Raw genomic sequence first — 70,716 nt, forward strand, 5'->3', positions numbered from 1 at the left:
GCACAGCATCTCCTCACTCCACAGGCAGGAGGACCCAGAGCCCACTCAGTCTGTGAAGGGGTCTTCTGGAGGGTCTCCAAGGCCTTACAGGCTGTGCACAGCACAACACTGGGGGGTGACATCTACATTGAAGAGCAGTGAAAAACCTCTACAGATGCCCCTCCCTTCCTCCTTCTGTGTCAATATGCTTTGGATTAGTTCCTTGAGCCTCGCCAGCAGAGGATTCTAGGATTAGAGGATTGAAAGCAATACGCAGGCAATATGAGTATATTCCTACATAGCAGCATCCCAGAAGCCTCCGTGCACACGTGCATTACTCTCTTCCCCTCCCTCCCTCCCTAGCCTCCCTGACTTTATGCCTGTAGTGGTCTCAGGGGCTTGTCTCCAGATGGGTTTTAAGTTCCTGTGGGCAAGGACTCTGCCTCATGCCTTTTGTCTTTCTAATATTCAGGATAAGAACTGGAGCTCAGTAATCATTCTTTGGTGGGTGGGTGGGTGGATGGATGGATGGGTGCATAGAGAGGAGAATGGGTAGAGGGATGTACCAGGTCAGGGGTACCTCTGACTTGTCCCTTCAGCACTTATCACGGCTCCCATCACCTTTGGCTTTGAGTGACTCTCTCCCCAACAAGACCACGTGCTTGACGGGGGTAGGGCTCAGTCTGCTCTTCCACAATTTCATCGGTAGCACTGAGCCCAAGACCTGGTGCACAGCGTGTGCTCAGGAAATATTCGTCCCAGAAGAGACAGGGACAGGTGAGGGGAAAAGAGAGGACACCAAACTTTCCATTACAGAAGTACCTCAGTTTTCAAATGTCTCCGTTGACAAACGTTTCGGTTTACGAACGCCGTGAATTTTATGGATCAATGGTATCATTAGATAGTAAAATTCATGCTAAATTTGCAGTTTTAGGGGTTGATTTTAAAGGTCTGGAACAGATTAATCCATTTTGCATTACTTTCTATGGGGAAATCGTGCCTCGGTTTTCGAACTTTTCAGAACTCGAACAGTTTTCCGGAACGAATTACGTTAGAAAACCGAGGTACCACTGTATTACGGAGAACACAGATGAATAAACACCACCTATTTCTTGCAATTACATGAGAATGGTAGGTGAAGTTTTAAAGATGGAGTTTTAAAATGCACATCAACTACTTTATTTCAAGTCCAAAGAGCCACACAGCCACGGGGCTCCAAACCTGGGTTATTGCATGTTCAGTGTCTCTTCTTCAAGAAAAGTAAGTCATATATCCTGAGCAGATGTCAGAACAAATGGATGCAGGTCAAGAAGAGGCAGGGACATGCTCCTGGAGCCCTCAGTGCCCAGCACAGCTCCTGGCCCTTGGAGGATGCTGGGTAAGCATCTGAACCAAACAGAGCAGTCGGCACCATAATGTTTCAACGTCATATACAGTTTATTCTACTTGTTCAAAATTGGTTATCTGCAGTGTTACATATTTTAATTCCTTACTGACTCTGAAAATAGCCAATGAATCAAAAAACTCACTTTTCCCCAAATGTTTGTATTAATGGCAGTTAATTATATTCAACAAAATTAATCTCATGAATTAAAAATTAAAGATTGTGTTATAATTCTAAGTTTATCAAGGAAAAACACTATACTTTCTGTATAGTTAACTATCAAATACAATTCGATTTATTTTAAGTAAAAAGCATTATCTGTTAACATGACATAATGGAGAAAATTCTAAACTAAACTATTTAGGTTCTAGATTCATTTCCTCATTAATTCATTTTGTGACCTTAAGTAAATAATTCACCCATTTCTTCTGTGGTTATCCATTGTGTAATGGGTAAATGGTACCTCCCCCTGTGGCAGATTACATTTAAAAATGGCTGTGAACATGGCTGGGAAAATATAAAATAGTGAATAAATTACGTTATTTTTACTTATTATAAAGAGTTTCATATTAAGAGAGTGGCTTTTGAGTCACTGCTGTGTAAATAAAAACAATATCCTGGTGATGCAAGAGAAAAGTTAGAGCATAGTCTACTAAACATAACACCAGCAATATATTTATTATTGACCGATTGTTAAAAGAACTTCAAGTGCACTGTCAAATATCTTTGAAAATGAAGACTATTATGTATTTGACAAGGAGTGTGGAATGGCTGACTGGATGGATGGATAGATAGATGGATAGGTGGGTGGGTGGGTGGGTGGATGGATGGATGGATGGATGGATGTCAGTGGTGAGCAGAACCAAGAAGGGCCACTTTGACCAATTTGGATGGTAAGGGGAGCGCTGGGGCTGTGGAGGAGATTTGGATGGTGGTAGAGCTGCATTCACGCTCAGTTTGATGATCCCTGTGTCTGGAGCTCCGGGCGTCTCCAACACGTTGCCCACTTCTCCAACCGTTTCTCTCACTTGCCTGCTTGTCTGGGACCTACGTAGTTGACAGGCGTCCTGGGAGCAGGTGAAGTTAGTGTTTTTCATCATCTTGGGGGCTCCTCCAAACTTGGGATGTGGGACAGAGGTTTCCATCAATGCTGATGAATTAAGAACCGAGCTTGAGTCACAGCTACCTGCACGAGGAAGGAACTCACCTGGTCAGTTTGCAGAAAGGAGAGGCTCGCACAGGCAAACCCCCAGAGTATGGCAGTAGAGGATTGTCACCCACCCGAGGACACAACTTCTGTGCTGGCTGGATAGTGAGAGACGGGCAGTGACCCCCAGGAGGCACAGCGGAACCAGACACGTGGTGCCTGCAACCTGGCTCCAGTGAGTGAAGCTGCTGCACGGCAGCGGGCAGGTGTGCCTGGCGCACACCTGAGCTGGGCCACATCCTCAGGGCCTTTGTGCTATCTGTGCAGAACCCCCCCGAAGTGGGGCTCCCGTGCCGAGTGCCAACCTGGTGTGTGGAGGGTGGGTGGTTGATGTTTTTCAAAGAACAGATTTTTGCAGGAACGTGAGATCTAGTTATAGCTGTTTTTCCAAAGCCCCAGGAGAATAAGAAGAGAGGCCGACATTCCCTCTGGTGTTTTGATTTCAAGGAGGGGACGTCCAGCCCAGCCCAGCTTCAACACCAAGACACCGGGCTTCCTTGGACATTTAGCAGGACAAGTGTTGGCCCCATGATTGTGGTTCACATTTAAATATTAAATAAAATTCACTGAAATTCCCGTGTAACTCTCTCCAGGGAGGTGACTAGCTTCGGGTGCTGGCCCTGGCCTACCCTTTCCATCGGGGCTGTAAGGGTTCCGAGAGCCTGGGTAATGGGTGCACAGCTGTCAGGCGTGCCTGGAGCAAAGGGGGCAGGAGAGCAGGTGACGCTTTCTCTGATGAAAACAAAGTCACCCCACAAGGGACGTCCCCTAATGGAGAAGTGTGCTGTGATCTGCCTCTGCTGTGTGACCTGGGCGGAGAGAGGCATCACTTGAGCTCTCGGGGACAAATGTCCTGATTTCAAGGAGGCATCAGGCATCACCACACTTTGCTGAGTTGTTTCGAAGAGCTGTTACCTCAAGAGAATAAGGAGCCAAACACAGGGAAGGCGGCCGTGACTGGGGAAGCTGCTGGCCCCAGTGAGGAAATGGGGAGCAGGGGCCTGTCACTGGTGGGTATGTCCCCCACGAAAGCACCCCTGACAGGAGACATGGATGGAGCAGTGTCAGGAAGTAGAGGGTCTTCATGACCCAAACCTCTTGGGCCCCAAACCAGAGACTAGGGCATGACACTGAGGCAGGCCGTTTTTTTACGATGAGAGGGTCACGGTGAAGTGAAATGCACTGCTCCTCACTCCACTCGACTAGCAGGAGGCACCGTGACCCCAGACGGCTCTCTCCTCCTGATCCGCACAGCTGACTGCCCACTGCTGGTTGCCTGGTACCTCACCTGGAGAACCGCGCATACCTTACATGCCTGCTCCCGGAACCCCGTCCTTTTGGGGTTTTATGGAGGCTTCCTTACATAGGCTTGTTTGATTAAATCATTGACCACTGGTGCTTGATTCAACTTCCAGCCCCTCTCTCCTCCCCGAAGATCAGGGGGGTGGGACTGAAAGTTCCAACCGTCTAATCACACAGGCAACTAGCCCCATCCTTGGGTGCTTTCCAAGAGTCGTCTCATTAACATAACAAAGTCACCTTTACTGCTCCCATCACTTAGGAAACCAAGGGTAGGTCTGTGCCAGGAATAGTGGGCAAAGGCCAAATATATATTTCTTATTACAAATCACAGGCACGAAAAACTGACGCCCACAAATCTACCTTTGCCAAAGCCACTGGGACACACTATGCTGTCTCCATCGGTGGCTCAGGCAGGACACGTGCACCAGACGTACGTGTCTCGTGTCTCGCTCCGCACCCACCTTCAGGGCAGACAGGACCGCCTAGTCATGGAACACCTGGTAGCTGAAGTCGTCCGACGGGGTTTTGAAGTTGTACTTCCCGGTCATCCTCTGGTGGCGCATGATGAGAAGGGCAGCTGCTCCCGTCACCACGGCAAAGATGGCCACCACGATGAGGACAATGTGGCTGGGTGCCAGCCCTGGCTTTGCTCCTGGAGACTCGCCTGGAGGGGAGGAGACAGGCAAAAGGTGGGAGGTCTGCCCAGACCAGGAGGACCGCATCTCCGTGGGCTGGTACGACCCGGGGCCCCAGCCCCGAGACAGTGTGGTGAGGGCTCAGGATGGAGTCTGGGTACAGCAGTTCTCCACGCGTGTCCGCTCCTTTGTAACATTATCATCCGGATGTGAGTCACCTGATGCACCCTGGCAGTGAGGTGTGTGCCCACGTGCCTGTGGGTTCCCAAAGGTCACGAGGAAGGTGTCCCAAGTCCAGGAGAGCGCAGCACCCAGAACATTCACCCTTCCCAACGTTCTGGGTCGGCACTGGCCAAGAGGAGGCCATGTGGGAGCAACAGGCCCTCCGGGAGCAGGTGGAGGTGGAGAGCTCCGGGGCTGCTCACAGGCTCCACAGCACAGAGGCGCACAGGCTGCCCCACAGGCAATAAGAACAGGAGCGTGTGGACCCAAAAGACTGACCAGGGACTCAAATAAATCCTTGCACACCCGTTCATAGCAGCACTCTGGATAAAAATGAGGTATAATGTAGCACACTCATGTTGCAGAGAAAGAGCAGTGCCTGACATACAGTAGGAATAATAAATGGGTGGGTGGGTGGATGGATGGATGGGTGGGTGGATGGATGGATGGATGGATAGATGGGTGGATGGATGGATGGATGGATGGATGGATGGATGGATGGATGGATGGATGGATGGATGGGTGGATGGATGGATGGATGGATGGATGGATGGATGGATGGATGGATGGATGGATGGATGGATGGATGGATGGATGGATGGATGGATGGATGGATGGGATGGATGGGATGGATGGATGGGTTGGATGGATGGATGGATGGATGGATGGATGGATGGATGGATGGATGGATGGATGGGTGGATGGATGGATGGATGGGTGGATGGATGGATGGATGGATGGATGGATGGATGGATGGATGGATGGATGGGTGGATGGATGGATGGATGGGTGGATGGATGGATGGATGGATGGGTGGATGGATGGATGGATGGATGGATGGGTGGATGGATGGATGGATGGGTGGATGGATGGATGGATGGATGGATGGATGGATGGATGGATGGATGGTGGATGGATGGATGGATGGATGGATGGATGGATGGGTGGATGGATGGATGGGTGGATGGATGGATGGATGGATGGATGGATGGATGGATGGATGGATGGATGGATGGATGGATGGATGGATGGATGGATGGGATGGATGATGGTGGATGGATGGATGGATGGATGGATGGATGGATGGATGGATGGATGGATGGATGGATGGATGGGATGGATGGATGGATGGATGGATGGATGGGTGGATGGATGGATGGATGGATGGGTGGATGGATGGATGGATGGATGGATGGATGGATGGATGGATGGATGGATAGATAGGTGGGTGTATGGATGGGTGGATAGGTGGGTGGATGGATGGATGGATGGGTGGATGAATAGGATTCAGAAGATTCAATAATTTTCCCAAGACCACACAGCTCCTAAGTATGAGAGCCTATATTCAAATGCAGCTCTTCTAACTCCAAGCCCGTTGCTTTTTCCACTCCAGTTTTCACATAGTCTGTAATATCTGAGTAAATGTAAGGTGGGTCGTCTAGAAATGGCAATGCAATTCACATACGTTCTATTTCATGGTAGGGCCCCAGTTCTCAGCAATTTAAGAAAATGAAGATGTAATGTCGCCCTAGGACCCAGGCTTGCAGGTGTCTGAGGGACCGTGTGAACACCCGGCACTAGCCCAGTGCACAGACTGAGTCAGCAGGACGGGCCATGCCTGGGGCCTGGGAGTTCTGTCATTTCCCAAATGCTGCAATGGAGCCAGCAACCGAGAAGCCCCCCTTTCCACGTCCTGATCAGCACCCCCACCCCAGCTAAGAACACAGACGTTCTCATACAGCAAAATACAGAGAGCAAGGAGGGCCATCAAAGTGCGGCTGCGAAAAACAGAAAAAACCCAAAGTAGGAGTGACGAGGGACATGGAAGTTTATTTCTTTCTCGCATAAAAATTGCAGGTCAGAGCCCAGGCCTGGCCCAGCAGCTTCACTCCACGGTGTCCTCGGGACTCGGCCCTTCCAGCTCCTGTCCCCGCACTCTTCATGGTCCAGGATGGCGGCTGGCTGCAGCCGTGTCACCTGCATGTCACACAGCAGGATGGGGCAAAGAGTGGGCACCACACGTTTCCAGGAGAGCAGCCCTTAGAAAGTTGTCACTGGACATTCCCATTTGCATCTCATTGGCCAGAACTTACTCACATGGCCGGCCACACTTGGCTGCCAGGTTGGTTATATATAAAAAATTATAGTTTTTATTCCAGGCAGCCACATGCCAGCTAAAAACTGTGGTTTCTATGACTATGGAAAGAGAGGGGAACAGATATTGGGGGACAAGCTAACAATTTCTGTCTTAAGACACACAATTTCCCCAAACCATTTTTTTTTTCAAAACAATAGGATAGATCACAAAGGGAAAAAAAGTTTTCCTGGAAAACTGATGGTGAGTTTCGAAAATACAGAGAATGGAGTTGGTTGATGGAAGTTTTATACTGAGGGAGAACGGAAGTGCCATTTTTTTTCATCTTCTGATTTAACCAAACCTAAAATAAAACAGTCCCTGTGTGTGGCACCTTCCCGTGCGTGCACACACATATACACACACAGGCAAGCACACCATGAATGCACACACCACACATGTGTAGTCACATGCACACACATATGTACACACACGCACACACACACACACAGAATTTGACCTGACGACCTGGGCACATTGATCCAGGGTCAGGAGGCTTTGCAGCCTTTACAGGCAGCTCAATTGTTGCATTAGTTAAACTTGTGCCGACTTCCTGAAGCCTCGATCTTTTTATCTGCAACATGGGGTAATAATAGACCCTACTTCCCAGGGCTGCCAAGAGGAGCAGATTACATTCTGCCCGTGAAGAGCAAATCGCAGCCTGGAAAGTTGGGGGCCGTCCATGAACGTTAGCTGGCATCATTTCTATTATGGGTCTTTTGGGAGAATCTCCAGAGCTCCATGTTCCACGTAACTGCTTGTTGGCTCACATGCTGGCAATGGAAGTGGCTGCATCTTTTCTTTACTTGCCTAAACCAAGTCACCCACTCACCGTCAGACCGAATGAGGGGTCCCCAGGATGTCTGGTGTGTTGCAGATGGCTCACCGCTTCTCAGTGACCGAAAGGCATTGCAATTCTGTTTTTTAAAAGGAGAGAAATTTCAAAATTAGTTGAACAACGTTTGTGAGAAGTTTACCCCCTATCAGGGGTGATTCTGATTCATAGGTTTCTTCCTGCTGGAGACATGAAGTCAGGCTGGATGAGCGCAGACAGGGAGAAGAGGGCTGCCAGGCCTGGACCATGTAGACCGCAGCTCCGCCCAGCATGATGGGAGGGAGCGTTGGGGCCCGTGGGGTCCACCCGAGCAGTGAGACGCAGCCGCTCCTGGAGCTGTCTGCAGTTACTGGCACTGTCCCCTTTGCCCCTCGGGGGTCACATCTCAACACAGCTCTCAGAGTCACCTTTGCCTTGTCCACAGCTGGCTGTAGCTACTTGTCCCTTTTAATGGCTTTGCCTTATGGGAAAGCTCAGTGACATGATGGCATCGCCTTACTATATAGTTGCTGTGGGTTGCATATGTCCCCCCAAAGATGTTGAGGTCCTACCCCCAGGACCTGTGGATGTAACTTGTTTTGGAGAGGGGTCTGTGCAGACGACCAAGTTAAGATGAGGCCATGGGGGTGTATCCTTATACAGAGGGGACATTTGGACATAGATATGCAAAGAGGGAAGATACAGGAAGAAGACAGCCATCTACAAGCCGGGGAGGGAGGCCGGGAACAGATTCTCCCTCACGGCCTCAGAAGGACCCAATAGGTCAACACCCTGACCTTGGACTTCCAGCCTCCAGGCTGTGAGAAAACAAATTTCCAGTGTGTAAGCCACTCAGTCTGTGGCACTTTGTTACAGCAGCCGCAGGAAACTAAGACAGTACCCATCCTAAAGGAACTTGGACAGAAATGCTTGGAGCTCATATTGTAAAGAATTCGAGAACTGGCAGCCCTGCCGAGGGAAAGTGCTACTGTGCTGTTGATACTCTCAGCATTTCTGAGGGGCTCGTGGACACGGGAGCAGGCTTATGTGCCCTTTGCCGGCAGTCATCAGGGATCTGTGTCCCTTTCCTCCTGCTGTTCCGGAAGATGTGCTGTTTGAGAAAAGGTGACATCAACAAAGTCAGCCACCATTGGGTTTCTTCTAGCCATGTCTACTGGTGCACGAAGGCGGGTCCCCCAGGAAAACTGCAGGAGTTCTGTGAGGATCAGAGAGATGCTAACCCCCACAGGAGACGGAAACGTGCAGTGGCCTAAGCAACAGCAAGCAGAGCCCTCTCCACTGTCCTCAGCCACAGACAACGTGACAGTCACTTCACACCTGTCTGTGGTCTGAAGAAGAGCCTTCAAACCTCAGGGCTGCAAAGCATATTTCAAAGTCAAAAGTCAAAGGAAATGAGGATATAAGGTTATTCATAATCTCAGAATGAATGCTGCACACAGGGAAAGACAAGAGCCTGATTAAATACCACAGTGGCAACGATTCAGTACTGCTCCCCCAGGGTTGCTACAAAATAATATAAAATTAAAATAGCATCTTCACACCTACATACGCATTAAGTCACCTGGAGGAGAAGCACGCCAGCATCATGACCAGGAAGGTCTGAGGTAACGGCCAGTAGTCGGTACGGCCTCAGGAAGGACTTACGTTGCCATCCAACTACATCTGTCCTCCACGCAAGGGCTGCCTGCTGCCCAGACCTCATTTCCTACCTTTCTGGGGCCGTGTCCACAGGGCCCAGCGCCTCCTCCCAGAAGTTGGAACCCGAGCCGCCCAAGGCCCAGGCTTCCGATGACAGAGCAATGCTCCTTGTAGCAACGAGGACCAAGAACCCAGGCAGAAGCTTAGGACACCCAGCACCTACGATTTTGCACGTGGTTCCGGGAGACTCCATGCAGATGCGAAGTTTGCAGTGCAGGTAGACAATGGAGTTGTTGATGAAGGAAAAGATTTTCAGCTTAAACTGGGCCTTGTTGGAGTCCCCATTCTCGATCACGTTGGTGTGTGTGTTGGGGATGGGGCAGCTGGGGGGAGAGGAAAGGTGACTCATCAGTTACAAACTGGCCCTCCTGTCCTTGTTCCCAGATGAGTTTCCTTGCAATACATCTGATTGCACAGAATGCCCTGACCAGCCTCCATGGAAGGCAAGGACGGCTAGCTCTCCAGTCCCCAAGAGGAGAGTCTCCTGTGGGCTTTACCTAAGACCCAGGTCCATACCTGTGCTAGTTTGAAAATTCAGAGAACCCAAAGCAGGCCACCAGCAAGGGAGTGGCAGTGCCCAGCGCCTACCAAGCCCCTACCTGTTGTTAATGAAGCCGAACATGACCGGGTCCCTGGCATTGCTGGACGGGGTGGCCCAGCACTCAGTCAGGACCACCTTGAGGTTGCTTTTCTGTTTGTAGAGCCCCACTTGGATCCTGACGTCATCGCTGGCAGACACGCTGTAATTTCGAGGTATAGGAGAGTCTCCAATAAATAAGTGCATTTCCGTAACGAAACTTCCAGCGCCATGGAGGTCCTCAATGATGGTATAAACCCTGCAAGATGAAGCAGTTGGCAGGAGGTTTCATCCTAGGGCCCCACGTGGTCCCATGCCTCCCCAAAAAGCAACTCCAAACAAGTGTGGAAGTAAAGGGAGACCACCCAAACGAGTGAGCAGAGGCTGGTTACCCCGGCTGGCGGTAGCAGGGGGCTCAGTCCCATCACCTGTGTGGACAGGGACGCAAAGGCAAGCAGAGAGGGGCAGCTGTAAAGCAGAAAAGGGAGCGTCACCATGGGGAAGCTGTGGGGTGCTCGCCAGCAGCAGGGTGGCCTGTGCGATTGGTTAGGGGAGTGTATCTGGCTTTCTCTGGTTGGTCGTGAGTTGGAAGTGGGGACAAAAATTATTCAAGTCCTGGCCACTGTCCATTTGTATCTTCAGTCTCTCAGAAGGGTCCTCGGGTGATGAGAAGCCTACAGAAACCCCAAAGGAAGTCGCTAGAGGTGGGGCGGGCCGTCTCCACTCACCCCCACTCTGGGGTGTATCCCGATGACGTCAGGAGGTCGTTCTGGAAGGCGCAGTGGATGGGACTCAGGATCTTCATGTGGTGGATGATACCCTCCGGGGACAGATCGTTCCTCAGCGTCGTCCTCACCACGGTGTTTGTCATGTTCTGAACACAAACAGGGCGTGAGCCAGCTCCCGTGCCGAGCAGGACCCCAGCACGGCTGTGGGCCCAGCTCTGGGGGCAGGGGTGGTCTTTTAAAAAGCTTTCCCCCCAAATATAAAAACCCAAATGATTTTTTTCCTAACATAAACTGTCAAAGAGAGCATGAAGTCATGACACCGGTTGTCACCCATTTCCTGTGCCATGTTCTTCACTGGAAGGGAACCAGAGACAAACTAGATGAGGGGACACCCCAAAAATAATAGGTCAGACGCCTCCCCAAATTACCCCCAAGTATATTTCTGAAAATGAGATTGCGAGGCCCTCACCCAGGGAATCAGGAGTTAAAATAAATTGATTAAAGTCTGTAACTAAGCAATTTTTACTCCTTCGAAATTCTCTGGTCTGGGGAAATGACAACGAAACAAGAATCCAGAAGACAACTGAAGAGCAGAACATGGTCCTGACGAGGATTGGGGTATGTGACAGCGACAAGGCCCATGGGCGTGAGGCTCCAGGGAAATCAGCCTTTGATGTTCATGAACTTAGGCCGATAAACAAAGGTGCAGAGCAAGTTGGTTTGGACCCAGAAGAGAAATATCCCAAGGTCAGCTGGGAGTAAGGACGCATTTCCGGGATGTGGACGGTCGGCAGAAACAAGAGAAGACTCCAGATGACAGGACCACTACGAGAAGATGGGCTTTCCGAAGAGACCATGGACATTTCTCCAGACGCAAAAACAGAGACGAACAAAGACCGTGAGATGGGCCGTTTCACAATTTGCTCCAGTGGAGACGGTGGAAGGGGAAGGGGAACATTTCTGTGAAAATCGCTGTCATTTCACTGAAGCTCAATGAAGTCCTTGTTTTGGCAAAAGGCCTGAAGTTCTAACCAGGGGTTGGGAGCACTTTGCTGGCTGATGGCTTGGAGTCTGACTGTCATGGCAGTGGGCTGTCCAGGGAGAACGCCCCTTTGCTGACACCTCCCCCATTGTCACCGGAGGGGGTTACCTGTGGTGGTGAGGCCCAGTGGCCTGACAGTTAGCAGTGGGCACTGCACTGCCATTCGCTTGCCGGCCTCCGGTTTCCAACTAGACTGGGGAAATCTTGTGTGAGGTCTTGGGAAGCCAGAGCCATCGAACAAGGAGGGAGCGAGGGGCGGGGTTGAAAGTGATGACGATGAAGGATGAAGAAACGTCGATGGGAGTTGGTGGAAACACACAGCCAAGCGCAGTGGAAGCTGCCGGACTCTTCGGAGGGCGAGAGATCAAGGCAGATTGTGGACTGTAAGATGAAGCATCTCAGCCCACTAGGGTTGCCAGGCCAGTGTTTGCTGAGACTAGAAATCCCGAGACTAACAATACTAAGGGGACACATGAATTGGACAGACAAGGAATCCGGTGGGCTTGAGAAGGAAACGTGAGTACGTAAGGCGACGCTCAGAGGACTGAGACGGGCCGTGGCTGCTTTCCACGATTCTGAAGTGAGAGGACGTGTGGAGCTGTCTTCTCCTCTGCAGCTCCTGTGTCTACTCCTTACTTGCTGTTTTATAGGAAATGATAGGGTCCATTTTCCTTGTGTGTCTGGTAAATAGACCTGGGCAAACATCGGTAACTCTGATTATTTCAAAAATGCTTTTGCTATGGGATATGACTGGTCCCTCTAGGTTCTCATGTAAACAGTGACACTTGAATTATTGAAAACCATGCTAACGTTTAGAATTCATTTTCCTTTGTAGAGACAAGTGATGCCTTAGGTTCTGGGAGCAAACTTGTGCGGGTTCTTAACTGATTTGTGCTGCATGGAAGCCTTTAAACGCTTTTGAATTGAGACCTAATCTTCTGTGTTTGCGTCTTACAGCAAAGGGCTTGCATTTGTCCTGTTTTGGATTGATTATGTGCAGGACATTTACGGGCCCTGTGCTTTTCAGCTAAGGAGCCAACGCGCGGTCGGCTCGGCACATCGGTTTTATGTCAGGAAGCCTCATCTTCGCTGGGCTGGAGGACAGACACCAAGTCTGGAGCGTGTGTCCCCACAATGGCATTCATTTTTGTGTCTTGGGTCATTCTGAAAAGCGTCTCAGAAAACCTGGAGAATCCCCTTCGAGCTTCACAAGAACTTTCTGTGCATCTATGAAGACGAGCCACAGTCCAGTGAGCCTCTGGGGCGCAGACGAAGTCGCATTTCTTTCCAGGCTTACTCTGCACAGTCTGTAATTGTAACCGATCTTACAGGTGTGACCATAAATTTAACTTAACTGTTTTTTTTTTAAACATGGAGGTCAATAAAATTTAAACTGCTTAACAAACAAATGAAAAAAGGGAGGCATAACCTGCTCATTGTACGTAATTGTGTTTGTACAAATAAGTCTTCAGGAAAATCCTAGTTTTTGACAAATGTCAAAAAGCATCAATGACTCATGTGAATCCAGGGCTGGCATGGCTCATAAGAGACGAATTTCCCTCTGCTCTGAATGGCCCTGAACCCAACTGAGTGTACTTGCTAAACCAGGTGTTTGTCTAGCTCAGAAAAACAAAGGAATCGAGCGGACAGCTGACGACGGCAGCCTGGACTCTGGGCTCTTCGCCCAGCACAGGCGGGAGACATGCTGACTCAACCTTGGGAACAGCCTGCAGGAACCCCCAGGGCAGGAGCAGCATCTTACTTTTGACCAGTCACAGCCTTGCCCTTGCCAACCTCCACCAGCTCACCTCCTCGTGTGCGCGCACACGCACACGTGCACACACACACACACACACACACACACACACACTGCTGCACACATGCACACATGGACCCTGCCCCCTTTCTCTCCTGGTGGCTCTCCACCTGCCCGTGCATCAGAATCACGGGGAGGGTATTTTGAACCCTGACTCTGAGTGAGGCCTACCTCAGGCCCTTTGCACCAGAAGCCCTGCAGGACGGGGTTCTCAGGCCCCTCCTGGTTCCAGGCCGTAGCCCGGTCCCCGGCGTAGCCCAGTCCCCAGTGAGGCCCTATCCTGACTCCTTCACTGGGTCCCTCGCTTAGCGTCAGCAACCTCAGGGTGCAGAATCTGCCCTGGTCCCCTGAGTCAGATGCGGACCTGCCCATATTGAGGTCTGGCCAGCTCAGATGCCCGCTGCACCCAGGACTTACGCTTTGCACGAGGGTTCCACACTCGCTCCATCCGGCCACCAGGAACACGTGTGTGCTGTTGCTGTCACTCACGTTGCAGGACGGGTGTCCCAGGTACAGGGAGGACTCAGGGATGGACTCCTGCTGCAGGAAGCGCCTCTCCACGGCGATGGCTACCTTCTCAATCTCACACAGCACCCTGACCGCACTGGTCAGGTTCAGCTTCGGGAGCAGCCCCTGGGGGGCTGGGCTGGCACCTTGCACGGAGGTGGCCCTAGTTTCTGCTGCAGTGGGGGGCTGCTCTGGGCCGGGGGCCTGGCTTGTGTTGCCAAAAGTGTCGCCTGCAAGGCATGAGGAGACAAAAGCAAAGTATGGGTCCATGTGTAGACACAGTCGTGGGAGCCTGGCCAGGCACAGAGGGGCACGGGGTGACTAGAGGACGGGGAGCCAGTCTGCGCCCCACAGCAGCACACACCTGGGGCCTGCACCTGCCAGCCACAGCCACACACACCATGAGGGGAAGGGGCTGCTGTCTATGGTTCTGAAGTGAAAAGCACCGAGGGGGACGTGTGGAGCTGTCTTTCTCCTCCCGCAGCTCCTGTCTGTTCCTTACTTGCTGTTTTGTACGAAATTATACGGTGCATTTCCTTGACCTCATTTGGAAAAGCAGCACTTTGCAAATAAATGTCCTTAACAGAACAGATTGTCTACAGTAAAGGGACAATGAGGATCTTCTGTTACCGTCACAGGGTCTTCCAGAATATTCTACAGGGAAGTCAGAGGTTCCTCCAACACAGCTGCAAGTGAAAGACCCCAGGGTGTTGTGACAGGTCGTCCCTGGCTCACAGTCATCCTCCTGCCTCTCACACTCGTCGTAATCTGCGACATTTAGAAAACAAACAGTCACAGTGAGGTTCAAGGTTGTGGTGAGCAGGGGTCTGCGATGGCTGTTTCCAGACAGCCTTGTGGGGAAAGTGCATCTCAGGAAACAAAGTTGAAAATTATCAAATGACAATGAAGATGGCCAGTTCTGGAGAGTTCAGGCGACAGGGCGGCACCCCGATTTTCTGCCAGGGGTGGGGGTGTGAGCAGGTGTCAGGAGGCTGCAGGGACTATTTGGGAGGAGGGTTCCTGACCCGGAGCTGGGAGGGGCGCTGGGCAGAGCAGCTTCTGCTGGGTTCCCCGGAGCAGGTCCGACCCCTAGCCCCTGGTCTCAGCAGTGGGACCCTGACAGCAAGACCGTCCTGGGTGGAAGGCCCCCAGCCCACCTGCCTTTCACCTCTATGTACAGTTACTTTGCTTTTACCAGTAATGCAGGTTTGCTGAAGAAAGTGGGTAGAAACCGGAGCAACTCAGCAAAGAACACAAAACCCACCCTGAGATCACCTCCCAAATGTAACAGTGTTGTCATGGAGATATGTCTCGTCCTGGTCCTTTAAAATACAGACTAGGACGCAGCTACGACCTCGTTCTGTACACAAGATCAGTCCTCCATTCTTCCCTTCCCTCATGTCAGGATATGTGGTTTCACAAAACTCGTTTTCAATACTTGCAGAACAGTCTGTGGGGCAGATACACCACAATTTCCTAGATACCGTCCCTATTTGGGGAATCTGGGTTATTTCCAATCTTTTCCTTTTAAAGAAACACTGTGTATAAACTATGGTCCCAACTGCGACCGTTTCCTTAGGAAGGAGTCCTAGAAGTGACATCCCAAAATCAAAGCGGAGGGACATTTTTAAAGCTCTTGCTGAGTATCGTCAAATTGATGTCCAGGTAGTGAGAGCAAACTCTATTCCCACCAGCTCGGTGGGCGATCGCCCGCGTCACTACACACTTCCATCTGTGTTGTCATTTAGAAAATGGCTCTTGGCACTGGGCCAAAAGAGTCACTCATTTTAGTGGGAATGCCTTTGATTATTATACCTTTGTTAGTTGTTTGTGTTTCTGCTTTCGTGTATTGTCTGTTCGGGTCTTTACAGCATGTATCTACCGGTTCTTAGTATTTTCTTATCAGTGCAAATGCTCTCCCTATATGTAGGGTGTAATTCTTCATCAAATTATTGAAATTCATTTGTTGCTTGCTTTATAATGGTGCCTGTATTTTGTTTGATATAAAAGATTGACATTTTTATGGAGTCAAATATTTCATCCTTTTCTTCTGTGGGCTTGTTTTCCTTCCGCTTTTAAACTTGGAAAACCCTTCTCATTTCAAAAATCAGAAAAATATTCATCTACGTTGCCTTTGATTTTTTTGATTTTTTTTTATATATGTAACTGTAAGTCTTTTATCATTTTTTTTCAAGTAGGATATGTGCTCTGGGCTGAATTGTGAGCCCTCAAAATTAACCTTTTGAAGCCCTGACCCCCACTGTGACAGTGTTTGGAGATGGGGGATGTAGGAGGTAATTAAGCTTAGCTGAGGTCAAGGTGGGCCCTGTTCCAATGGGACTGATGTCCTTATGAGAACAGACAGCAGGGAGCTCCCCTGTCTGCAGACACAGCGAGAAGGTGGCCGCCTACATGTCAGGAAGCAAGCCCTCACCAAAAACCAAACCGGCCAGCACCTTGATCTTGGGCTTCCAATCTGCAGAACTATGAGAAATAAATGTGTGTTGTTTAAGCCACCCAGCCTGTGTATTTAGTTCTGACAGCTCGAGCTAAGATGACATGAGAAAATAATCGAAGTTCCGTTTCTTCGTACTTCCTTTTCAATTATTTCCACTAGGGTCTCCTTGGGAGCTCCTTGGGAGGAAGTCTGGCTGCAGAGAGGGACGTATCTGCCCTCTGCCCTTTGAAACAGGTAGCAGAGGGGGTGGGGGCAGGACCTGCGACCAGGGAGCGGCATGCTCGGGATCTTGGCAGGTCACCCTTGAACCGCTAAGGATTATGGTTTACTAAACAGCCTAGTGGCCACAAGAGAGATGAGGGTCCTCTCTGTTTCTGTTTCACATTTTCATCTAACCCAGGGGCAGGAAGGGGAGGCTCCTGCAGTGACCTCTTTCAGAAGCAGAGGCTGGGCTCTCACTGCCTCTCATTCCAGACCCGGGGGTTCTCCCCCGGAGCCCAGCCCCCACGTACCCCATATGAAGGTGTCTCCCCCAACCACCTCCAGCAGAGAGGCGTTCTGAAAGGCGGCGAAGAATGCGGCAGACACGTCCTGGACATCCAAGTCTGAGACGATCAGCAAATCGAACTCGACCACGACGCTGCCGCTGGTGACGCGGGTCACTTCCAGCTGCACCCCGCCCGCGTCCAGGTGCTGACGCATGGTGGCTGGCAAGGACTCCCGCACCTTTTGGGAAGCAGAGCAGAGGAGAAGAACTGCCTGCTCAGAGGAACAGGTACATGTCCTAAGGGGGCAGTTCCTGAAACTCCAGCCAACAGCAGGGCTGGCCTTGGCAAAAAGGTCAATGCCAAGGTCAGTTCTGGGCCCGTTCCTGCCTGCTGGGTCCCCAGTGCCTGTGGGGTCTGATAGGGAGAAGAGCCCTATTCCCCCTAACCAGCCGGTCAGTGCGGGGTTAGAGGGAAAGCCCTATCCAGGGGCTTAGCCCTTGATTGGAGGCTGACAATGGCATTTAGGATCTGCCACCCTCCTTTGAGAGCCCTGGTGGGGGGAGGAGGGTGGCAGGAAGGAGTGGTCATGGGGAGGGACACCGTTCCCCCACTTTGGCTTTTCTAGAACAATCCTTTTGCACCTGATACTACAGAGCACTTCACTTTCCATTCTTGCTCCTCACCTTTCTGAAAACTGCCTCCCCAGGGACACCCCTAAGGGGACACACTGTCCCTGCCTCTAAAAGCCTTGCTTTTTTATTCTATCACTGTGCAGGAACCCTACATCACACACTGTATCATTCCCATGACAGCCACATGCCCAGGAAAACACGGGATCTTGTAATGAGCTTTAAGTAGTCCAAACAGTGCAAATCTTCTGTGGAAAAGTGCCCCTCCCGGCTTTGCCCTCACTGAGGAAACCTCCTCACTGTAGGGGGTCCTCAGGGAACAGACAGGTGGATTCACTTCCCAGCCTTCGGACAGTCAACCTGAGTTAGTCAGTTGTCACCCATCGGAGGCTGCAGCAGCCCCGAGAGACCAGCAGCTGCCTGCAGCCACACGGCTGACAGCACCACCATTTGAATAGTCAGCTTTTATCTGTCTGTCTGTCTGTCCATCCGTCCATCCATCCATTATCTGTCTTCTGTCTGTCTCCGCCTCCCTCTCTCTGTGTCTCTGTTGCTTTTCTGGGACTTCCTAAGAGGAATCTGCACAGTCTGGGATTAATGTCATCTTTAGGTGCTTTTCAAACCAATCTCAAAGCAAACTTCCAGGTCCCTTGTTAGGAAGTTACAAAGAGCAAGGCTCCAAATTAACCCACAAGCTCCCAAAACTCATCTTAAAGCCCTACATATGTGATAAGTTGTGCAATCATTTGCTCTCCTGAAATTCTAGACAAACAAACAAGCAACAACAAAAAACTGTCCCCAAAAATAAACAAAAGGAAAATGGTTTAAAGAGGAAAGACTAATCAAGAAATGTGGGGTGGAAACAGAGCTCCCTCATGTGATCTCTAGAGCTATGTGGGCTGATTTCAGTGTGTGCTTAATGCTGTGTTGTAACCATCACTTCACCCAGACAAGATGGATACACAAATGAATCAAACCATCAGCATCTCTGGAAGCTACACACTGGGCCAGGAGCTAGGGGTCCCAGGATAAATAATGCAGAACCCCAGATCCCGAGGACCCTCAGTGGGACAGTTCCTGCAGGGTGCACGACTTGCTCTATCACTAAGTGATGCTGATAGGGTTGGATGGAGTCTACAGCGGGGCCACCTGCGTTGCTAAGGCGCCAGCGTGTCACCACATTTCACCACTAGGTGGCGCTGCCAAACGCTCCCTGTTCTGGGTCTGAAACCCCCAGAACAAGGAAAAGCTAAAATAAATTCATGAAATTTCCACTGTGCAAACAAGATCACAGAGATCATGACAAGTGCATTCTCTGTTCGTTCAAAGGGTCATCTAACCTCCACCGAAAAGAATATTGAGATTGTTACTGTGACTAAGTCGTAACAACATGCAGTCCCAAGAATGCTAATAAGATGGCGGAGGAAGCGCAAGGAAGGACAGGAAAAGGAAATGTTTAAGGTGGGAGATTATAGCAGCACCATTCCACAAAAAGTGGAAAGAACCCAAACGTCCATCACCTGATGAGTGCAGGAACAAAATGTGGGCCATCCAAACGATGGAATATGCAGCCATGAAAAAGGAATGACGTCCTGACACCTGCTACAGCAGGGTTGGACCCTGAAGACACTGGCTCAGTGCAATAAGCCAGATGCTAAAGCTCACATATTGTATGATTCCATCTCTAGGACTGTCCATCGGGAAAGAAGACACGTTAGTGGTTTCCAGGGGCTGGGGGTGGGGGGCTGGAGGGTGACGGCTAATGGGTAGGGGATTTTTTTAGGGGTGATGAAATGTTCTGGAATGAGATGGTTGTGACAGGTGCACAATTTTGTGAATACAATCTAAACCACTGAATTGTGCCCTTTAAAATGATAAGTTTTGTGGTATATAAACTAGATCTCAAAAATTTTTTTTAAGTTTTCTTTTTAAGGCAGGGGAGGGGCTTTCTGCTTCAAGGGTCCCACTTCGGCAAAGGAGTTTCACTGAACAGGAAACAGTGTGAGGCAAGGCTGCAGCAGAGGAAAAGGTGTGTGCGCCACCCACTCATGTGTGTGTTTAATGGCACATCCAGAGACACACAGGCAGCAGCCTGAGCTGGAAGTCCCAGGAGGACGAGGATGCACCCCTCTGGCTGTAAGTCCTGTTTGGCTACAGCCAGGAATCTACTCTCCCCGCCCCCCACCCCACACACACGTCCCAGAAGGAAAGGACTGATTTCACCGACTCACCATCCTAAAGAACAGCTGTAGGAAACTCTGGGACTCCTTGCTGCTGACGTTGCAGAAGGATTCTGAATACCTGACGTTTGCTATTCTGACTTTTCCACTGAGCTTCTGTGCCACTGCAGGAGGAAGAACACACATGTTTGGAATAGTAATATATTTGGTAACAGACAATCACGTCTGTCTTTTTTTTTCTTACCCCATGAACTTACTATAATTTATTTCAGTGTTTGTCACACTAAGACATAAAAGAAAAGACTTTCACACATGTAAGTACTATCTAAAAGATATCTATACTCTTAGATCTGGTTTCTTCCTAAGCAATTTCAGTTTTCATGAACAAATTCCAGTGTTAAATAGAATTTTCTTTTCTCAGAATTTTGTTCTGTTTTGTTTTTCCATATGCTATCACCTTCTCGAGAAATCTTGGGTTTCTGCTCTCTATATTGTAAATGTCTTTTTAAGGTTTTTTTGGTGTGTTTTTGTAATAATTTAGATACCTGCAAAGCATTCTGTTGACTGATACTCTGATGTTTATGGAGGGCATACGGAAGGAGAGGAGTTTCTCCTGTAATACATTTTAACCTAATTTAAATATTTGACTTCTTATAAGTAGAAATGATTAACTAACAAAATTAAATCCATGTTGATTCAGAAGGTAATCAGCCAACTAGGAATTATAAAAACTACTAATAGTTGAACTAGGGCTAGAAGAAATACATATAAGACAATTAGTCACTCCTCATTTATATAGTATGTATATTACACAAGTGACAATTCTGCCATGTGAATGTACAATTATCAATCCTTTGGTCATAATTATCAATACTGCCCTTTTAATTTTTTTCTTCTTCTTCTCCCTCCCCACTCTCCGCTTTGGCCACCATCAGCTTGTTCTCTGTATCTGTGGGTCTGTTTTGTTTTGTTTATTCATTTATTTTGCTTTTTCAGGTTCTGCGTATATGTGAAATCACACGGTATTTGTCTTTGTCTGAATTAATTCACTTAGCATGTCACTATCTTAATAACAGTATTTTCATGTTTGCCCAGAAGCACATCCAACGGAGGTTGACTTGCACTGTACAAGGAAGGGATGGCACCCGACACTCACAGACACAGCCCACCAGACTTGAGGCTCTGGGACAAAGCCTGGGCACTGAGGGAGAACCTTCCGGAGGCCAAGGAGCCAGCTGCAGCTCAGCCCCTGCAGCTCTCTGCTCCCTACCTGTGCCATTACCTGTGCATAGGGTGTCCACGTCATTTACCAGCAAGCGGGGAAAACTTTGAGAGTGAAAGGGGGCATTATTAGTTCATGTGCCAGGGCCACAGGCAAACCGGGATATAGGGTGGCCTTGTCACGCCTCTGCTCAGTGCCCACGGCCCACGACCGAGCGCCTAGAGTTCACAGACAGCTCTTCCTCATCCCCATGGCCCCGCTGATCTGCTTTTGTACTGCTCTGCTCCCCCTGAGTCTTTTCCTCTGCACAGGGCTTCAGGAGTGTGGGGGACAAGAGCCGGTCCAGGAATACCGCCCGGCTGCATCCCGGCTCCCGCTGCGGCAGCCATCTCAGTTCTCACTCACCAGGCGTCTGGGAGACCCCTGCTACGGGCCAGGTATTCTGGGCAGTGAATGAGAAGGACAAAGCTCTACCTTCGGGAGCTGAGAGTCCCTCACCCATTGCCCCGTGTAAGACAAACCACAAGCCATCCCACTACGCATTCCCAGATAAGCCCCCAGCCCCCGTCCTCAGGACCACTGCGCCTGAGGACCACCCATGCAAACTCATGACAACTGGAGCGTGTGGCCTGATCTAAAAGCCATGGGGAGCAGGACAGGTGCACAGGGGGCGCAGATGTGGGCCCCTTGCAGGCATGACCAGCTCCTCCCTGCAGTGGGTGAGACCTTCGGAGGCCAGATTGAGGCTGAAAGTCTGGCACCAGCCATCAGACTCCAGGCCGCCCAGCCTGGCTATCCATCTGACCGTGACCTCCCCCTAATCCAGCTCCCATGAACCTGCACGACAGCGCGTCGAGCACCTTTTCTCTTATCTTCCAGCCCACGGCTAAGTAGTACTGTAAAGTACACAAACAAACATGCTGAACTTTTCTGACTGCACCCCTATAGGTCATCTTGGGCATCTCCCAAGGGGTGTGTACCCCACCTCAGAGACCACCGCTATCATCTCCTGGACAGCTGCCCGAGATGTGAGGGCGACCCTGCAACATCAGCTCTGTCCTTGGCTGTTCAGGTAAGTTAACATTGGAGGAAATATCTGGGTGACAAATGCCAGTGAGGAGGGAAGAGGAATTTTCTCTGGATATATGACAACCATCAGCCACCGCAGCACCTCATCAGAGTTTACGTGTGATGTGTTTGATGCTATTCCCTTCTACTCTGCAGCCCAGGCTGGGGGGAGGGAGCGTTCACAGATCAGCGGTCTGTCCCACTGCCTGTTGGCTTCCCTGAAAACTAAATCCAGGCCCAGTGAGCGAGAGGGTGGTCAGAGGGAACAGACAGTGCTGCACAGACCTGCGCCGCACGCAGCGTCCTGCCGCAAACCCACAGGACGTGGCTGAGCAGCAGAGTCCGGCGCTCTTTGCCCACCGTCGCCCAACACCTGTCCCTGAACTGTGCCCCCTCCTGTCTGGCTGCCCCAGGCCAGCTGAGAGTGAAGTGAGCCAGACGTCTCTACGCTGGGGAGAAAATGGAAACCCTGTAGCCCACAATTAACCCAGCTCTTTTCAACCTTAACCCACCAAAACTCTTCCCCCTTCCTTTAAGAACAAATGGCGAGAAACGTTTCGGAAAGCCCTTACCTGTCCTCACTTTCAGGTGTGCCCTGGCACTTTCTCTCCCACATGCTTTGGACACTATCTCAATGTAGTGCAAGACGCCAGGCTCCAGGCCCCACAGCGTCAGACTTGCGTTCCGGGTCTCCAGGTGCACACTGGGGCTCCGTGTGGACATCAGGGTGAGCTGGAACGTGGGGTGCAGGGCGAGATCTGCTACCCATGCCAAGTGAAAGCCAGTGCTGGTCACGTTGGAGACGGTGACCCTTCCAATGGGGGTGGGAACTGGGAAGGAGATATAAATGCTGAGATTAAAATGAACCAAATGTTCCAAGGAGAGAGGAAGGAGAAGCCTCTCCCAGTGTTACACTCATATGCACAAAGGCGCAGACATGAGCGGTCCTCAGGGGGTGCAGCACCCCTGGACAGCACCCCTACCCCTTCAGCTTTGGTTTTGGGTCTGCCTCTGAGATCCCCAGACTTCCCTAAACAAAAGCCGTCCCCACTAAGCCCCGGGCAGAGCTTCCGAGGAGTGTGGTGGCCACTGCTGGCTTCAGAGCCCTTCTTACAGGGGGACCCGGGGCACTCGGCAGTACTGGCTCCCGCGGGCTTCACAGTTTAGTCTTGGAACCTGCACAGCTCAGCAGAGGAAATGCATTTAATAGTTACTTCCATCTGGATGCAGTCCAGGGCCAGCCAGCTCAGTGAGCTCGCAGATGCCAGCGTGGCCTCCCCTGTGGGAGCCGGCACGGCCAGCCCTTCTGCTGCACACAGCTGTCAGCTGTCTCCTGAGCTGTCCCCAGGACCTTGGCAATGGCTAAGCCCTCTACGAGTACTGTGTGATGTGGACCATTGGGGGTCAGCACTGCTGGGGAAGTGCAGAAATGTTGGGCGCCCAATACTGCTGGGGGCTGTGCCCATGCTCAGTGTGACACAGGGGCCCCATGGTCTCCCCCAGATGCCCGACTTCCTGCCCCAGCTGTTGGCAAATAGGAGGCTTAGGAAGGGGAAGGGCTGTAGAGAAAACAGAGACCAAGTTCTTATCCCAAATAGACCAGAAGCCGGCCCCCAGGAACAGGGCTGCTCGGCACCCTGTCTGCCCAGACTTAAAGTGAGAAATCCACCTGAGTGGTTCTAAAAGGTCTTTGACTCGACCACTACAGGGGCCTTTGCCACTGGAACTCACACTGACCACGTGGTCCCTGGGACACACTGTTCCAGGCACTCACCACAGGCCAGGGTCTTCAGAGATGCAGGGATGGGGGCCGAGGGTGCAGGGTCTGCGTTCTGTGGCTGTGTGGGGTCCAGAGCTGCAGGCGGTGTGTCCCGCGTCGGGAGGCTGGCGTGCCACATGGCCTGGCCCGTTGGACCCTCAGCAGGGGTGGGCAAGGCAGGCGGCTCTGTAGTGGAGTTTCTCAGCAACTGTCCAGGGGCATCGAGCGGGCCCTCCGTGGCCCCGGGAAGGGAGCTGCGGGTTGGCCTGGGAGCCCTGGTGGCCATCCACTGGCCCGTCCCCAGGCTGGAGGCCTCGCTGGGCACTTCCTCCTCCACGCCTTGCCCTGTGCTGTTCCTGTCCTGCCCGACCACGCCACTGCCCCCAATCCTGGGCGGGGGCCCTGGGGTCTGGGCCTGGCCTGCTGCAGGGGTGCCCCACGGGCGCCCAGGGCTGGGTGACAAGGTGGGGGTCTCCAGGCCAAGAGCTGTTGCTTCTGTGCTGAGAGCTGGGGCCATCACCCCTGTCGTGAGGGACAGTGCACCTCCCACGGGGCTCACCTCATCACCTGCCAGGACAAGTCACTCTCAGATGGGGTGTCTGGTCCAGAAACATCTGAACAAAGCCTACCAGATGCCACCCATGTGCAAGAGCCCCCCCAGGTGGACCCCCAGGTGGGATACAGACTGTCTTGGTTGGTGATTATGAATGTTTAGTGGGGCCCATGTTTGCAGTCACCCAACTGACTCTTGCGGAGGCCGTGGAGGGGCCACTTCATTTAATAAATGAGGACGCTGAGACCCCGAGAGTGGGGGTCTCCCTGGGGGGTCTGCAGAACTAGGACACGAATGCAGGGCTTGGCTTTTGTTGGCCAACCCATCCAGCCTTTGGGGAAATGGGGTTGTTCTTGGTGCTGGCCACTGTTATCAGTCTGCGGACCTCACCTGACAAGACGACTGAGAGAAGAGAAGCTGTGTGGATGTGAGGAAGGAGAACAACGTGGGAGAGGAGCAGCGTTCTGCTCCCCAGGGGATGAGTCTGTGCTGTTCTGGCTAGAAGCCCTGAGCTGGGACGGCGAAAGGTGGCTGAGTGCCTCCACTGCCCACCCTGTGCCCAGGGCAGACGTGGCTAATCGATCACAGCATTTTGTGTCTGTACGTGGCCTCCCGCTTCTCACCTCAGCCTGCCAGGTAGTCCAACCAATCAATCAAAACTGGCCCTAAAAAACTTAGGGCAGAGATGTGACAGGACTGGGGCCCAGAGGCCCCCATCAGGGCCTTCTCCACACCCGCCTGGGCTCCCACACTCTCTCAGGCTCCAGGCCACCTGAGGAGGGACCCCCTCCTCTGGCTGCATCATGACTTTTGTGAATCACTTCATCCATAAAAAAATTAAAACTTATATTTTAAAACTGCATTGGTATAAAGACTGGATTCATTATTGATATTCACTGTTATATTTCTTTGCTTTTAAAACCATTTTCGTGGGTTCCTAACAGGACGGTGGGCCCTTGGCACTGTGCCCTTCATGCCTGATGGAGAAATTGGCCCTGCCCTTCCCCCAGGTCCCCAGAGGGGGCAGGGCCCAGAGCTGGGGGGACGGAGTGGGGGCAGGGAGACTCACCAGCACAGGCCCGGCCTGCTCGGGAGGGGTTGGCATCCCTGGCCGTCAGGCACTGGCAGGTGTAGGAACCCTCCAGGTTGATGCACTGGGCGGCCGGGGAGCAGTCGTGTTCTAGGCTGTCTGCACACTCGTCCCAATCTGTTGACAGGAGACAGGACAGGAGCCGGTGACAAAAAGGCCAGAGGCTGCTCAGAAAATGAGTGGTAGCCGAGCAGAGCTTTTCCTGACTGTCTTTGCAGCAACTGGCCCAAAGGACAAGGCCGGGAATCGGTGATGTGCCCGTGGCATCCAGCATGCCCGGGAGGAGGCCCTGTGTAGGACCTTCCCCAGGAACCTGAACTTGAACCAAAGTCACAGGCTGAGCGCCTGCCTGCGCGACCCTCACCACTGGCTGGCTGATTTGGGGGCGAAGATTAGGGAATGTTGTGTCCTTCTGGGGGTATTAGCGCACACCGGTGTGAGTATATTTCTCCCTCGTTTGTCCTTCGTTCCCAGACCCAAATCTCTCTGATGTGCCGACACCCTCTAATATTTAGTGTTTCAAGAAAGAAAGAGGAAAATGCCTGAGCCAAGAAGGGTCCCATTAAGTATCACATGACCTTCCTCGACACAGATAGGAATGACCCATGAGCACCTCCTCCGGGAAAGACTCAGAGTCCCAAACCCCCACATCATCAGGAAGCCTTGACCCTTCTGATTTGCACAAGGTAGAGTGTTCAGTAAGCCCTGTCCCTGTAAATCCCCGCCATGGCCCCCAGACTTGCTCACCCACCCTCACCGTACCCAGCCCCGCCTTTTCTAATCACGGGGCAGCCAGGACTCACATGAGGCCAAATTGTGAAACAAAATTCATCTGGAAAACCAGTCCCTTCTCTTTCTCCCACCCTCTCCTTCCCCATCTCCTAGACCCCCTGAGATTTCCACCCCCTACACCTGTACCTGCTTTCAGAAAAATGTGGTTTCATGCATTTTGACATATGACCGATCAATAAAGTGCTGCGTGCAATAAGCACGATAAACCTGAAGGAATAACTATCTCAAATTGTCTTTCAAGCTGGGAGGGGCCTTTGAGTCAGTGCCTGTGCCAACCCCTTGTGCTCCCCAGGGGAGCAGATGGCTCCAAACAGAGTCCCCTCTGCTAGCAGGGCAGACTGGGGCCCGAGAAGGGGCTTGGATCCCCCAGTGCGGGGGGCTGCGAGGCCTTCTGCTCGACGCTCCCTAGAGCTGCTGGCGGGGTGCCCGATCCATGGCCAGTGTGCCAGAGGAGCCGAGTGTGGCTAGGATTCCAGTCGAGACAAGTGACGGGTTCAGTTTTGTGCAGAGAAAGCTGCAGCCAAGTACCCAGAGGCCCATTGTGCTGTTCGCAGTTTTGCTTCCTGATCTTCACCGAAGCAGCTCCCCCAAGACCAGCAGACTCACTCATCAGCTGATGTAAAACACATATACACACGTGCACATACATACACATGCATGCACAAACACACGCACATGCATGCACATGTACACATATACACACATGCGCACACACATGCACACACAACACGCCTGGTCTCCTTCACAGGCAGGGCCCTGCTGGCCTGGCCTCCAGTCCTTTCTGGATCCCTGCCCAACCTCCAGTGGACAGGCAGCTCAAAGGTGCTGGGGGGCTCAGGCTGGGGACAGAGCTCAGGCTGGGGACAGAGCTGCAGCAGGGCCCTGAGGAGAGCAAGGTCCCAGTCGAGACTTGGGCTCACACCGCTAAGAACCTGGTATCTATTTTTAGTGGCAGTGACTCACCTAGCCTGCACTCCCCCAGCACACAGCTCGCCAGCAAGCCTGAGTAAGGCGGGGACAGCTCTATTTGACCTTGTGTTCAAGACTGAGGTCAGGCAGTTCTCCAGTTCAGACAGAGGAAGCAGGTCTGCAAGCAGTTAGAGCTGCCATGGGGCCTCTGCACCTCCTGGACTGGCCGCGGGCCCCATGTAGGAAGCTGCGCGCTGCTCCTTCGGGCCCTGAAGCTGGGACAAGGGTGTAGCCCACTTCCTGGAGGATAGGGACAGCCACCGCAGAGCTTCCACTCCTGCTACAGGGGCCCCCTGCCCCCAGGAATGGGTTGGGGAAACCCCAGAACAGGCTGCCCCGTCTCAGAAGGGGCAGGCTCCTCAGGGGGCCCCATACTGTCTTTGGGGCCCAGGTACCCTTCGGAGGTGACATCTGGGCCAGAGCCCTCCTGTCACCTGGGGGCTGGTGTCAGATTCACACTAGAGGGGAAAGGCGGGCACAGACGGTCTGCACTAAGGGCACCAGGCACAGCAGCTGGACAAAAGGCAGCACCATTGAATGTAAAGAAAGAAAACCCACCTAGCAGGCCAGGGGGATGGAGACAGTCGCAGGGCCAGGCTCCCTCTCTCATGTCCCTTCACCCACTGCCTGCACAGAGGACAGGCGGCTGCGATCCTGCCAGGAGCATGCAGGTGACTGGAAGCTTTGGGGACATGGTTAGGCCCCTCCTGACGCACCCAGGAGAAGGTGGCACTGTGACCACAGAGATGCCAGCAGACCCAGGGGACCCCTCACGCAGAACAATGGTGTCACTAGCACCTCCTCTGGCTGCCATCTGCACAGATCACTGAAGCACAGAGGGCCATGTGGAGGCCTGGTGGAAGCCCCGTTGGTCATTGTCACTTAAGAGCAAATGAATCAAACCGGCAAGCTTGTGGTTGAGAGCCCGCGCTCCAGCCAACTGAGCCATCCAGGAGCTCAGTGGCAGCTCAGCTCAAGGTGCCATGTTCAATCTTAGTTGCAGGGGGCACTGTGCACCATCGCTTGTGGGACTCGAGGAGTTGAACTGGCAAAACTGTTCCCCAATAAAGTCCTGTTCCCTTCCCCCAATTAAAAAAAAAAAAAAAAGAGCAAATGAGCAGGATGGTCCTTCCTGAAAGCAAACCTTAAGGAAGGCGGGAGGCAGGGCCAGAAGAGCCAAGGGTGTGGGAGATGGGAGGGAGCAGGGAGAGGTGCCCCTTGGGAGGGGCGGACCGGTGGGGCCCCAGGAGATGCTGGAGGACCTTCCTGGCCCAAGGACTCACCCCAGATGTGAAAATTGATCCTAGAAGAGTTAACCTGAAATGTGGGCGGGGCCGTCAGCAGCATGCCAAGCCCTGCACTACTTCCCACACCCACATTCTCCCTCCATTTACTCACAGCCTTAAGAAGTGAGATGTGCCATGATGTTCCCATTTCCCAGATGAGCACACTGAGGCCCAGGAGGTGGGGTCACTGGTGCAGGGTCCCACTGATACAAGCCAGACGAGAAGGCTTCTCGCTACAAAAACTCTAAGTTTTCTTTCTTTGGTGTTTTAACTCCCATTAGTTTCTTAATCATAAATAATATTGCTTTTTAACCTGAATCATAGAAATCTCCTACCCCTGCTTTAGATAATGACCCTAAAACTTGTGATTCATACTTCTTGATTGTAGTCATTGAAGCCTAGTGTTCTCTCCTACGCATTCCGGGCCTAACTCCTGGACAATTGACAACACCTGAATGACGGGTTGAATGGATTAATTAAAATCTACTTTTCCTCATTCAGGGGCCTTGGGGATACAGAGGATACCCCCGCAAGACTGCCAGTCGCAACCAAAGAACCCAGCGTGCTCTTCCATGCGGGTCTCAAGACCCCTTCCTCCCAGCTGAGATCAGACAGGCGAGAGTTCCATGAATCCCCCAATAGGCAGGGACAGCTCTACATCCCCGTCCAGCAGGAAGCAGATACAGAAGGAAGGACCTTCTATCCCTCAACTTCCCATAGAGATTTATAGGGAGCACACCTCCCAAGGGGAAAAAAGGCAGGCAGTTAGAGACAGGCACCGGGTCTGCATTCCTACACCACCCACAGAATGCGACCTCCCAAAAGACCTCCCGTCTCCACCCAAAACTTGCCCTTCTCATTGTAATTATCTACCCCTATGAGGAACAAATCGGAAACGAAATACCCAACTAGATTAAACCGGCCACTCACACCTGCACAGTAAAGGCCACGACGATCTTCATTTCACCTGGGCCTCGTTATACCATCATTATAATATCATACATATGCCGGAAGTTCATTAATATCATAACAGACTGAATTCTGGGAACATGCTCAGTCCGAAAAGATGAGATAATAGCCTCTTGTCAATCACAGGTGTCAATCAAGTGGTCCCACTCCTGGAAAGGAACAGCCCATTCGAAAGAAAAAAGATAAAAACTCCAAGTCCTCGCCAGTCCGGGCCCTTTGAACCTTCTGAGCCTTGCTTTTGCTCAGGGGCCCGCTCCAAACTCTTTGGAGTGTGCTTTTTCTTTTTTAAATGGGCCCTTGAGCCATTCTCTGCTGCTCGGGTCCGCTCCTATCCCTTTGGAGTGTGCTATCTCTTCTAATAAGCTACTCTTTCACCACTTTATTTCTGTGTCTCATTCAATTCTTTGCTCAAGATGCCAAGAACCTGGACACCAGGCCGAGAAGAGCCCACTGTCCAGTAACCACCTGAATGGCAGAGCTGGGACTGAAGCCTTCCCATGTCATGCCTCTTCCTTTGGGGCAAAGTGACAGGCTCTGCCAACCACCCCTGAGGGTGTGGCTCATAGGACTAGGGCCTCCCAACGTGGGCATATCCTCCTGGAGGAAGACCCAGGACACAGGTCCACCCAGTGACCCCAGGAAGACAGGCCTCAGGGAGAAGATGAGGTCATGACGTGACCTCCTCACTGATGGGACACGTTGCCTCACGGGTGGGGAGCACTCCCAGATGATGCAGGAATGCTCGGACGAAGCCAACATTATTTCAGCGTGAGCCACAGAGGAGAGGAGCTCTTGTGTGTTGATTTTCTGCAGAATGGCAACGAACGTGCTTCTGGGTGGGCTGGTGGGGCTGACGGCTCTCTTGGGAGCAGAAAACGCCTTCCCCACACGTGGGCTCAGGCCTGTGTGGGGGCTGTGTCCTGGGCACAGTCCTGTGGGCTCTGGTGTCAGAAGCCAGCTGAAACTGGGTCAGAAGACCGTACAGGCAGGGCACGTCCCCTGCCAGTAAGCAGCCTAAGCCTCCTGGTCCTGGGCCAAGAGCAATTGCCCACACCAGGGGCCTTTCCTCAGCTGCTGCTCGGCTGCCTGTCAGCCCGGAACGTCCAGCAAACAGCCACGTGTGTCAGGGACGCTCGCTGCAGGGTGGAGCCTGCTCTTCCCTTCTAAGGGGCTTCTGGAACTTGGTGGGGATACTTAAAAGAGGTTTGTTGAGAACCCCAGACTGTGAGCAATACAGGTATCTGTTCTTCCTCTGAGTTTTCTGAGGCTGCATAAGAAATCACCACAAGCTTTGAAGCTGGCTTAAAACAACAGAGTTCATCTGTCCCAGTGCTGGAGTCCGGAGTCCAAAGTCCAAACTCCGGGTGTCGCGGGGCTGGGCGCCCTCTGAGGGCCACAGGGGAGGGTCTGTCCCTCCTCTTCCAGCTTCTGGGGGCTCAGGTGTTGCTTGGTTTGTGGCCACATCACTCCTTCTTCACGTGTCCTCCTCCCTGTCTTCTTTTCTGTCACTTCTAAGGACACTTGTCATTGGATTGGGGGCCCACCCAGATCCAGGATGATCTCAGATCCTACCTTAATTTCATCTGCAAAGAGTCTTCTTCCAAATAAGGTCCCATTCTGAAGTTCTGGTTGGACATATCTTTTGAGGGGGCCACCACTCGACACACTGCATCATTTGACAAAGATCTGGGAGTACCTAAGCCCTGAGGCGTGGGGGCTGGTGGTAGAGCATAAGGGCTGCTGGGTCACCCGCAGATGGCTCCCATGTGGCCCCAGGGGGGGGCATACACCGAGGACCCAACCTCGGGGTACCAAGGGCCAGCCAGGTGCAGAGAGCCACTGCCACCTCCATCCCTGAGGGGGTGACAGAGCCACCTCCAGGCCTGGCAGGTAGATTTGACTTCAGGTGTGACCCTCTCTTAGCCTTCCCTGCATGCTTGTGTCGGAGGAGGTTAGGATAGCAGAGCAGCCCAGGACAGAGCCCAAAGGAGATGACTGAGCTCACTCTCGGATCCAGCTCCCCTGGGGGTCAGAGTGATGCTCATTCCACAGACCGCGCCCGAAACAGTCTGGGTGACATAGAGACCGTCGGTGTCCTCACTGCTTGAGGGAGTTTGTCCCTACGTTTGAACGGCACATCAGCAACTCGCTGTCCCTCTCTGTCACTGTCTCTCTCTCTCTATCTCACCTCCCCCAGTCCCTTCTTCCTCCATCTCTCTCTGTCTTGTGGTGTCTCTGTCGGTATCTCTGTCTCTGACTCTGAGTCTCTCTTACCCCCATCTCTCTCTCTGCCTGTATGTCTGTCTGTCTTTCTTGCTCTTGGTCTCCTCTCCCTCCCCCACCCCTGAGCTGTGACTTCCTGCTTCAAGGAAACACCATGCGAAATCACATAACATTTGGGCTAATAAAACAGATCCAGGTGTTAGTGAGTGGCATAGCGGCCGGGCAGTGCTTGGGCCCTGACACAGACGTATTCCGCTCCCGTCCCCTTCCCCGTGTGAGGTTCCACCTTGAGCTCTGGGCCTGCGGCAGCCGAGAAACACCCTCCGAGAGGACAAGCCCCATCTATGGGACAGCAGTTGTGGGGGGCAGGGGGGCTCACTGTTTCAGGGCTGGGCCCACCTGGGGCCAAATGGGAGCCAACTGCAGGTGACCCAGCAACCTTTCTGCTCCACTTTCCAGCCATGTTCCAGTGTGAAGAACACAGAATAAGAATTCTAATTTCATCTACTTTATCCTTTGGAGTAAAGTCAATGTTGACCCAAAATGCTGCAGCCTGTGACATTGGAGGCCTCCCAGAGGCACACCTGGTGGGGAGGGGAGCCCACCTTGCACGAGTGTCCCCCGCTGGTCAATATGGAACACTGTGCTCATCCACAGCCGCGGGAGCATGAGGGCCAGTGTGGAGATGTCCACTGGGAACTCAGGGTCCTGCACCGTCACTCTGAGCTTCACAACCACACTTCCGGCCTCGAGAGACACGATCTGCAGCCTCAGCTTGCCTCGTCTATACAAGTAAGACAGCGCCGGCGGAAAGGAGCTTTCAACCTAGACGAGAGGCAAGAGCCATCATTAAGCAGATTTTCCATAACATCTTCAAAACCGTTAGGCGGGCCCCAGGGACGGCTGGCAGAGGGAGCAAATAATCCATGTGTCCCCTCTTTATGACCAAGGGGAGGTGCCCAGCCACCAAGTGCTCAGGGCAAGCAGAGATGTCCCCCAGCTCACTGCACCCCAACCAGGCTTCCCCTGGGACGGCGGGCCTGGCCTATGTGAGAACTCAGTGACCACTCACAGGCTCCCGTCATGGAGCATGAGATGCACAGTCCACCGTGGGTACCCCGAAGTCAGTGTGTAGGTGAGTTATGTGTGTGAGAGAGAGAGGGGCTGTTGGATTGACTGATGGATTGACCAAGGGGGGTCTCTGAGGAACCATCTCATGGCTATTTGGCACTTCCCCCCACCCCACACACAGGGCTGTATCTCTCAGGAAACACAGGCAAAGCCAGAGGTTCAGGGTCACCCCTGTAGGAACAATGGAGACACCAGCTTTGCCCCACCAGCCTACCACCCCATTCCTGCACACCCAGGCGGATACCACTGGAAACAAAAGGGAGTTCCTGAAGAAAGTTCAAAACCGATTTCCCCTGCACGTAAAAGTTCGCAAGGCAGCCAGCCGTCCTTCCATCTCTTAAATTTCTACACATTTTGCAAGTAGAAGCACTAACTGCCCTCTGTTCCAGCACATCTTTCCAAGGTGCTTTTATGATGAAGTCTTGGGGGAGAGAGATCATGGCCCCTCCAGGCAAAGGGAAGAAATGTTCACTGTCTGATATAATAAAAGTCATGTCTCCTTCTGGAGTGAGGTTTAGGCAGGTTTGTTTGCAGCCATTACAAAGGTTCAGGTTCCCCAAGCCCAGGTTTCTCCACTGTGATGCAGACCCACTGTGTGCGCTGGTCCCCCCTGAGTCACCCCTGTGGACTTCGGGACCAATGATGCTCGTGCTGTGCCGTCCTCTGCCTCTGCCCCGGGCATCTTGGGTCTTCTGCCGGCATCAATGCTGGCACGGGCTAGCTTATTAGTTTGCAACAAGGGTAAAATTGTATACCTTACTCAGTTCTTGACTGTTTGGCCAGTCACTTTTTTCTCCAATTGACCATAGCATTTGCCACCGGCCTGGTTTGCCCAGGCGGCGTGCTGATGTCTCCCTCTGGCCCCAGGGAGGAAGGGGTACCATGATCACTCGTACGTGCTTCCTCCGTGAAGCTGCTTCAAAGTACAAAGACAGATCCCCAGGTCCCTCAGGTGGAAGGTGACAGAAAACCCAGCTGTACCTACCATCCAGTGGTGTCGCCCATTTGAATCAAAGGCACGTATTTCAAAGATGGTTTGGCCCCCAATCTAGATTAAGTCCCCCATAAATGGGGGGGGAAGCGTTGAGTAATTACTGTGGGATTTGGGCTGGGTCCCCATGGCTGTGGGGACCTGCACTTGTGCCACAGTCACAGAGAAGGTGCTCAAGGGACTGTCTGGCTCGTGTGAGTCCCTCGCTTCCAAAGCTCATTGTTCCCGCGCTTGGCTTTACCTCGTGAAGCACTTGTTGGGAAAACTCCTGGTGCTCGGGGCTCTCGCGGTTCAGCAGCGTCTCGGTCAGCGTGCGGTTTAGGATTCTCACTGTGACTTGGAACACCCGGGCATCTGACACAGACAATCGGGCACATTAGCTGCAGGCCAGTGAGCCAACACCACTCGCTTTTCCCCCAATGTCTTCCCTAAAGCCTATTCTTTAGAGGGGAAATTTTTGAAAAAATAGATTGAGGCATGAGTGTTCGATTGGGCTAGTGAAAACGGGGGGAAATCGATGTAAGGAATACTTGCCTCCAGCATGGGTGAAGGACACTCCTGACATAAACACACACCTGTACATCCAGGGCAGGGACATGGAGGGACAGGCACAGATGGCACCACATCCCCGCCGCTGGGAACTGGGATTCGCCAGCACCTGCTGGGGATGAAGGCCCCTCCAGCAGACCCTCACGCAGCGTGGCCGCCGCCTTCCCTTGCCACTTTCACAGCCACAGAGCACAGCTAAGTCCACATGCCATGCCTACCCGGCCCCCCAGCACTCAGGTGACCAACTAGTCACGATTTGCCCTGGCCTTCCCACATTTTCGAACCCAAAGTGCCACCTCTCAGAACCTGCTGTGTGCTGGGCAAACCAGTGGAGCTGGTGCCCCGTCAGGGGAGGCGTCCTTTCCTTTGGACATAGTGAAGCTGAAAAAGACTCACTGGGACACGGGAACATCCAGCTTTCATGACCGAGAATAAAACCAAGCCCCCAGCAGATCCTGCTGCAACTCTCTGCGCTTCTCTGGTGACCTAACAGCCACCCACAGCTGTGCCCGCAGCCCGGCTCCCCACGCGCTGCGAACTTTGGGCCCATATCACGGCTGCACATACTATTTAAGGCCACAGAAATGTCACCAGCATTGTATATTGCACATTTCTAGATCGGGTCCCCACTGAACCTTCTCCCATCTTAGGAAGAGAAACAAGTGTTGCTTGTGGCCCGTGAGCCTCAGGCCTGGACGTCAGCCTGCACATGGTGGAGCCTCCTGGACAGTTAGTTCCCCCTGGTGCCCGGAAGCCCATCACCTGCGGCTCTGGGTACTGACTGCTGCAGTAACATCCCCCACCAAACATCGTCGCAGGCTTGTAACAAGGTCAAATTCATTAGAGAGGGCCTTTACAGCCAATCAAGCTCCCTAAAAACAGGCACTTGTACAATACAGAGAAGGAGCCTTCTGGAATCTTCCAAACGATCCGTCCTGCATTGGAACGTAGGTATTTTTCCCGGGCGTGCTGGGGGAGCTAAGAGATCCTGTTTCATGTCTGAATGGCAATGGATCTGTACTGCAAAGCGGCTCCGTGACGAGGTGGGAAAGGAGGACCTCAGCGAGGGGGGAATCAGAACTCAGGTCCACCCTCACTCATGGGACGACCTTCGGGCAAGGAACCCCACCCGGTGTCAGTTTCCTCAAAGGCAAAAGAGTACTCCTTCCACCGACTCCCAGAGCACCTTGAAGGTGAAATGAGAAGGTGAGACGGCGCCTGCTTGGAAACTGGAAGGCTTGTGCAAAGTCAAGGGCTTGCATTTGCGGGCTGGGGTCCTAGGGGCCCCTGGTGCCCACCTGTGTGGTCTGACGACTTGGCACGGGTGGGCACCAAATCAGCTCATAAAGGATGCAGAGCCATGTCCTTAAGGCCTATGCCTCCCACACCTCGTTCATTCACTGTCATGGGCATTAACCTGTGCACGAGGCAGACCCCTGTGCAGTCTTACATGCAGCTACTTCTGTGCTCTGCACTCTGAACCCCGAGGCTGAGGCCCCCACCTGTGATGGCCATGACCACCATGCCTGCTCAAAGGGCACGGAGCGCCCATGGCCCTGTTAGGACAGGTAGGACCAGGTCCACGCCCCGCCCTGCCAGCTTACAGGAACATCAATGATTTGAATCGCTGGGGCCAACAGAACCAGGATAGAAAGACCAAGTCACAGGAAACCTGGGACATTCAGACGAGTGCCTTACCGGTTCTGACAGTCAGCGTGGTGGTGACGTTGGTCCCACACGCCTGGTAGCTGGTCTTCACCCCATACAGCACTCCGGCCTCCAGCCCAGCCACCTCCAGGGTCGTCCCCTGGGTCCAGGCACTCCTGAGCAGCTCCTCACCCCTGTAAACCTGCACGTGGAAAGTGCGGTTCTGGGTGGAATTCAAACTCCAGGACACGTGAAAGCTGCTGCTGGTAACGCTGAGGATCATGTGGTCTCGGATGGGAGGGCCATCTGTGAATGACACAAAGTGGAAGGTGTGGAGAATGTCAGACAGATGCAACAAAGCGAAAATCAACAAGTGGGTTGACACAGATTGAAACGCTTCTGCACAACAAAGAGAACCATAAACAAGAAGGTATTTGCAAATCAGATGCCTGACAAGGGATTAGTATTCAAAAGGTGTATGGAACTCAGACATCTCAAGAGCAAAATCACAAATGACCCGATTACAAAATGGGCAAAAAATCTGGACAGACACTTTCCCAAAGAAGATGTGCAGGTACCTGAAAAGATGCTCAACGTTACCAGTCACCAGGGACATGCAAGTCCAAACCACAGTGAGGGATCACCTCACCCCTGGGAGAACGCCGTCATCAAGAGGACGAGAGACAAGTGCCGGCAAGGATGCTGAGCAAAGGGACCCCTTGACCCCTTGTGTAAATTGGTGCAGCCATCATGGAAAACAGTGTGGAGGGTCCTCTAAAAGTTAAAACTAGAAGTACCATGTGATCCAGCAGTTCTACTTCTGGATATTTATCTGAAAGAAGTGAGATCCTTATGTCAAAGAGACTTCTGCCCCGCGATAGTCATTCACAGTAACCAAGATGGGAACAACCTAAGTTGTTTTTGCAGCTGGGGCCAGATGGCGTGTCATGCGCTGAACTGTGTTCTCCAAAATTCATATGTTGACATCCCAACTCACAGTACAGCAGAACGTGAGTGTATTTAGAGGGAGGGTCTTTAAAGAGGTGATTAAGTTCAAGTGAGGCGCTTAGGGTGGGTCCTGTTCTAATCTGTGTCCTTCAGAGAAAGGAAGACAGAGTCAGGAGTCAGGCTGAGGCCACTTATGTTTTCATATGAAAGTCCACGTTCTGGAGAGCAATACTCTAATATAACACTCTAGCATGTGATACTCTAATAGAACAATTATTATTACTATAACAATTAATATATATTTTTTAACACTCAAATAGAATTAAATCTCTTTTTTGGAAGAAAAATTCTGGCTTACAGCAGGCACCTGGTTTTATACAAAAAGTAGGTTCGCCCTCAGTCTAAGAACAATCCCTTTTACATCAGAATTGGAGTTCTGTAAAAAACAAGCCATGGGGAGATTCTTTTCTATAAATCTTTTGTAAAACCATAGTTAAAAAAACAAAGTTCAAAAGTACCTTTAGTTTCCCAAAGCCCTTCATGGAAGGATTCATAAAATATATGTTTTCTAGTATCATGAAAAAAAAAATCTATCTTTCCAGATACATGTGTATGCTTCCTTTCAGTAAAAAATAAAAACCAGTACAATTCAACCCATTTCCCTTTTTGCCTTGGCTGCCAAGAGGCTCAGAATCAAGTTTAGCAGCCCACCCAGGTCCTGCGACTCAGCCCTGCTGGGTCCTCCTCCCGCTGAGCACTGAGCTGCCTTTTATAAACGGGGGGCCCTGTGTATTCGTGCTTCGCCACTGTGAGCCCCTGGGGATCTCCCTCAAAGCAGGTGGGTATACGGGAAGGTCACAAGACGGGGAGCCCAGCACCCCCTCCACTGCCGTACTTGGACAGGCCTGGCCCCTCCATCTAAATTCTTGCTGTTTCCCAGTAAGGCCCCTGTGGTGGGGAGCTGCCAGGTACGTGAAGAAGACACACCTGTCCTTTTCAGACGTCCACTCCTGGAACCGAGAGAGAATATATTTCCGTTGTTTTCTTCTCCTTTTAAAAATGAATTTGATCTTTTTCTTTGTACGCTTTGACCCTGTTGCTATTGTTGAAATCACAGATTTGTGGCGCTTGGTTACGGCAGCCACAGGAAACGAATGTGCTTCCCAATCTTCCTCGACTCGTTTTCAAGGCAGCTGTTGGCTGGACAGCACAAGTCATTGAAAAATTTCTTTGTGCTGCTGCAAAATCAGCCAGCTTCTGACACACTAAGGCCGATGCCGCTTCTGTAGGACAGAGCTTGTGATGTTAAATGTGAAATTGTCCTTCTGCCCCTTCCCCTCGAACTTGGATTTTAGTCCTTCATTAGCCAGAATACCCTCCTCCTGTGACCCTTTAGCTTTTCAACACCCTGTCAAAACGTGGCCCTAGAAAGTAACACCAAACCTTGACTCTGTGACCCGAGGACACCGCTGCCATGTGGCCCTCTCTATCTTACTGTTGGGGACGTGACCCTTATCTCGGTGAAGCGCATCGGACTCCCCGTCCTGTGGGTCTGGCCCTGTTTCTTCCGGGCAGCCCTGACCCATCTCTGTGAAGCAGGAAGGGGACTGCTGGGGACGCCACCTTTCCTAGGACCTCCTGTGTTGGGCTCGTTTCCTCTTTTTCCCTCGGGCCTGTCACCCTGATGCCTGACCCTGTAAAGGTAGAAATGCTGAGGATTCAAGCCAGGAGTCCGAGCATTCAGTTGGGAATGAGGACTCCTGCTTGGGGTGAGCCTGGAGGCCACTTCCTGCCAGCTGGCTGCCTTTCCAGCAGGCAACCCTACCCTGGCCAAGCACAAGTCTAGGACACGTTTCTTTACGGAGCTGAATAGCTATTAGGTTCCAGCTGGGCAGAGGATCGTGTCAAAGGGAGTTACGATGACTCCTGCATACAGTTCTACTCTGTTCTAAAAACAGAACATGTCCCTGGAACATTACATGCCAACCATGCAATATTTCCTACGGTTTCTGTTTTGTGCAAGAATCCAGCTGCCCCGCGTGTCATTAATTGGGTGACTAATTTCACAAGAAAAGCATGTGAAATTGGTGCTGTATTTTCCACGGGTTTGTACTTTAAACCATTCCAGCAAATTGCTCATTTCTATGAGCTTCTAAATTTAAAACATATGCTGCTTCCCTTAGCAAAATGGGATTGGAATTCAGTCTAAAGTTCTGAGCTGGCAACGCTGGAGCTGCCTTTTCTGCCCTAAGAGGAGCGGAGTCAGGCAGTGAGCCTTCCCCACCTGTGTTCTCGGGCGGGATGGCCTATATTTGCAAGGAAGCTTACAACTCAGTATCCGGGTGGCATTTGGGCAAAGACTGGCTGACAACATTCCTAACTGTAAATAGTGTCATATTTTTTCAGATTATTGACCAGAGTATTTTTAATAACTGTATGCCAACCTCCTATTCTCGGTGACAGCACGGGACTCCACCCTTAGAGGCCACAGCCCACGAGATCCAAGGATGGTCTGCAGGAGGTCTGCGCACAGTTCTAACCAGACCCCCAAAGTAGTGAGCTGCATACTGGAGCAGGTAGGCACCACTCACACACCCAGAGACCCCTCAAACCTCCCTTTTCATTCACTCATATCACATACTCGTATGTGTTGAGTGCGTCTATTTGCCAGTGGCCAAAAGACCTCCCCTGCAGAGCTTCATCCCGGGGGAAGCAGAACATTCCAGTGGATGAACACTGACCCGAACCCCTCTGGGTCCTCAGGTGGTGCTGGGAACCAGCCTCCCTCCCCACCCCACCCCCGCCACCCATGTCGGCAGGCAGCCTCCACCCTCCCCTGCCCACAGCAGAGCGAGAAGAATCAGTAGGGACCATCCAGTCATGAGCTTGCTGGGTCACAGATCACGAAAGGAAACAGTCCAAGCTTTGGAACTCTGGTCAGCTCCTGGCCCTTGGCATGGATACAGGAGGAAAGGGCACAGCCACTGGGTGGCACAGCGATGCCGAAGGGCAGCCCCTGGGGGCCGGCCCGGTGGCTCAGGCGGTTGGAGCTCTGTGCTCCTAACTCTGAAGGCTGCCAGTTCGATTCCCACATGGGCCAGTGGGCTCTCAACCACAAGGTTGCCAGTTCAATTCCTCGAGTCCTGCAAGGGATGGTGGGCAGCGCCCCCTGCAACTAAGATTGAACACGGCACCTTGAGCTGAGCTGCCACTGAGCTCCCAGATGGCTCAGTTGGTTGGAGCGTGTCCTCTCAACCACAAGGTTGCCAGTTCCACTCCCACAAGGGATGGTGGGCTGCGCCCCCTGCAACTAGCAATGGCAACTGGACCTGGAGCTGAGATTGAAAGGACAACAATTTGGAAAAAAAGTCCTGGAAGTACACACTTCCCCTTCCCCAATAAAATCTTTAGGAAAAAAAAGGGCAGCCCCTGGGGGCCGTGCCACACCGTGGGAGGTGCCTAGTGGGCTGGTCACAGGAGTAAATGAGGTGAGACCACAAAGCACTTATCACAGAGTCCGGTGACTTAAGGGCTGAGCAGCTCTGGCTGTGTTACTGTGAACAAAGGGAGGGTCCTCACTGTCACGTTCCTTTCAAGAGGAAAGGACATGTGAGTTCAATTAAGCAATTCAAACATGACTAATAATATTCTCCATAACCACTTCACGATGTTAATGAAAGTTCTGGTTTTTAGGGCAGAATGTTGGGAGCACCCAAACGCCCCCCCATGAGGGAACTAGCCAAGCGCATTATATCATTACGATATAATATCATTATTACTCAACCATCAAAAATCAGAATTACGAAGACCAGGATGCTTCTTGGAACCCTTTCATATGACATAATGGTGAGTGAAGAAAGCAGAATACAAAATTGCATGGATAGCAGGATTTAAGTAGGGTAAAAAACCTGGAAGGGAACAGGGAAAAACAAAAGTTTGCTAGAACACAGAGACTGGGGAAGACTTATCTTTCCACTATTAGATGGTGGTTAAAGTAATCTATCAGATTCCGGAAAGACCAGAGGAAGGGACCAAATTGAACAAGCCATATCTTCTCCAGGCTAAACGCTTTAAGAGATGCAGCAAGTCTGCAAAGTTCCATCCTGTGGCCTCCTCCCAACAGCCCCCTGCCTGTAGGCTGTGCCCACTTGTCCTGGGGAGGCCTGGCATCTGCCTAGCAGGTGCATTTCCCACCCGGCTGCTGTCCCACCACCAGCCATCTGCTCCCATGACCCTGCCTGAACTGTGCCTCCCTCCCTGCTCTGTGCCTGGCCCAGACACTTAGGTTGGGATCTGCTGTTCCATGTAATAGGAAACTGCACATAATGGGGGTGCAACCTTTATGCAGGTGTACCCCTTTCATAGGGAACGTCTATGGTACGGCAGACCCAGGCCCCTTCACTATCTTTGCTCCTCCATCCATAACATCTGGGATTTATCCTCAAGGTCACCACATGGCTCAGATGGCCATCACAGTCCCGTGCCCAGCTTGGCCTCAGCAGGACCCATAACCCTTAAGCAGTCTTCCCAACTCCCATGGGAACTTCTGCTATATCTCATTGGCTGAGGCAAGTCACATGGCCACCCTACCTACAAGGGAAGTAGGGAAATGTAGTCTTTTCAGCTAGGCACATTTCCACACAACTCAATCCATGTTCCGTCACTAGAGGAGTGATATGGAGTCTGCCATGACCCATCTAGTCTATTCTCCACCCAGCAGCAGAGCGCACCTGAGCACAGGGGTGTCAGGTCACACGTGCTGCCGCTGGGTGCCCTCCAGAGTGCCCATCTTACTCAGAGCACTGTCCTGCCAAAGTCTTCACTGCTCATCAGCTGCTGCTAAGGCCACACAAAGGGGGACAGCACATACCATGGAAGAACAGGACAGCACCTATAAAATATGAAGGAGTCTTCCTAAATAAAAAGTCACCTCCAAATCTGAATTGGACAGTGCCTCCACATTAGGGGTTCTTAACCTGAAGAGGGGACCAGGGGCCAATGCCAGGCTCCAAAAACTCAGATGAGAAAAGAAATCTTTATTTTCCCTGACCTCTGACTAAAATGCAGCCTTTCCTTCAACTGTGACTTCAGGACCCGTAGAAACCACAGACCGTCCCATCTCACAGGACCACGGGGCACTTCTCAGGGCATCATCATGCTCATGGCTCCCACTGCTAAACCTCCTGATACAATAAATGAATCAAGGTGCCAACAGATTACAATTCTGTTTGGGTTCTCCCAGAAGCAGGCCCTGAGGTGAGGATTCCAAAGCAGGCCATTTGTTTGAGAAATATGGGGAGTAAGGGGGTGACACAGGGAAAGGAAGGTGACAGTGAAGAGCTTGCTATTAAGACGCTGCCAGAGGACATGACTGGGGCTGGGTCCCTCAGAACATGAGGCCACACATCCCGCCTCCCCTGAAGGGAGAGGAAGTGAGGGCTTCGGCGGGGGTGCACAGAGTTGCCAAGTCCAGCAATGGGCAGTTGACTGAAAGGAGTGGGAGGGGACAGAGTGTCTAGGACAGCTGTGTCACCCACACAGCTGTAAGGTTTTAATAACTGAGTCTCAGTATAGTCAGTTTGTTCTATCATCCTATATTCTGTGTACTTGGGGACATCTGTGAGGGGACCCATTGGCTGGCTTTCCCAGATACTAAAGGGATCTGAGCACCATTAAAGGGAGGGGCCTGCCCCAAAGACAACTGTGGTTCAGAGGAGGAGACAGAGTGAGGGGGGCCCCCGATGCTGGCAGATCCCAGCTCGTGGGGAGCTCAGCTGGGCGAAGGGAACCAGGTCCTGCAACAGTTACAAGAAACAGAGAGATAGATGGCAACCCTCCGGATGAAAAATAGAATAACTTAAGAGCTATCATCACTAATTGTTGGATCGGACTTAACTTGCAATTGAAACGATTATGTTAAAAGATTATGATAACAGTGAGACAATCAGAAATGCCAACAGGCTGGATATTTGATGAAATTGAAGAATTATTATTTTGGCTTCTTTTAGGGATGATGTGATACGATGTTGTGGATTTTTAAAAAACGTCTCTCTTACCTCTTAGAGATACATTCTGAAATAGTGACGGATGAAGTCATGTGATGAAGGATTTCATAGGGTTGGGGGGGGATGGAAGGGGTTGGAGATGAAGTAAGATGCATTTATAGTTGTCTACGATTTTTGAGAGTAAAAAGTTAAATGACTTCTAAATATTGGGGTTCCTCAGCCACAGGCACCAAGCCCTGTTTCCTTCCCTCAACCCTGCCTACAGTTAAATGCCACAGGGATGCCGGTGACCCCAGACTTCCATGTGCAGCTTGGCGCCGGCTCTGAGCCCCAGCACCAATACCCATCCCAGTCAGCATCCTGGCAGCCTCACTGGACTTCAACTCCTTCTCAGGATGACCTATCATCGTCAAAAATAATAACCACCGTTATTGTCAAAAATCATAATACTAAGCCCAGGCTTCCCCACCTCATTCAGGAATCACCGTCTATTCAGTGGTTCAGCTGAGACATCTGCATGCTGCCTCATTTCCCTCTCTCTCTCCTGCATCTAATTCTTCGGTAATCGCAGGGACGGCCAGCTATTCCTGCAGCCCCAGTGTGAGTATTAGTCAGGCCACTTTCACTCTCCAAGTTGTCCCAATTGAACCAATCGGTCACACAGGCATCCTACTTAGACATGCCTGGCAAGCTTCTGGCCTGTTCTCTGAGTTTCCTGAGAGCAGAAGTGACCATCTATCTATTCACGTGTTTCTATCACCAGCATTTGGCACAGTGAGTGGTACACAATAAATGTTGGTTAAACCCAAGAATGGATGCAAGAGTGGCCTGCGATGAGATCTAGAGCGACCTGCAGAACTGAATCATGACCCTGCAACCACGAGCCAGCCATGCTGTCTTCGCAACGGGAGAGGATCTCTGTGGTCTGTGGGCCGTGCAGCCTGGAAAGATTCCTTAAGTGAGTCCTTGCCATCTCACCTTCACACGTGCGGTTCAGCTTCTGGGGGAACGAGGTGGGTGGCTCCTCGTGACAGACGCACTGGTACGAGCCGTCAACGTTTAAGCACAGTTCTTCTTCAGAGCAGGCGTTGAGCTCCTCGTAGAAACATTCATTTACGTCTGTTGAAAAGGAGAATTGGTGAGTTGTAACCCGCTGGTCATTCTCATTAACCGCCACACGTGTGTCCTGAGAGCTGAGGAAGTGGTCTGGGCAGCAGCCCCAGGCTGCGTCTTGAAGCCCCCATCTTAGAAAGCCCGTAGCCCCCTGGCCGCCTCCATTCAAGTGGCCGGCCCACACCTCGGGACACAGAGTACAGCTGTCATGTGTGCCTGAACGAATCACTTTGGGGCTGTATTGACCCTGAAGGGTCATAAAATGATGGGGTCCCAACACCCTACCCAAGAATTAACCTTGCGGATGGGCATTTTTCTGGACTGACAAAGAGCACAGACCAGCCCCTGACATTCAGAAGTGGCCTGTCACTCACGGCTGGGCCCTGGTACATTCCTATCGATGGAAACAATCTCACAGGACACACAAGGCGACTCCACGACTGGGATGAAGTGAGACAGAGGAGCAAGGCCACTGCACGGTGTTGTTGGAGCCAGACAGAGAAAGAACAGTGGTGTCACCCACAAAATACCAACCCCCCGCTCCTGGACAAAATGAGTGACTCTTGGTGTTTTGGCTTATCTTCATGCTAGTTTGCCCCTCCCCATAGGTCAGATACATTGACACACCCAATCACAGAACGCCCACTTTCTGACAGCATCCAGTTCAGAACAAAGCCCCGGGTCCTAGCCCCTCCCCCAGACTGCCCAGGGGAAGACCACGCCCAAAACAGACGCTCTCCAACATGCTCCTCCTGAGATGCCAGGGCCCGGGGTGGCCTTCTCTCCCTCTGCCTCCAGTACTGAACCCGACTTGTTCCCCTGCAGGCCCACTACTGGGATCGCCGGCCGGGGGCCTGGACAGACCACACCAGACGGGCACTTCTCTTATTGGCCCCACTCACTTTGGTTTTCAAGAACATCTGTGGATTTTGAAGGAAATTAAATACACTACCTAGAACTTTTTCTGGGCTCCAGAGCCTGGCATTATATGGGAGCTTCACTGTCCTGGGAGTTTCCCCAATGACAGCAGCCACCTTGCAGGGCTGCAGCAAAATCCAGCTGCTCCCTCGTGGGGAGCAACGTGCCGCGGGAGCCACGTGCTCTCACCCTGTCCACGGCCCCTCCATGTCACATGGCAGAGCTGAGCACCGGAGACTGGCCATGTGCCACAGCCCAAAGTATTTACTGTCTGGCTGAAAAGTTTGCTGACCCCTGATGTGGACAGAAAAGAAAATGAAGGAACCAGGTAACTTCTTCCAGGAACAAGGCCGCCTCTGTGTGCTTCTCCAAATTCGACTTTGTACAGATTCTGCGACAGAACCTTTGAGGTACGGGATGCCCTGGGCAAGTGTGGGGAAGAAGCAGTGGGGAAAACTAGGAACCCGTGAATTGAAGGAGCAAGTTCTGTGCTGTCTGGGGCCAGTTCACCTGTGGCCACCTGGCTGGGAGGAGAACCCTGGGCATAGGAGGGTGTGCAGGAGACATGGATTTCCAACTTGGTTGGGCCAGAATGAGCTACAGCGGGTCAGCCACCCCCACCCAATGCGTCATGTTTCCACTCGGGCAGCCCCGCCCCCCAAGGAGAGAACCAGGGGAAGCGGCACCTTGCACCTGGATGCTGATAACTTCATACACACGCTTCACGACGCCGCCCAGCACTGCGGAGACGTTGGCCACAGGCACCGGCTGCGGCAGGCCGAGCAGCAGCTGCGACACCGTGGTTGAGGTGTCGCCACAAGCCGAGTGCAGGTGGTAGACTGCAGCCTCCATGGGCCACAGGGCACTGGTGACCTGCAAAGCCAGAGTCAGACCATGACCTGGGGGCAGCGCCCCCATCAGACAGGGAGGCCGAGGCCTGTGGAAGTTCAAGGTAACTGCACACGCACGCCCGCACGCATGCACACGCACGCATACGGACACGCCATTCTGCTCTGAAGAACTGAACCTCTACGACATTTTGATATCCGTCATCCCAGTAAAAGTCCTGCAGACCACATTATAAATACATCTGCAACGTGAGTTGTCACGGGGTGAACACTGTGCAACCCCAAAATCCCTATGTGGAAGTCCTACGCCCCAGGACTTCAGGATGGGACCTTATTTGGAAATAGGGTCATTGCACATGTAATTAGTTAAAATGAGGTCATTAGGATGAGGTCATTATCCAATCTGATGGGTGTCCTCACACAGAGAAGAGATTTGGGTGCAGAGACAGACACTGAAAGGAGGGAATGTTGTGGGGACACAGGGTGAGGACAGCTGTCTACAAGCCAATGAGGGTAGGACCCTTCCCTCGCAGCCCTGGGAAGGAACAGCCCTGCCCACACTTCCGTCTCAGGCTTCCAGCAAAGGGAGCCACAAATGTCTGTGTGAGCCCCCCACTCTGTGACGCTGTCCGGCCACCCCCGGAAAAACACTGGTCAGCCCCAGGCCCCTCAGTCCCCACTCCCACAGCACGTGACAGAGAATTAGGTCAAGAATTAGAGAACTGGACATCAAGCCATGGTCTCATGTTGCATATCTGATTTTTGTGTTGTTTTCTTGAGCGTTAATGCCCCTTTTCTCATTTCATGTGAACCCTTTTTATCCCAGCCGAGTATAGCAAAATCTCGAGACCCTGTTTGTCTTGAGAATCCAAACACATCGGCTTGACCACCGGGCAGCACGGTCTCACCAAAACAAGTTTTGCCACCATCCCTCTCATCTCCATGGGGAAGCAGAGAAGTGGGCGGGGGGGGGCGTGCACTGGAGTCTGTCTGGTCCTGGGCAGACTCGAGCCTTCACAGGGGAGATACAGCTTGGAACTCAGGAGGCAGAACAGAAGTCCATCCGGGCCTCCAGGGAGCCCCTGAGTCAGGGAGCCCACCCCTGCTGCAGGGAGGAGTCCGTGGGGCAAGCCCCTCCTGCTGGAGGTAATGGTCTGCGTGGAGAAACAAAACCTACGCTCTTGAGGAGACAATGGGTGACACACGACAATATTTAAAATACCAGTAACCACACTTGGAAAATATGTGTATCAGCACCATTTTCAGCTCTTTCCCATGTACTGTTTAAACCTCATGGCCACTGTTTCAGGCGATTATGGCTGTTTCTATTCAATTCTACCTACGGCACAGAGAGGTTAAGTAACTTGCCCAAGGCCGCAGAGCTAACAAGTGGCAGCACTGGGATTTGAACCCAGGCAGCCAATCAGGCCATCTTCCTCTGACCCCAACAAGCTCAGAGGAGACAAAATCACCTCTAGCTGGGGCGGTTAAGGAGGCTTCCAGGGAAAGGTGACATTTTAGAAAACCTCTTGAGCTACTTTACTGGAGAGCCCAGGACAAGGTGAGTGTGTGTACATCTGTTCTGGGGCCGCCCCCGCCAGCTGGTCTGAACACCAGGGAAGGACCCAAATCTGTCTCTGACCCCTCACCACAGGTGGGACACATCTGTGGGATCCAAAAGTCAGGTAGCACCAGCCACATAGTGTGCAGGGACCGAGCAGAAGGAAAATGGGGGCCCTCATTAAAAAATTATTAAGTATTTCAAGAGGCAACAGCAGAGCGTCAAACAACGTGTGGGGCCCTTCTGAGCATTGACTGAGGGTTGACTGCGTGGGACACGCACCCGTGAAGCCTGCCCTGAGGGCAGACCACCACGCTGGAAAGACCGTGCAGGGGGGGGGGGGAGAGCAATGCCCTGTGCACAGTGCGCCCACCACGGTGGTGACAGTCCACATGTGAAGACGTCCTGGCTGGAAGGCTCTGCTGAAGTATCAGAAAGTGTGAGCAGGGGCTGTGTTGCCCCTTAGGGGACATGTGGCCCTGTGCAGGGACATTTTGGGTTGTCACAGCTGGGCATGTTTCCAGCTTCTTGTGCAGAGAAGTCAGGCAGGCATGCTGCGAAAACCCTGTGATGACAGGCAACCCCCACAACAAAGAGCCATCCATCTCCAAATGTCAACAGTGGCAAGTAGAGGTCCCCATCTAGAGGTCCCCATCCCAGAACTTTGCAGGATGCTGGGGAGCTGAGAATGGGTCAGTGAGGGCACAGCCCTGGGGCCCAGGTCGTCTGCACTGGGGCGCCCTTCAGTTTAAGCAACAGACAGCAGTTAAAAGCCCGGGGGGGGGGGGGTTCCATGCTCTAGAGTGGGGTAGGGCTTACAGCGACAAACTCAAAATTAGACACTTCCATGTGTGAGTTTTACGGCACGTAAGTCATACCTCTTTGAAGCTTTGTTTTCTCTATTAAGAGTTCACATTTGGTTCAGAGTCAGACTTTGTGGGGTGGCTCGGGCCCCAGTTCCCCCCGCGCCCCCGCCTGTGCCAGCCGGAGGCCTGCAGGCTGGCTCTCCTCCCACCTACCATGGAGTGCAGAAGTCTCATGTGGTTCAGGAGCCTGACATCCACCTGCTGCAGCTCCTGGAAGTTCATTTTCACCAGGACCGTCACGTTGTACCAGGCGCTCGTCAGGTTCCTCTCTGGAGCTGCAGGAGAGAACGTGCTGCAGAGCTACGGGCCCAGGACAGGGCAGGGCCACCAGCAGCCCCGGTGAGAGGGGGACCGGAGGCCTGGAGGGGGAGGCCGGCCTACTGCATTCACCCTCCTACGTAAACGGGGGCTGCCCCGGACGGCATGGGGCACATTCCCCACCGCCTGCCCCTCACTCCCCTTACATTGTGTGTGGCCCCACGTATAACATAGTACTGTATATAATGCGTACTAGATAACACTGTGTGCTACATATTTTACATAATATGTAGACTGATGTGGGTAGTCAAGTAGCATACTGAATGCATATCATATGTAATATAGCACTTTACATGTTTAGACGATACTGATACTAGAACATACTACATATTGCATGTGAATATGTTATAATATATAGTGCATATTTCCGCAAGCTCTGAACATTGGCCAACCCATTGTCCTGGGGGCAGCCATGATGAAGAGCAGAACTTTCCAGACCAGACAGTCATGCCCTGAGGGCTGGGCCAGGGCCTGCCAAGCTGGTGCTCTCAGCAGGGTTTCAGGTCCCTTGGTGTTTCTGGAGCAGCCAGCCACACGCCTTCCCACTACAAAACAGGTCAGCTTCCAGCAAGCTCTAGGGCTCCCCAGGTGAGCTTGGGGAATTTGGGTAGCCGCTCTGTCAACAACGCCTTTCCTCCCCAGCACGCCTCCCCCTGAGACATCAGTGGCCACATCTGGACAGACATACTGCATTACTTGGGGGTGGGATGCACCCTGCACATAGCTGCAGGCTCCCCTGACACCAGTCGTTGCCCCTGGAAATCAATCCCCACCCCCACCAGGTCAGGGCCGGGCCCCCAGCCTACGGGCAGCTGCCTAACTGGACACCTTTGCTGCAGGTCTCCATCTTACCTTGGAGCGCAGGAGCCATGCAGTGGTGGCCCCCCAGCAAGGGGCAGCATTTCTGAAGTCCAGGGCAGTCGGCATCCAGGGCACAGGACAAGGTGGATGTGTCTGGCCCCTCTACTGGGCAGACCCCGGGTCTCGATGCAAACTCCCCGGACCGATTCAGCGCTAGGGAACAGTGATTAGCGGTTAATGACGTTAGCAGTAAAAACTTGGGTGAGCTGCTCAGGCACCACCCCTGGGTGCCTTCTGGTGCTGATTCTGTCTGCGGTTCCCGGAGGCACACGGTGTGGCCTGCTCAAAGGCCATGTCCAGGCCTGGGGGACGCCATTCGATGTCTAAAGTCCTGGAGAAATTGCCACACAGGGACTGGATTTTGGATATGAAAAATGGGCATGTGGTACAGCCCAGAGAGCCACTGGGACAGAAATGCCAGCATCCCTGTGGGGCCACCAACCAACGGTTTGAAAGTCTTTGCTTTCTCTCACATCGTAACAACTAACAGCCTTGGGGCTAAGGAAATGTGAGACTGAATGTGAGGTGGCTCCTGGGACAGAAATATAACATTAGAAGAAAAAGTGACATGAAAATAAAGTGTGCAGTTGAAATAACAGCAGTGCACCAACCTCGGTTCCTTGGTGGGGACATGTGTACCGTGGTACACAGGCCACTAACTCTTGGGGACACTGGTTAGGGGTATACAGGAACTCTCACTACCAGCTTTGCAACTTGTCTGTAAACCTAAAGCTATTCTAAACTAAAGGGTTTACTTAAATTAAAAGAAAGTTCAGGTCACCAAGAAAAAATCAGCTTCCCAAAATGGATGCCGATCGGACATTTTTTTGAGTTCAAGTTCATCTTGGTCTGAAGACTGCTGGGACTCTCTCCGTCCCACGGGGCTGGCACTCACTGAGCGCCCAAGAGAAGAGTCAGCAATTCCAAATTGGTAGAAAGTCAGAAATCTCCTCCTTTCACCAGCTCAATAAACAATGAAACAGGACTTCCCGGTGCCTGGCAACCAAGGTTAGTCACAGTTCAAGGACATGACCCACGGGAGATTTCTGTCTGAGCAACAGCACTGAGGTCATCCGGGGCTCAGGAATCTGATCCTTCTGGAATATCATTCCCGCCCCCACCTCCTTAATGGGCGTCCTCCTCCCCCAAAGGGGCCCTGGTCCTCAGCCTGGGAGAGATGGGGAATTTGGGGTACTGTCCTGTTCCAGTGGGGTCCTGCCATGAAGATGGGCTAAGTGGAAACTAGGGTGTCACTGCACCCTAGTTTCGGCTAAGACACTCAGTGTCACCCCCAGGAAGTTATCCCGAGGAAATAATCCAGCTTGTGAGCAGCGGCAATTGTACCATAGGACACTCATCGCGGCATTATTTATAATAATGAAGACTTGGAAGCCACGAGATGGTAAATGGTAGGAGATTGCTTCACGCTGACACATCCATATGAGGTAATGCCATGTGGCCATTAAATCATGTGGCAGAATAATATTTATTAATGTGAAAGATGTTCCAGATAAATGGCCAAATGGTAAAAGCGTGCTACAGAAAACTCTCAACGGGGTGACCATGCTTTTGTACAACAACTGCCCCAGATGAAGATAGAAGAAAACGTTCACACAGTTATGTGTGGGTGGCAGGCTTACGGGTAACGTCCCTTTGTTCTTTCCTGTTTCCAGATTTTCTGCATGACTCGTGTATTCATTTTCGTAGTCATAGTAAAAAGATACATTTATATAAAATAATGTGTGAGTGATCATTGTGTGCCAAATGCTGGGATTTTAGGAATTGAAAGTCATTTAGACTGAAAGGAATGTCACGGGTGTTCTCATAAATGCTCTTCCCTTTTTAGATAATTGGTTGTTGAGTGGGAGAAGAAAGAAGGAAGCAGGCTGAGGTTTCACTGCTGCCTGGGGATGACACCTCTGAGCTGAGAGCACCAGGCTGCCGAGACACAAGTCACCTGACGCCTGGGGCCCTGGAGGCCGTGCCTCGAGGAAAGAGTACGTCTGCCCTCCTATCCTCCATAAATCCTCAGGCTGTTCCTGTCGCCACCTCCGCCCCATTCTGTGCAAAACAGCGGGAAGGTCTGGGGATCACTTAGACTTCTGGGGTTCCAAAGAGCCAGCCTGTCACCAGGCCTCTCTGAAAGAGCTCTGATGGAACAGAGGAGCTGTGCCAGCATGGAGAAGGCGGTGCTGCCAGTACCCGTGGTGTAAATGCCTCCACCATGTACACCATGTGGCGTTTGTACATCCTGAGCATGGAGGTGGGAAGAGGTGCCCACGGGCAGCCCTCAGGAGCTGGCAGGAGGCCGTCTGTGCCGAAGGTGGTGCCGCAGCCCAGGCCCCCAGCAGCCGCAGTGCCCGGCCCACAGGCGCCTCCTCCTGAGAGGTGTGCAGCCTGCTGGGTGCTCTGGGTCTTCCTTAGCACTGCTCCTTCCCCCAGCGGTGGCCCCTGCCCCAAATGCCATCAATAGAATCTGACTGGGGCCCGGGGAGACCCAGGCCCAAGCCTGTGTCATCTTGGTCAGATCACCTGCCACCTCCAGTCTGTGCCCTCGTCTGCAGAACGGGGCACACTCCTCTTCATGAGTGACCAGGAATCTCCCTTGCTGGCCTGTCATAAAGGACACGTGCCATCAAGGCCCTTTTCCTCTCCTCCTCCTGGGCTCCTGCCGGCCTCCTCTCCACACCACTAGTAGGGTGACCATTCTGAGGCCCAAGGGGGACCACAGACAGCCCCATCCCAACTCAGCCACATGGGAGGGGCCTCAGGACCCGCAGGGTGTGTTCTCCTTCACTGCTCCCAGCATGTCCCCTGACATGTCCCAATACTCCCTGCTCTAGCCACACCCCTACCTGCAGTTCCCAGAGCAGCCCTACCCCTGGGACTAACTAGAATGTTCTAGTCCTCTCCCTGCCCAGTGAGTTCCTAATTAAAGGTGCTAACACTCTAAAAGTGGGGCTGATGTCCCATGAGAGCATTTCCTGGAGACTGGTTTGTTGAGGGGAAGAAAGACGGGTGGCAGGTGGTGGGGCGGAGACACCTGCCCTCCCTGTCTCCTCTCCAGTGGGATTTTACTTGTTTACCTCAGCAGGGCAGCAGCCCTTACAGAAAGGTGACCTTCAGCATGGGAGGAGCTGGTGTGGCTCCGCCTCTCCTGGGCCTTCCTAGGTCCTCAGCCCTCTGAACATGTGGCCTCACTAGTCCTGAGACAGCCAGCAGGTAGGAAGAGTGTGGCCCTCACAGGTGAGGATGGGCAGGGTAGGGTGGCACCTGCCTTCTCCCACTGGATTCTGATGCTCCATACCAAGCCATGGCCATCAGGTCGGCCGGCCCCGTCTGGATTTCAGTGGTGGTGGCAGTGTTAGTGACAGTGGTGCCTTTTTAACACTCAACTGTGAGCCGTCAGGACATCTCTGAACGGGTCAATGGGGAGTGGCACGCATGCCTGTCCTGCGTGAGATTCTTTCCTGTTTCCATGTTTTCTGCATGCCCACCCATTCATTTTTGTAATTATAGTAAAAAGATACATTGAAACAAAACAATGTAGGAGGTATCATTGAGTTCCAAACGCAGGAGTGAAAAAAAACTGAAAGTCATTTAGAGGGAAAGAAGTATCACATGTGTCTTCATAATGCTCTTCCCGTTTCAGATCATCAGTGGCTGAGTTGTTTCGGGGACCTGGGGAAGGCACACTCAGGGTGACTCAGCGAGCCGAGCCCACGCGGCCTTCTGCAGGGTCTGCAGAGCCCAAGACTACATCCTGGTGTGGGGGGGGCAGCACCCCCGGTGAGCAATGTCCAGGCCTTAGCCTGGTGCCGTCCTGGCCTCAGTTGAGGATGGGCCATAGGGGATCCCCCTCCCGGCCCCCTGAGCTGGTGCTTTCTGCTCTCTGGAGGCGGCAGCCCTCACAGCCCAGGGGCGGCCCCATCGACACTCACTGGGACCACACCCTTCCCACTTCCCCTCCATGATGGGGTGGGAACAGGAGGACCTTCTGACTGCTCAGAAACTCATTTCAGATCCGGTATTGACTCAAATTTAACAATTACCACTACCCACACACACTCATACATGTACCGTTTCCCCTGGAACAGGTTTTCTGGAAAGTTCCCTGCATGTTGAGAGGCTGAGCCCCGAGCCCCCACACAGCACAGCCCCCCTGGCCTCCCCCCTGGCCCAGCACAGCCACACCAGCCACCCTGTTAACAGCCCCGAGCACCTTCCAACCCGCACTGAGGAAGTCAGAGGAATCGGGGACCGCTGGGCAGTTAGGGGGAAACTGAGGGGACCCCTTCCTTTTCTTACACATTGGTGTTCAGATTAGGGTTTCGGGTAAAGTCAGCGTCCACTGCAGTGTTTAAAAAGAAAGAGGTGGCTGCCAACACAGACGAGATCGCAATGTTGGTTCTCAGACTTAGCTACGTGTTAGAATCACTTGGGGAGCTTTACGAACACCCCGGTGCCCCAGTTACGCCCCAGACCAAGCCCATCACACTCTGTGAGGGCAGCACCCAAGCATCAGTGTCTTTCAATCTGCCCAGGGGCCTTCTATGTGTAGCCATGTCAGAGAGCCACGGCTCCAGAACAAGGTTCTCAGACTGGAGCCCCCGAGCCAGCACCATCAGCACCACCGGGAACTTGTACTTCACGCCTGACTCCCTGGATCTGAAACCCGAGGGGGGGGCCAAGGATCTGCGCTTGGATGCGCCCTCCAGGTGGTCCTCATGCTCAAGGTGGGGAACCGGGGTTTCAGAAGGGGCTAGTAAGCCCAGGGCCAGTGGGTGGGAGACCCCCCGCAGACCCATCAGCACCCCCAGGAGAAGGAAATGGGGGGGTGGCCTTAGCCCGCCCCCACCCTGCACTCACGCAGGACGCAGTAGAGGCCCAGCTGCTCGTAGCCCTCGCAGCAGTCAGTCACGTTCCTGGACTCCGGGACGTCCACTGCCAGGTACCGGGTTCTGTAAACAGTCTTGGGGCACCGCCTCCAGGGGATCCATCCACCGCAGGGGGCATAGGTCACGTGGGACACCTGGACAGCCTCCACTTTCTGGACACTTTGGGTCACGCTGTAGTTGCACAGCTGGTAGCTCAGCAAGGACAGGCCTTTCTCTAGGAGGGAGGAGCCAAAGAAAGGGCAAAGGTGAGAATCAGGTCCCTACGTGGGGCTGACCAGGACTTGCTCTCTTCTGCAGGAGCAAGTGAAACAAGACTCCCTGCCCTGGACCCTCGGCAGCGACCTCCAGCCCGCTGAGAAGTCGGTGCAGCAGCGGATAAAGCATAAATAAAGGGCTAAAGCGGCAACGGAGACTGCCTGCTAAGAAAGCCTCCCCTACACGGTGTGGTGCGCCCGGGCCGCATGGCGCGGGGGTCTGACGGTGCTGGGAATGGAGACACGGAGGAGTCAGACAGCTGGGGCTCGTGTCCCCATTTTGTGCTCCGTGCTCTGTGCTTCTGCGGCAGGAGAATCTTATGCACAGCTCTTCAACTCCCTGAGCCACAGGCTTGCCACACATGCAATGCATCCGTAACAATTCCAGTAACTACTACCGTGCTTCCCGGAAAATAAGACCTAACCGGAAAATAAGCCCTAGCACGATTGTTCAGGATGACATCGCCTGAACATAAGCCCTAATGAATCCTTTGGAGCACAACTTAATATAAGCCCCGGTCTTATTTTCGGGGAAACACGGTATATACTGGAGGCCTACTAGGCACAGGGCTCGGATGGCAGTGGCAACTTTTGTGGAATGAGAGGGAAGATAAATACACAAATATCTCAAGCACACATGAGGGTTCATAGATGATAAAGTTCAGTCCGATTGTCACTGTCACTACCGGGAGATGAGGGCACAGTGCCACAGTAGGATGACATCCAGCTGGCCCAACAGGCCCAGGTATTGCCTGCTTCCTGTGTATAAATACCCAAGCCCCTTCAGCACGATCACCGGTTCTCAAGACCCCAGGGCACCCAGTACTGTCACCAGCCTCGTGTCTCCTTCTCGTGGATCATGTGGTCCTGGGACATACCATCTGCCCTCTGTTGTCTCATGTACCGGGGACTGTCACAGGCTGAATTGTGCCCCCACCCACCCACAATTCCAGTGTGAAGTCCTCACCCCCAGTACCTCAGAATGTGGCTTGTTTAGAAATAGGAGTTTGGCAGATGAGATTAGTTAAGATGAGATTATCCTGGAGTAGGGTGGCCCCAATCCAATGGGACCGATGTCCTTATAAAAGGCGAAATTTGAACCCAGGAACAGGAATGCACAGGCGGGCGCCTTGAGAAGATGGAGGTAGAGATGAGGTGAGGCTTCTATGAGCCAAGGAACAGGGGTGATTGCTGACAGCCCAGCAGGAGCTGGGGGAGGATGGCACACCTTCTCCTTCACAGGCCTCAGTGGGAACTGCCCTGCCCTTACCTGGATCCCGGACCTCTGGCCTCTAGAACTGGGAGAGAAGAAATCTCTACTGTTTAAACCCCTAGCCTGCGGTACTTTGTCCAGGCAGCCCCAGGGAATTCAGGGGGCCATGGGGTGCCCCCCACACTTAGCAGCCAGCATGGGCTCTCAGTGGAGGATGAATGCAAGGTCTGATATACTTCACATTTTCAGGTTGTCAACCTCTGAGGGCCAAACTTTATGAGACTATATAGCCAAAGGGTAAGCGCTCAATTTTATAGCGTAGACCCCTTAGTGAGAAGCTGGCTTTCTGAGGTGGAGCTCAGGGATGGCAGCAGAAATCATCTTCACCCCCAGCACCAGGCAGCACCCCCGAGGACTCCCCCCTTTGGCCGCCCAGCAGCCGTTAAGTGTCCTGGGGGCTAGTGATGTCCGGGAAGAAACGGCCTGAGCCAGCCCTGGAGCCCAGGCTGATGGGGGATCCTGCAGCCTTACGCTGGGCTGAGCACATTGAATGACCCCACTGCTGAGCGAGCCCACCCCACGACCATGTGAGCTATGTGGATGCCTCCCCATCACCTTGCAGGTGGCAGGGCCTCTGGGAAAGGAGACCCCTGCTGCCTGTCTCCATCAAAGGGGTGGGTGACAGTAAGCTCTTTGGGGCAGTATGTGCGTGGGGCAGGGGAAATCAGCCTCCAAGACCAGGGTCATGGCCCAGAGCGTAGAGGTGACTTAGATGAGGGGCTAGAGAAAATGGCCTCTGTGAACTGGTCACTAATTAAGTGACCGGCTGAACAAGACCAAGCGTAAGGACTTCCTGCATTGAGAATGTGACAAGATGGTTCTAGATTTTGTTTTTCATCTTAACCTAAGATGAGATGCCAACCGCTAATGAAGGTTACACTTCCCTGTCTCTAGAGTGCCACCGAGCTCCATCTGATCATGACAAGGTCCCAGCTGATCATCAGTGCACACGCCATGACACGCATGCTCACACATCTCCTCTGAAGCTGCACTTGGGATCAACTTGTTTTGTTTCTGACCTTCTCCTGGGGGCCACCACGTCCTCCCCAAGCCTGGCTTCTTGTCAGGGTCCAGGAAAGAAAGTCTGTAGCAGACCCTGCCGTTTAGCAAATCCTTGCAAGCGCCATCATGGCAGTCGGGGAGCCCGGGTTCGTCTCAGAGGTGGGAAATCTTCACGCTCTGGAAGGAGCCTGGGCCCTGGGGTCAGAAGACCTGTGGTCGCACCAGCTTCAGAAACACCAGCCAGGTGATTCTGAGTACGTTTCATACCCTCTCAGTGCCCCAGTCTGGTCATTTGTGAAATAGTAGCTATGCCCTAGGGTTGCAGGAGGAAATGAAACCATGCCTGCAAAAGGCAGTACCTGGCTCATAAGAGCAAATAAACTGGGACCCTGAGTACACTGAACTTGTGGTCCCCGCATCCTCACGTGTACAATGGGGGGGTCACGAAATGCCTCCTAAGGTCTCCTCCAGCTTTGAGATATTCCCACTCATTCTGCAATTGAGCTGTGTGGTTTACACAGCCCTGATTCCAAAGGAAAACTCAAGGGAGAAAAAAATATCACAATTAAACCAAAATCCTTCTTATGGGTGAAAAAACTTTGAACTGGTACAAAACTGAAGTTGGCTGTAGGAACAGAATGGACCTGTTTACATTTCCAACGGAATAAGACAGACTTCAAGAGGAAAAAGATTTGAAAGTTTACCACCTCAGTTCCCTGAAATCTGGGGCTTCAGATATCTGTCTTTTTCGCAGCTGATCAGGTGCCTCCAAAGGCTTTGACCAGGTGCCCTCATTCGGCCCCTCACTCCCCCACCAGCTACTTCCACACTCATTTACCGCTGAGGAAACGGAGGCTGGCAGGACCCAAGGTGAGGGGCGGCCAGATAGAGAGCCCATTTCATGATCCCGCCTCCCTGGCAGGGTCACTCAGGCGGAAACTCTGCCCTCACCAGCTGTGTGGCCTTGGGCAAGTCCCTGATAGCTCTGGGTCTCCCTCTCCTTCTCTGGAAGTTGAAGATTCCAGTACAGCCAGGTTCTGTGTCTGCCCTCGGTGTGGCCCTCCGACCCACACCACCCACAGAAACGTGCAGTTCTGGGCCCACCCAGACCCGCTGACTCAGAATCTATCTTTGAACAGACCCCCAGGTGATCAGAAGCATGCACCCACCTCTTTTGGGGTTACGAGAAAGTTTGGGGAGAGGGAACAGATGCCTCCTCTCAAAGCAGAAGCCTGCCTGGCTTTCAGCAAGGCTGCTGTCCTCACTCATGAAACGGGCTCCCAGAGAGACCCCCTGCTTCTCCAGCATCACCCTCACTGAGCCCAGACCCCTCACCTGTGAAGCCGCTGGCCTGGCTCGGGCCCACGGTGCTGAGCAGAGCCAGCAGGGCCAGCCCGAGGGTCCTGAGCATGGTCGGGCAGTGGCAGGACAGCTCTGGGCCTCTCCTGAGCAGCAGCATAAAGGGGCCTGGGCTGCCTGGGCCCAGAGAAAGGGCCCTTCTGTTCCCTGTGCTGCCGATGGTGGCAATGGCTTCAGAGGACGCGCTCACAGGGAGCGGTCCCTTATGCCTGCTCGTTAACACCCGCCACTGCCACGGCACTGTCCCTCGGGGCCCCTGCATGTCACAGCCCATTCTCATTCCAGGCAGATGGCATCTCTGAGGAAAGGTGAGTACCCACCGCCAGGCTGCATCGCTGGGTCCCATCTCGTTGTTACGCAGAAAACACATTTCAGACCCGAATCTGACTCTCTCCATCAAGTACAAAGTATTCTCTTACCTTATCGTTGCACACTGGCAGGAGAAAACAGCGTCAAATCAAAGTGGTCCATCAGATTCAGAAAAGCATCCTTCCCACAGGTGGACAGTCCAGATCAAAAGCCATAAAAATGTCCCTACACCTTAACCCAGTGATCGCTTCCAGAGGGTTGGCCTGGGGGGCAGGAAGCTGCAGTCCCGGAGATGGTCATTACTTGTCAGGATTTAAAGTGGAAAGGAGAGTGAACCATCATGGGACAACGGGAAAGTAGATCATTACGTGGCATCTGGACGTGACATCCCACAGACGTTGACAGGCTCACCTGAAGACTTTTAGCAGCAGGAAGGCAAAACTGCACAATGTGAAGTCAAAACAGCTCCCTCTCCATGAAGACCATGCCTCCACATGACTGTATACAAATGGGCCAATTCCGAAAGGGCCACAGGAATAAAGACACATGTGAGGGGTTACGGGACGGTGGCTGACTTCTGTTTTATTTCAGTAGCCATCCTGTTGTAGGTAAATGGATCTTTAAATTTGGTATGAAATACTCTCTAGTTGGTGATGTCTTCTTATTCCTCCGCTGGGTTGTCTTTCAATGCTTGGTATCGAAAACGAAGGCACAATTTTTAACATTAGGTGAAGATCCCATTAGTTTTACTGAGAGAACTTTCAAATAGGGCAAAAAAGACCCATCTTGGCTCGTGGCTGAGAAGTATAAGTCCCTTTTGTTTGAACACAAAACAGTTCTTCCAGAAGGGAGCTTCTAGCCTGACTCCCGCCTCAGTTGCTAGGTCTTTTATTCTCGGTAGATTAACCTCTGAGTGATTAACTGCTGCGTTTGCAGGGCTAGCGGCTAATGGCCACCTGCCAGGAGAAGAATACCGAAAAAGGAGCTGGAGGTCATCTCAACGTTCAGGGGCTCAGCGCGAATATCCTGGAAGACCATGACTCACCGCCTGTGCTGGAGGTTAAACGAAAGTTTCAATCAGAAAAGAGTATGTTTTAATGCTATTATATAACACTCAAGAAAGTACAATTGAATTCACACTAATAGAATAAAGAGAAAAAGTTATAATTTAGGTAAATCTGAACATTTAAAAATGCGAGGTGCGTCTATGGTTCCATCATCTCTTAGAACTTTGGGTGTTATATGACACTTCTACGAAATATGAAGATGGAATCAGGGTACATTACATTTTAAAACTCGCCATTGACCCTGTGCACCGCTTTCTCGGTCTCCAGAACCCCTGTGAAGTAGGTCCTTTATCCCCCTTGCACAAGGAACTCAGGGTCCGCAAAACCACCCAGCGAGTGGGATGTCCCACCCCGAAGCCTGAGTCCTTCACACCCCATTCCCCTCATTGTCTGGTCCCGGTTCCAACCAGAACATCCAGCCAGAGACCCCAACAAACGGGAGAAAGTCAAGACATTTTACCAGCTAAGCGATTCGTGCTCATCTGGAATTTTCCATAAAATGTCATCATAACATGCTTTCTCTTTATGTTAAAACTCATGCTTGGTCTTTTCTCAACCTCCCTTTCCTACAGGCACAAAAAGGATAGCTGTGTGTGTGTGTGTGTGTGTGTGTGTGTGTGTGTGTGTGTGTATTTAATCCACAGTGAGTGCTGTGTCTGCTTGCTCACAGGCCATGATAGAACTCAAGAGTCCGGTGGAAATATAGAAGGTTTATTAAAGTAAAAGGAGGCCCGGCTGGGCAGAGTCTGCTGGAAACTAATGCAAACTGCTGCATGGAGTCTTTGTTTGGTCTCAAGTTTTGTATTTTCTAACCAGGATGTAAATTGCTTTGGCCTATAGTTGGGGGTGGGGAGAGGTGTGGTTAAGCTGGTTATCGCAACCTTTGCATATGTTATGTAGATTTAAGTAGGAGGCAGGCCATACAGATGCAAAACCTCTCCCAAGTCACTGGGCCAGCACTGGGTAGAAGTAAACAGAACCTTTGAAACTGGTCTGCACAGCAAGTGTACAGGAAGCAGGAGCATTAAGAGGCAAAGAAAGAAAAGAAAGCTTTCAGAAAGTCCCAAGCTAAACTACACTTACTAATTTGAGATCCAAATCTCAAAAATAGAACATTTAGTGCCGCTGGCACAATCCCGTCTTAACAGTGAGGTCTTTTCCTCAGTTATTATTGGTGTAGGATGGCTGTAAGGATTTCCACATCTGCCTTTTTCATGTAAACGCTTTGACAAGAAAAAAAACCATGCACTTAACCCAGCAGGGAGAGACGTCCCTCCAGGACGTGGTGTTCGTCACTGCCAGGGTGTGTCTGGTCACAGGTCCATCCAGCAAAGATCCCCAAGTTTGCTCGGTGTCCAAGAACTGGAGACGCAGGGCAGCCACCAGGGAGCAAGGCCAGATTTAAGGACACACACGCACACACTCCGTACACACACGCACACACATGCACTCTGTCACATGTATACCCCCATAAGGCACATTCACAATGCTCACACACGTCCACACTCATGCACACTCACCATCATGTGTGCACTCACGCACGTCCCACTCATGTGCATGTACACATGCAGACGCTCGCACACGTGTACACTCACTCACACTTTCACATGTGCGTACGCCTCACATGTACGTGCACAGCACACAGGCCAAGGATGTGTTCCTTGTCCCCAGAACCAGTGTCTCCATGGGCGTGAACCCCGCTGTCTGCGTTCAGTGACGGCGCCTGAGCTGAGCTCTGCCTGCTGTCTCCACTGTGGAAGGAGAAGGTTGACTTAGATGACCTTGGAAGGGCATCTCAGGTTCTGAGTTCTATGGTTCTGAGGTTCAACAGACTCCACTACAAAATCATGTGAGGCCAAAATGCATACGCCCGCAGTGCTGTCCGGGGATGTGGGGACAGTGTCCCAAGGGAAAGACGGCGACGGCCATTGCGGGGCTCACGACACTGGTCTAGGGCAGAGATGGCACGTGTGGCATCGCTCATTCCTCACAGCCTCCCTCCTGGGAACCTGCTCACCACGCAGCCCTGGCAAGGACCACCTGTCAGGCCGAGCGGGCTGGGAGAGGCCCTGCGCTCTCCGGACTTACCTGCCTCAGGTTGGGGGGTGACAGCTGCACAAGAAGAGGCAAAGGTGGCAGGAATACGCATCCAAGGGCTGTCTGGAGGAGTGGGGACCCACCGTGGAACCTCCATCCAGTGTCCCTGCTGTGGGGCCACGCAGGAACTGGGGCCTTGATGGGGACAGCGTGGGGTCTGGTGACTGCTCTGCTCATTGCCACTTGATGGGGTCGATGCTGGTGATGGGGTGGGGAGGCGCCTTCCGCTCTCAGGGGCTGCCCATGTGGGGTGATTTCCAGGGAACACTTGCTGTGATGAATGGACACGATGAAGAGCCAGCAGGAGGTTAATAAAGTGTAAAAATTGGGATTTGGGGGACACTGTAAGTAATCCAGTCCAGCTTCCCACTGTCGACTGGCAAAACAATGCTCCAGAAAATCCACCAAAAGAGCGGTTTATTCAGGAAAAGAAAAAATAAACAAAAATCACCACCGCAGTGGTTCCAACCGGCCACCCACGTGAAGAATAGCCCTGGTTCCAAGATGGCTTTTCTATATATCCGCATCCCTCCCCCAGTAATTACCACAAAGTCCAACAGGAAGTCAGGGCCAGAGAGCCAACAGGGGCCCAGCTCCACCCACAGTCTCCCAGCTCTATGGTTAAGCATCTTAAGATGCCAGTTCACTTTTATCATTCCCCCCTCTTGATCAAGGTCCTGTCTCTAAAGATCATTGACTAACAGTCAGGTCTTCTAGTCTGTTTTCCAGTGTCCAGCTTTTTGTCCCTCAAGATCTGTTCAGCTTCTAGTCCCTCAGTGTCAGATAGGACTCTGCTGGGTGTCATCTCTTACATCAAGGGGAGAGTGCATGGATCAGGAAACAGCCGGTGTTCAGTGCCAACCTGCATCAGAAGCTGAGCTTAAATAGATCAAAGTTAAAGGTAGAATTAGAACATAGCAATCTAGCTTATGTGGCAGGGACTACATGCATAGGATGTCCTGTAATTATCTCAAAAGGCGAGAGCTTATGAGTCCCAAAAGGAGTAGATCTGAGATTTAAAAGGACTAATGGCAATGCTTTTGGTCAAGGTATTTGAAGAGTTTCTGTAAACTTTGCCAACTGAGTCTTAATAACACCATTAGTGCGTTCAACCAATCCTAAAGACTGGGGATGGTAAGTGCAGTGAAAATGTTGTAGGACTGGCCAAGCACACACTTGCTTCAGCACCTGCCCGCTGAAATGGGGTCCTCGGTCACTGTGGAGCTCAAGAGGCGTTCCCCAAGTAGGAATAATCCTTTCTAACAGGACTTTAGCCACTGCAGACGCATTAGCTTGCCTGCAAGGGAAAGCTTCAGTCCAGTGAGAAACATACATGTCATGACTAAAACATACTTGTATCCATGAGATGGGGGAAGCTGTATGAAGTCTAGCTGCCAGACCTCAAATGGAGGTAAGGAAACCACATTGTTTCCATAGCATCCCAAAGTCATGGGCCACCCCAAAGGCGTATCTGCTGTCGGTATAAATGTTGACAGCTTTAGCCCTTGTTAAAACGCAAGCTCGAGTGAAGGCATATCATTCAGCCTGCTGTGCTGATGTGACGAGGGGCAACGGTGCTGCCTCGATGACTTCAGGAGTCACAACAGTGTATCCAGCACAGTATTCACCATTGTCGTTTTTTAAGTATGAACCATCGGCAGACCGTGAGAAATCAGCTTTATCCAGAGGAGTCTCCCTCAAATCGTCACGAGGAGTCAGGAGGTAATCTGTTAATGTCAGGCAGTCATGAGGGGCTGCCTGAGTCTCAGGAGGAAAGAAATCCAGCATGATACTTCTCTAAGAAGTCTCTGCCTAACAAATGGGCAGGGGCAGAAGAACTAACGAGAAAACAATGCTAATGTTCATCTCTTAAGGGACCTAGGCAAAAAGGGACTAGGTTCAGATACGTAAACCTGTTTCACCCAGATGATTAGGGGGAAGGACGGGGAAAAAACCCGTAATTTCTCAGAGCCCCATCACTGGGAATCAGGAAAGCCTGAAAGAAACTTGTTAGTTGGCAGAGAACATCTTGTACGCTTCAACTTATGGCAGTCCCTTTTCCAATGTCATTGTTCCTTGCAGTACTGGCAACAAGTTGTAGTTCTCTGATTTCCCACAGGGTCTCCCATTTGCCACGGCTGACAGTCAGATGTCTTGGTGATCTTGTTTTTAGGCGGCTCATCTAGGGTACTGGCAAGCTCATTAGCAAAATTTACCAAGTCGACAGTAGGCATAGTTCCCCTTGCCATCCTGGATCTCCTAACCAGGGGGGAAAGGTTTTTATTTAGCCCATTGACAAACAAAGAATTAAAAGTTACACATGTGGAGTCAATATTTGAAAAAAAGACCAGAATTTTTCTTAAAAACCACCTGAAACCTATTATAATAGTCATGAACAGTTTCGTCAGGCCTTTGTGAGCAAGTGGGAATTTTGCTCCAATTGTTAGATCTTGGAAAAGCCTCGGGAATTGTTCAGTGTAGCTTTCAAGCAAGTTTCCTGGCTTCCTCCCAATAATTGGAGGTTTGTTTTTCTAAATCTCTTTCCGGATGCTCCCATCCCGCAATCCTCATCCACTGTCTAGCTCGGCCTTCACCAGCCAACGTGTGGACCAGCTGGTACACATCAGAAAACCCAGGTTGATATGATGGGATAGTATATCAAATTCCTCAGCAAACTTATTAGAATCCTCAGTTACCTTAGGAAAATCCTTTACAATGGCTCATAACTCAGCTTTTGTCCAGGGGACGTAGGAAATGTGGGGTTTATTAGGATCTCCAGAGGGTTTAATCTTAAATGGAAAAGTACTGATAAGTTCTGAGGAAGAAGCCAGAGGAGGAGATTCCAGAGAAGGTGTGGCTGGGGGTTGAGTTGAAAGTGGGGGAGGAGACGAAGGAGGAGTGGGGGAAGGGCCAGGCAGTGCTGTAGGCAAAGAGCACGAGGTTTCAGCCGCCATTCTACCTCTTTTAGAATTTTTAACAGTCTTCGTTAATTTTGAGACTTTATTGTGTAAAACGACAGCTTTAGATTTGCAATCCTGTTTGGCAGCCTCCATGTACCACTCCAAATAGACATTCCATTCCCCTTTCTCAGTTACAACGCTGTTACTATCCAATCTAGTTTTAAGAAAATCAAGTTTGGGAATCTCAAAAGTTCCCCAAAGTGGTCACTAATTTTTAAAATTACTGTTACTCAGATCTGTCCATTTAGTTAAATACGTGCACGAAAATTCCCTGCGAGTTTTAAACATATACTTGGCTGGTATCTCTGGAGGAGGGACAGTTTTAGAAGGCTTAGACATCAGAGATCCCATTTTAAACACTGGGCCCAAAACAATTCACAGCTCCAATAAACTGCAGGTTCTTCAGCTCACCTCACTCTGGAACAGTCTGATCACTGCAAACCAGGCTGAATGCTGAAAGCCAGTTCCAGGCAAATAACCAACTCTTAGGGAGTTAAGTTACAGGCTGAGCTGGGTGGTACTCTTCCCACTTTCTCAATGAGATGGCACAGTCTAATACTGGCCAAGACTGACCAATTTCAGTAGAAATAATCTTTTACCCCCAAAGGGGCGTTAGGCGAAGGCCAATCTTTGTCTCAAAGTACAGCTTGTTTTTCCAAAGAATTCAAGCTGATGCACCACAATGAGTACCCAGACAACACAGACCAATAGGCCTTTAATGCATCACACACACACACACACACACAACACACACACCACACACACACCACACACACCAACAAACAAATAAACACACACACAAATTTTTTAAACAATTCCCGAATAAACCCCGGAGAGCACAAGGTGCAAAAGCCCGTTGGCTCAGATCCAGGAGAGTACTTACCCCGCAGCCTCTACACCGAGGAGCAAAGCATTGGAGCTACAATTGGCTCAGTAGGTGCCTATTTGGTTTGCTCAGCAGCTACTAAATGGCCACCAGAGTTCTGTTCTTCTCTGGATCCCGGATGAGCCCCCAAAATGTCGACTGGCAAAAATAACTCTCCAGAAAATCCACCAAAAGAACGGTTTATTCGGGAAAAGAAAAAAGAAACAAAAATCACCACCGCAGTGTGGGAACGCACACCTCCAACCCGGGGCTCCAACCGGCCGCCCACATGAAGAAGAATAGCCCTGGTTCCAAGATGGCTATTCTATTTATTAGCATCCCTCCCCCAGTAGTTACCGCAAAGTCCAACAGGAAGTCAGGGCCAGAGAGCCAACAAGGGGCCCAGCTCCACCCACAGTCTCCCAGCTCTATGGTTAAGCATCATAAGATGCCAGTTCACTTTTATCACCACTGTGGGGACAGAGCCCCAGAGAGTAGTTTAGAGGCTCTCGGCCTCACGTGGAGGGGTGCTGGCTCGGGTGGTGAATGGCCGTCGGCTGTGGCTGATTGGCCGTCGGCTGTGGCCGGTTAGCCAATTGGCCGCGGGTATAACTGCTGCAACTACGGAGGGCCGAGGAGAGCGGAAGAGGAGGGCCGAGAGAGAGGAACAGAGTCGAGAGAGTGGAGGAGTCGTCGGTCGGTCGGTTGGCGGAAAGGCGGACGGCAGGTCACGCGTCCGGTGGACCCAGCCTCCAGTGAGACCACAGTGGTATGACTCCCCTACCTATGGCTCCGTGGGTGTTCCTTTTCGGCCTCACCATGTCCTGCATTCTTGTGTGGGGAGCGGGACCAGAGACCCCGCAGGCCGCCCCGCCTGAAAGATGGCGTGGCGAGAAGGCCTCTGCGCACGACAAATGGCGCAGCGAGCAGGGTCTCCCGCACGACAACCACCCAATCCAGGCTGCTGTCCAGCAGCTCTGGGTAATGAAAACAGTGTTTCCCAAGGTGTTGTGAGGACCACTGCAGTGGAATTGTCAAGAGGGCGCTTATTGGAAATGCAGGTACCTTCCCAGGGGCAGCTCTGTGCCTCTCTGTGCCTCAGTTTCCCAATCTACAGCATGGGAATAACGGTACCTTCCCATGTAGTAGTGTTAATGCCTCCCAATTTTGTGAGAACCAAATAAAACACTGTGTGGAAAAGCCTTCTAGAACTGTAGGGCACTTTTTAGGCCTCCATCTTCTATTGCCATTCAATGTAGAAAAGGTATTATTGGGGAAACTTAATGAAAAACAAAGTCTGCTCCCACCTCTCACAAATGTAGCAGAGAAAGCTCTTTTATTATTAAATGACCATCAAACCAGAATGCAATGCCTGCCACAGGCAACCCGCCAAGAGATGACAGAGACAGACTGGAAACTTCAGCTTTTCTATAACCAGGCAACACAGCCCATGACATCCAGGTTCTCAAAATAAATGACAACCAGTCCCCAAGTAAGAGGACTTGCCAGCACCATCTGTCACACTGGGTTCACCCTACACTCACCCCGTAACTGAGGTGACCATCGTGTTAGCTAGTTGGCTTTACCCAGAGGAAAGAAAAAGTCTCACATCTTTAGGACAGGAGGTTGTTTTGCAAATTAGAGCAAGTTGCCCACTCAAGCCAGGCTCCCACCCTCCCACAGAGATGGAAGTGGGGCCCATCTCCCTCAACTTTGCATCAAAAAGAGGTGCTCTCAGGGCCTTGAGAAAGACATCTAGGTCATAAAACCACAAAATGCCAATCTGGTCTTCAAAAGGACGTATATACATTTCAAAGAGAGGAGAAAGTTCTTCACTTACGCGTTTCCTAAGATATATCCTCAAAGAGAAAGGAGAGGAGAGAAAGCTCTCCCCTTATTTTCCTGAGGAGGATTAGGCCTCTTGTATTTGTCCTTACAGTGTGAAGGGCAGCAGCCCCACTGTGGCAGGGGCCTAGGACCGCGTACCAGGGAGACCAGGCAGGTGCTTTCCCACTGCCGGCTTCCCTTCTGAGCACTGCAGATGGGTTTTAGAATCTTTCAATCAGGGCACAAATACTATGAGAAGGAATGACATTGGTCCTAATAATGTTACAATAAAGAATTAATGGTGCTTGTAGAAATTAATGCAAAGGCAGAAACAAATATTCACCCAAATAAGGGTCCTGGGACCTGGCAGTGGGGGGGCGGAGGGGTGCTGCGAGGCTGAGACAGGAGGTCATGGGCCCCAGACTGCACTCCGGCCTGTGTGTGGGAGTTGGGGCCACCCTCCGTCCTCTTCAGGACTTCTGGCTTTGACTCCATACAGTGGGAAGATGACAAGCTGGGTCCCTCATCAGCACCAACATATCACGACGGCATCGTCTCTCTCAGGACAGGTAGTAGGCACAGCACTTCGAGAACTATCAGGACTGCTCAATAATGGATACCGTCACGTGGGTTGGAAATAATGAACAAGGTCAATGTCATGAGAACAAAACCAAGAATAACAAGAGCAAGTCTACAGCGTGACATCTCAGAGATCTTCCTGCTGAAGGATTCCACATAAGTTATGCTTAAAGCAGAGGGGTCACCCCAGGCCTGTCCCCATGCCATCATCAGTCACATTAACGCAGTGGCTCCTGCAAAACCCCACTATCCCACAGCAGAGGACCCACCCAACCATATGTCGGGGTTGGAGCTAAAACCAGATCCTAAGGATATTTACCACTCACCTGAGTCAGCCTGTCCTTTTTAAGAGAAAAAGAGAACATATCTGCAGCCTGTCCCCACCAAGGATGTTAGAAATTAAGATTAGGAAACAATTGAGTCGATAAATACAATAAATAATTTTTAAATTCTCAGACACACACTGTATTCATCAGGGTTCCCGAGAGAAACAGAACCGATAAGAGATAGATGGATGATAGATGATAGACAGACAGATAGACAGACAGACAGACAGACAGACAGACAGACAGACAGACAGATAGATAGATACAGATAGATGATAGATAAATAGAGAAATAGATAGATAGATAGAAAAACAGATTTTTCTACTCCAAAGGCCCGCAGACTCCAGACCCAGGAAGATTCAGTGCTTCAGTTCAAGTCCAATGACAAGGAAAAGCCAATGTCCCAGCCTAAAGGCAGTCAGGCAAGAACAATTCTCTCTTACTCAGGGAGGGTCAGCCTTTGTTCCTTTCAGGCCTTCACCTGATTGGGTGAGACCCACCCCCATGGAGGAGGGCAATCTGCTTTACTCAGTTTACAGATTCAAATGTTAATCTTATCCGAAAACACCCTCCCAGACACACCCGGAATAAGGTTTGACCAACTATGGGGCGCCCCGTGTCCCAGTCAAGTGAAGATAAACAATTCACCATCCTGAGTACCTATTTGCCTTTCCTAATCTTAGCTCTGAGTGGCCAGTAGAAACGTTCAGAAAACATGCTGAAGACTAAATGAAATGAAAGCCTACCTGAGCTTTGGCTCATGGTTCTTTTCTGAACCAAGAATCATCCAAGAATAATTGACAAGCAGAAATGTCATCTGAAGGACAGTAGAAAATAGATGTTGGAAATCTAGAACGCCCTGAGCAGTCTGCTCCTGCACGGCGGCTGCACCAGCGGGGCCAGAGGCCCCAGCTCCACCCAAGCCCACCAGCTCCTCCTCCTCAGCTGGCAGTCCTCACCCTGGAGCTGGTCACCCCATGGGAGAAGCATGGATCATAATCCCATCCACTAAATCTGGTTCTCATATAGAATCAACCTTCTCACTGACCCAGGTTCTGAAACTAGAGAACGGGGAATAGAAGTCTCTTTTTGTTGATATGGCCACAAACATGATTTTCAATGGGCTCTATGTGTCAGGAATTTTGGGAGAGTTGTTCCTCTCCAAGCAGAGATGGCGGTTTGGAAGGTAGTGTACAAGAGGGAAGAAACTGGGAGGAAAAGAAGTAATCCAAGGTCTGGCTTGAAGGAGGTATCTCTCTCCCCACTGCCTGCTCGCACACCTCCACATGTGTACACCCCAGGAAAGGAAGGGAGGGAGGTGGGGAGAGCAGTCCCACCACTCTCCATCCAATGAGAAGCAAACGATCCTCAGAACGCACTTTCTCTGCGGACCCTGCATTGAGTCAGCTCTCCTCACAGTGACGCCTTCCCGAAGACCCTCATGTCCCAGGGGAGACGCTGCCTGATGTAGCGATGGTGCCGAGGGGTCATCTGGGAGCAGCGGCAGGCACTGCCAGTTACACAGCGGCCCCATCCAGAGCAGTGCCAGGCTTCATTGCCCTGTGACGACCTTCCAGAGTGTTCCTAGGTGTTTTGTTCTTCCCATTCATAGCCTGTCTATGTGGCAGCTTGCTTCCCCTTTCTTTGACCCCCCCAAACCCTGGGGCTCGGCACTGGGGAGAGGGGTCCAGAAACTGCTCTCCAGCCAACATGAGTGAGCTCAGCTGGGCAGGCTGTGGCCTGCAGCCGCCCCTGGCCGTGCTCTCCAGATGCTCAGTGAGGAGCGGTCTAAGACACCTCAGACCCCACTCAGGGTAGGGGGTGCAGAAGAAGGGGCCCAGGACTCTGGGAGACAAGGGTGGCCTGGGGGCAGGTGTCCATGCCCCGTGGTACGTTCTGCTCCACGCCAGGCTGCATCTGAGATGACATCCGGCTGTAGTTATAGCACTGGGTGGCAGGTTGTGCCCACACCCTCGACTAGGAACAAAGCCACCCCTAGGGCAGAGGGAATGAGCAAACAAGTAGCAAGTGGGGGTGATGTTTATGGTGGCTCCCTAAGTGTCCCTTCCCAGAGTCTCCGAGGCAGAGGAGCGCCTATGGGGTGGGCGTTATTCCAGTGGCATTCGCTCCACCAGCCCTGAGGATAGAGTGAGCAACTGTCGAGGTTTGCCCCAGACGAAGGCATTGCTCAGAATGTGGGGCTTTCACTGCAAACACCAGGAAAGTCCCAGGAAAACCAGGATGAGTGTGTTGACTACTGGGAAGCTCTTTAAGAAATACTAGTGTCCACCTCCAACCCAGGAAAGGCACTTAGCATCTGTGGGGGAGGAACGAGGCCCCCTTTCTTTAAGGCATCTGGGGGAATTTCAAGGGGCAGCAAGACCGACATCCC

General features: G+C 51.9%; 1 protein-coding gene and 1 long non-coding RNA gene across 3 annotated transcripts; one reads left to right on the forward strand and one right to left on the reverse strand.

Moving 5' to 3' along the window:
- Positions 1-1,526: 1,526 nt before the first annotated feature.
- UMODL1 (uromodulin like 1) lies at positions 1,527-58,346 on the reverse strand. Of its 2 annotated transcripts, XM_019745653.2 has the most exons (22): positions 58,271-58,346; positions 54,378-54,620; positions 49,500-49,661; positions 48,483-48,604; positions 45,741-45,927; positions 44,002-44,142; positions 36,122-36,376; positions 34,116-34,228; positions 32,358-32,577; positions 25,493-25,630; positions 23,886-24,437; positions 22,684-22,941; positions 19,873-19,985; positions 17,037-17,250; positions 14,697-14,834; positions 13,977-14,296; positions 10,702-10,847; positions 9,996-10,232; positions 9,560-9,719; positions 7,696-7,780; positions 4,334-4,536; positions 1,527-2,549 (listed from the first exon to the last, which is right to left on the reverse strand). In XM_019745653.2, the coding sequence occupies exons 1-21, from the start codon at positions 58,344-58,346 to the stop codon at positions 4,355-4,357; spliced, it is 4,062 nt and encodes a 1,353-aa protein (XP_019601212.2). In that variant the 3' UTR covers positions 1,527-2,549; positions 4,334-4,354. The 2 variants fall into 2 exon arrangements, with proteins under 2 accessions (XP_019601212.2, XP_074181065.1); XM_074324964.1 differs by lacking the exons at positions 1,527-2,549; positions 4,334-4,536; positions 48,483-48,604; ... (1 more) ...; positions 54,378-54,620; positions 58,271-58,346 and adding an exon at positions 6,546-6,706 and having other exon boundaries at positions 45,741-45,922.
- On the forward strand, positions 52,560-54,227 carry LOC141571563 (uncharacterized). The gene is made up of 3 exons (XR_012496404.1): positions 52,560-52,754; positions 53,161-53,297; positions 54,053-54,227. It is a non-coding gene; the product is annotated as an uncharacterized LOC141571563 (long non-coding RNA).
- Positions 58,347-70,716: the final 12,370 nt, after the last annotated feature.

The sequence above is a fragment of the Rhinolophus sinicus genome, linkage group LG01 (assembly GCF_036562045.2).
Source record: "Rhinolophus sinicus isolate RSC01 linkage group LG01, ASM3656204v1, whole genome shotgun sequence".
In the NCBI taxonomy this organism is placed as follows: domain Eukaryota; kingdom Metazoa; phylum Chordata; class Mammalia; order Chiroptera; family Rhinolophidae; genus Rhinolophus; species Rhinolophus sinicus.

Bases quoted from the DNA above. Each gene is read 5' to 3' on its own strand.
- UMODL1 (XM_019745653.2), bottom strand. From the start codon at position 58,346: ATGCTCAGGACCCTCGGGCTGGCCCTGCTGGCTCTGCTCAGCACCGTG. The intron at 45,928-48,482 runs GTAGGTGGGAGG...CTGGCTTTGCAG, and splicing joins TGAGACTTCTGCACTCCATG to GTCACCAGTGCCCTGTGGCC. The intron at 7,781-9,559 runs GTAGGTGCTGGG...TTTAAAAAACAG, and splicing joins CCGGAACCACGTGCAAAATC to AATTGCAATGCCTTTCGGTC.